The 72,089-nt window shown below is 39.0% G+C and overlaps 2 long non-coding RNA genes and 1 pseudogene across 3 annotated transcripts; 2 read left to right on the top strand and 1 right to left on the bottom strand.

Annotated features, from left to right (window-relative positions):
• Window positions 1–27,575: 27,575 nt before the first annotated feature.
• On the bottom strand, window positions 27,576–28,955 carry LOC110938615 (annotated as a pseudogene).
• Window positions 28,956–37,856: 8,901 nt separating this feature from the next.
• LOC110940118 lies at window positions 37,857–41,279 on the top strand. 2 transcript variants are annotated; one of them, XR_002592834.2, is made up of 8 exons: window positions 37,857–38,267; window positions 38,369–38,454; window positions 38,569–38,700; window positions 38,899–39,223; window positions 39,308–39,602; window positions 39,990–40,242; window positions 40,660–40,747; window positions 40,878–41,279. It is a non-coding gene; the product is annotated as an uncharacterized LOC110940118 (long non-coding RNA). The 2 variants fall into 2 exon arrangements; XR_002592833.2 differs by having other exon boundaries at window positions 37,858–38,267; window positions 38,342–38,454.
• Window positions 41,280–44,048: 2,769 nt separating this feature from the next.
• LOC110940119 lies at window positions 44,049–47,596 on the top strand. The gene is made up of 4 exons (XR_002592836.2): window positions 44,049–44,532; window positions 45,178–45,667; window positions 46,936–47,000; window positions 47,257–47,596. It is a non-coding gene; the product is annotated as an uncharacterized LOC110940119 (long non-coding RNA).
• Window positions 47,597–72,089: the final 24,493 nt, after the last annotated feature.

The following is a 72,089-nucleotide window of genomic DNA, read 5'->3' as shown; positions in this document are numbered from 1 at the left end:
AGAGAGATTTGATGAAGAGAGAGATCTGAATATGAATGTGAATAAGTGTGTGTGAGAGATATGTGTGAGAGAGAAATGTGTACTAACATGTCAATGTCAGGAAGAGAGAGAAAGGGCAATGTAAAAAGACCAAAATACCATCCATTTTGTCATCTCCAATCAATGACGTGGCCAATTGTAGGCCTTGTAATGGGTTTGCTAAGTTTCCTAAAAAAATGGGGTTTCTTGTAGAGCATTATCCTATATATATATATATATATATATATATATATATATATATATATATATATATATATATATATATATAGGGAGCCGCTAGAATGAGAACCACCTCGAGTTGTAAGAACCGCGAGAACTACACCCCACGGAGCGCCGTTCGCCGCGATTTTTTTTTACAAGTAGATGTGTGCATTATAAACACGCCCGTAAAAAATCACGGCGAACGGCGCTCCGTAGGGTGTACTTTTTTACACCTCAAGTTTGGTGAAAAAAAAAAGAAAAAAGAAAAAAAATTAAAAAACACCAAACTTGAGGTGTAAAAAAGTACACCCCACGGAGCGCCGTTCGCCGTGATTTTTTACGGGCGTGTTTATAATGCACACATCTACTTGTAAAAAAAAATCGCGGCGAACGGCGCTCCGTGGGGTGTAGTTCTCGCGGTTCTTACAACTCGGGGTGGTTCTCATTCTAGCAGCCCCCTATATATATATATATATATATATATATATATATATATATATATATATATAGGGAAGGTTCATTTGAGAAGAAAATTTAATTGAGAAGAAAAAGAACAAAGGGTAATTTTGTAAAACATTAAATAGTTTTTCACTTATCTCATTTATTATCATTTTTTACTAACTAATTAGTCATAAAAACTATTATCCTCCACACTAACTTTTTTTGCCTACACACATCAAAAGTTATCCTACATATTTCGAAATTCATCATACACGTTGAAATTTATCCTACACAACTCGTAATATATCCTGCACAACTCGTAATTTATCGTACACTTTAAATTATTTTTTTTGAAAAAAATATATATTTTGAGGATAACTTACAAATTATTTAATGTAGTTAGCTATTAAAGAGGAAGACTACAAATTAATGACCTATGTAGATTTACCAATGTACCCTTGTAGTAACATTAATACTTATATTAAATGAAATAAAAATAAAGCATTCTTATTGGTTGAAATTTCTTCTTTTTTCTTCTTACAAAAAATTTCTTCTCATTTAAACTCTCCACTATATATATATATATATATATATATATATATATATATATATATATATATTATAATACTTTGTGCTTGAAAATAAGTTTATTTTCTGTTTTAAAACACTTACATAATCATCCTGAAAATGCCGAATTTTCGACTTTTTAAGCATGTCATGTCTAAATTAAAGCATATACATCACATAGAACATTTATACACATAAATTACAAGTTTTATCCTTTGAAAACTGTAGTTTACTTTTGTCCAAAACGGGACTTTAGTAAAACTTCTATTTTGAAGCTAAAATACCACATCTTAGCCATTATTTTATACATAAGATCCATCTACCCACTCACAAAGGTTAATACTTTATGTGAAAATACTTATTTTCAAAGTCTAATATACACTTTTAAATCCATTTTTCCAGATCCTTATAAATCTCAAACATGCATGTTTTAATCTTTCCTAAATCCACCATTTTAAAACCAAAATCATATATACGAACATTATCTTATACCGTTATACCAAATTATTCATGAGTTTTTATAACATGTTTTTACACATAAAAACCACTTTTGGATCAGATTCAAAATCTCTCATTCATGGATTCTTCATGCGAACTTAAATCTATTATTTTCTTGTATTATAGACAATCTTTATCACACACAAATGTACAATCACATACATTAAACTCATAAACACTTCAAATGCATTTTCAAGTAAACCTAAACATTGTTTTATATTTACCATTATTCAAGTATAGATCATCACATCAATCCAAAATCAAGCATTCTACAAAACACCAAACATCACACACACACATACGACACAAATATACATGCATTTACTTTCCAAAAACACCCATTTTATTAATTAAAAGCTCATCATTTAAAACTTTTGTTTGAAAACACACTTAGTTGGTGAACATCTTGTGAAAAATCCAAGATTTTTGAATCAAAAATCAATATAATAAGATAAAGTTCATACCCTTGAAGAAAGATGAAGAACAATGATAATTTCTTGTAAAATTTTCTAAGAAAAAGCTTGGTTCTTCAATAAAAATCACTCTAAAGCTTCAAGTGTGTGAAAATGGTGCGTTTAGGGTGTGTTTTTGATAGATATATTTAAAGTGAAGATGATATTGATGTATGTATGTATGCATGTATATGACTGGAGTGGGGGAAATGATGAAGTTGGAGCGTGTGGTGTCAAATTTAGGACTTTTCACTTGTAATGTTTTATTTTAAGATATTCTGAGTTTTTTAGTCATATTTAGGACTTTTCATTTTTAGCAACTCGTCGTCAATGCTCGTTTCGTATATTAAATCGCTACGCGAAAAGTAAATTTCTAAAACTTACCAAGCACAATTCCATATATAATTTGGCCTTGCTAGACTTTAAAAAATTCTAATTAATCCAAAATTAAGTCAAATAACGTTTTTATTCATATAATCATGTATTACATTAGTACGGGACGGTAAAAATAACCGGGCATCACACATCTAATAGGCCCCTTAAAATTTTAAAATATGCCACTAAAATTTTGTTCATCCTTCTTCATCAACCTTGAAGTTCAACACTTCCTGTATTTTCTTCTTTCATTTTTTTCGTAAATCTCTTGTAAGTATCCCAAGTTAGGAATAGGATCGCCAACAGAAGGGCAATACAAAGAAGGATCAAAGTTGCAGTCGTCATCTTCCTAGAAAGAAGTTACCTACCAAAGTTTGTATAAACAAATGAGTAATTATATATAAAAACCTTAACTGTTTTATAAGTATGGTGTATGGCATATGTTTGCGATAATAATCAAACGGATTTCATTGTAACTAGTAAGTACGGAAATGACTCAAAATTCTAACACTAAATCTGTATTGTATCAAACTTCTAAGAGCTTCCACAATGCATCTAACGTGGCAAGGTCCAAAATAAGCCGACGAGGTGGAAGCAGACCAACAATGATGTAGGAGAGAAGTCCGGAATTGTGGTCCGGATAGAAAAAAAAAAAAACTCACAAGATCAAGTTATAATATGCCATAAATGATATCGACACGTGTTCGGTTAATTGGTTTTTTTAGTTAACTAAAAGATTTTTTTTCATATTAAAGGACATTATATTCACCAATTACAAAGTTATTTAGTTAAATAATTAAAAAACACATTATCTTATAGTCTAATAGTATGGTGTTTTGATAATGTGAGTTCAAATAGTTGTAATTGCAAAGTTTCATGAAATATTGGTAAAATTGTTGTTAAAAACAAAATTAAGAAACATTAAGGTGAAAGGGGCACCATTCGGAGACCCCTTCAGTGAATGTGTTTGCCGAACGGTGAGGTGGCGCCACCTTGTTTTCGTTGAGCAGTGAAGGAGTGGCATGGTGACTAGTCACCGAGTGGGGAAGAGAATAGATAGAGGAGAGTGAGGGGCTAGTAGTGGGTCCCACTCTACCGCTCTCTATTTGGAAAACAACCCTATATAATAATACAAAATTCAAATAGTTTCAAGTGAAATACCCTTTTACCCTTAGCTATATAATAATACAAAGTTCAAATAGTTGTAAGTGCAAAGTTTCATGAAATATTGATAAATTACTATTAGAAACAAAATTAGCAAACATTATAATAATACATAATAAAAAAAACTTTTTCTTGAACGGTCAACAGGATAAATCCCGAGCACTCTCGGGGTACCCACTGGACCAAACGGAGTACTCCGAAAGTACCCGGGTCCACCACTAATTCCGGGGAAAACCCGGTAACCCACCCGCCCGTAGACACGACGATGAAGTTACCGGTAAAACCGGTTTTGACTCAAGGATCCAACCCAAGTTTTATTGGGTCTTCTATCATTGCCCACCAATACCTCACTGTGCACCAAGTGGGAGATGAACTTGCATCTCCGAAAAGAAATACAAGTCTTCCACCACTTGACCTAGAGATCATTGGCAATAAAACAAAAACCTTAAAAAATAAAAATTCAATTGTATGTTTAATACGAATGAAATAATGATTTGATTATATTATTATTTATTAATAATAACTAATATTAATTGAAATGCGTAAATAATTAATCTCATTAAATCACATATGGACATGGTTGAAATGCTTAGAAAAAGAGGCAAATGAATCGGCTGAGCATTTATTCGTGGCTTGCAGCCTTGCACAAGCTATATGGCAGCCGATTTTAGCGTGGTGTAACTAAAAAGGATTGTGGAGGGAATCCTAGCCCAGTACCTTTTTTTGGGTATTCATCATTCCACCTTTATGATACCGGCAAATAGCCTCGATCACCACCTCTATGATATGGGTACCACAAGAGTCGAACCTGCATCACTACAACTTCTCATTTCAGCGTTACTTTCATTGGCTGCGGGTACCACTGGGCTATAAACCAATTGGTTAGTGTGGTGTAACTAAGGTACTCCTATTTTTACATTTGGTTTAAAAGACATCAAAGAAGAGCGTCTCTAAGAATTTAAGTCAAAGTAAATTATTGTTTGATGTGAAATCCATTTATACGCTTGTACAATTTGCTTAAAAATGGTATAAGCTTAATAGTGCTTTTAGCTCACAACCCAAAGTTTGGTTATAATATATAACTAGTATTAACTACTTCCGCGTTGCGGTAGGGACGAACATCAATGCCACACTACTATCAGCGACCACCAACAATGAATTTGCAGCGTGTTAATACGAAGAAATTAAACCGAAATGTAAAACAAATAAAAAAATAACTAAGTCGATCTAGGACCCGAGTGTTACGATTAACCTGTCAAACGGAAAAAATAGACGACGTAAAATCGTTTAACCACACACGTACGTTGCGCCGTATTAACTCATAAAATTATTTATAGTATTTAAATGAAATACAAAATTATTTATAGTATTTAAATGAAATACAAATTTGTCTTTAGTGGATACAACCCACTAAGCATTATGTGACAAATCATAATGCATAGATATGTTGTTGCAAATTATATACCCCCGTGTTATGGTGGGGGCGTAAAACCGTGCTAAGTAGCTCCAATATTATATCACCGTGAACGACCATCAACACCAAAAAGGTTCGTGTAAAAAAAGAAATAAAAAACGAAATATAAAACTGAACGAAAAGTAGACGATGAAACAATGTTGAACCACACACTCTAAATGTAAAACATAGAAAACAATAACCGAAGAAACACTGAACTGATTAAGGATACTAATCGGTTTGGTTTATGTTCCTATCATAGTGGTTAATCTTCTAATGAATATTTGAGCTCCGACTTGATGTATAATCCTGCAAAACAGAACACCGTTACTCGTTAAGAGGGGAATGTGGGGGTTTCCCTCTTAACCAGGCTCCGGCGTGAGAATAAGCGACTGCTTTGAGAGGATAATTAAGTGCTAAGAGTGAGAGTAGAGGAATAGAATGTTTAACCTGTGGAATGAGGTCTCTATTTATAGCCGGAGAGGTGTAAGAGGATATGGGCTGATGGGCCTTGGGCCGGAAATGGACAACATAACGGATATGCTCTTTTCCTTGCTGGCGTCGACCGTTTAGTGGCTTCTAGACGTTCTTCGGTGCTGGCGCACCTTGATTGGAGCCACGTGTCATTGTTGTCGGCCTTGCTGTTGTTCTGCCATCAGCAGACAAGTGGAGATCGTGGGACAGTTGTCTCCGTCCTCTGATTGGTGCCACGTAGGCGTCCTTATGTACTTCTCGTCAGGCGATCGTGGCGCACGATTGACCAGAGCCTGCTGGACGCTCATTGGCTCCTTTCACTGCCACTTGTACCTTGTGTACCACCGGAGGTAGCCTTGCGCTCCCCTCCTGTGTGGTTCTTGTTGGGCATCTAACTAACCCGCGCGGGGTTAGTATGTCCATGTGTTCCATTATTTTATGCTAAGTGCTGATATCTGAGCTTCTTGTGGGCTATGCCTCGCGCGGCACAAATCGGAAAGTGGTGTAGGTCGCGCGAGGCTCTCAGTAAGAAGTTTATTAAAATAAGGAGTATGGTCTCACGCGCAACCTCAACTGAGGTTTGCGCGGCTTTTTGGGACCATACCCCTTCAAGTCCCCCCAGTCCAGTTCTGCACCATGCGCAACGCAAGTGGTTGGAGCTCTGGACTTAGAAAAATAAAAGTAGAAGGGGAATGCTCTCTTGATCTTGGTTGGTGTGGCGCGTGTAGAAATTGTTGTTTCCAACTGCGCAGCTTGTCAAGGCAGGTTCCAAGTGGTTCATTGGTTATCTGATCGGGCGCGAAGTGTTGCTAAGGCGATGTTAGCTTGCGCGGCCCTGGTAACTTTTGCCTGAAGTTACTTGTAATTTTATGGCGGGAAACTTCGAAATTTGAACTCTGGCAAGTTGGTAGGATAAGTCATTGAGTGCGACGTCTGAGTTGACCCCTGGCACAGATGTCATCATGCCGACTGCGACGGTTGCACTTCGTGTCAGGAGAGTGAGGCCCACGCGCGCGTGGTAACCGTCACCCCTGCTTTTCCGCTTGACGTGGCAGCCTCTCGTTGGCTAGCCTAGCGGCGAAAGCGGCACGCTTACCCATCGCATTAAATGCGATGGGTATATATATCCGAAGAGATGTGAGAGGTTCTCACTTCTCTTCTTTGCTTTCCAGTTTTCTCTCGTTTGTCTCTTTGAATCTTCAAGATTTTCTTCAAATCTTCAAGTGATTCTTCAAATCTTCAAAGTTTTTTCTTCAAATCTTCCAAGTTTTCTTCAGAAACTTGTGACTCTCATTACAATGACTGAGGAGCACCAGGAGGCTGTTTCTACCGAGGAGGGTCCTGTTCCCGTTCTCAAGTGGGATCTTGGACTATTTGAACAAATTGTTCGGATTTTCCGGTTTCCACCGGAATGGGATGCTCGGTATCCGGCTCAGGGCCAGACTGCAGCCGATGCACCGCCGGGTTACATCACCTTGTATGAAGACCTTTTTCTTCAAGGTAACTTTAGGTTACCGGCGACGAACTTCATGGGGAGTATATTGCACCATTACAATTTCCATCTTTCTCAGATGAGCACTCCTGGGATGGTTAGGGTTCGTCACTTTGAGTTTTTATGCCGATCTCATGGCATCGGGCCAACTGTCGAGAAGTTCCGTGCCTTCTACCAACTGCAACGAACGATGGGTTTCTTCTCCTTTGCCAGTCGTGGTGCTGCAAAGAAGATCTTGTTAAACCCCCCAAAGAGCTTCCACGACTGGAAACCCAAATTCTTCTTCATTCGGGAAGAGGTGCTTCCGATTGCCATGCCTTTCAGAGACTGGACTGAGCCCGTGATGAAGGAAGATCTTCCAATCCCCAAGCAAGCATTGTGGTATCAACAATTAACCCCTACCCCGAATTGGGTATTTGGGGAAAATGTGTTGGTGGTCGCGCGGATGAGTGACCAGTGGTCACCAGACAGCAAAGAGGTGCCTGTCTTGAAGATTGGCGATCAAGGTCAGTGATTTTCTTCCTTTTCTTTGTTTCAAGTATTTGTTTGATTGTTACTTATGTATTTTGACGTGTAGAGGCGCAACTATATCAAGCGGCCTTCGCTACATTTGGTGGATCTATGGGCGTGCGCCCATTGCGCGAGGATGAGGAGAGCTGGTACGAACAAATCAGAGGCAATTTTATGTACCCTGTTGCTGATGCCTTTACCACGCCGCCTACCGCGACTGAAGGTGCGCAACTTCCTAAACCTCGTCCTTTGCGCTCTGTGACTTCTGCTGGGAAAGAGGTTGTCTATCTTTCCAGCGAGGAGTCTGTAGGGTCTTCCAACGGCGAGCTAAGTTCGTGGTCTAATATATTTGCAGGTGTGTTGCGCGACCTGGGGATTGACCCGGAAGAGAAGAAGAAAAAACCCCTGAAGAAGAAGAAACCAGTTAATTTGGATCCGGAGGTGACCAGCAAGGGGGCTGGTAGTAGTCGCGCAACCGCTGCCGCTGTTAAAGGTACTCTTCGCCTTCGACAGAGTGACTTAAACGATTATGTGATAATAAGTGACTCACTTGAAGGCTTATCGCGCACAGCTGACACAAAGACTGGAGCGGGTAGCTCAAAGAGCTCTGGGAGCGCGGGTTCTCGTAACCCTGATGCTGGCGCGACCCCTTCGGTGCATGAAGAAGAGGAAATTGAAGAAGAAGAAGATGCTGCTGCCCAGTTGGTCGGCAGAAAGAGAGTTAGGAGTGAGACCACAGCTGGTGTGGCCTCTGCGCCGATTGTTGATGTGGTTCCCTTGGTTGGGAAAACGAGCAAACTGCGCTCTCTGTACAAGTTCTCTCCTGGTAAGCTCTTGATTTCTCTCCCTTTAGTTATGTTCCTTGCTTAATTACTTGTTTTATATATATATATATATATATTTTTGCAGAGATCAAGAAGAAGACCCCTGAGAAGGGTGTCAAGTTTACTGAGCCAGAGCCGAAGAGGCCGAAGATTACTATCAAGTCTTCTCAGACTGCTGGTGGAGAGTCTGCTAAAGAGAAGAATGTTGTTGAACAAGATGTGGCGAAGGCTGTTGAGGCGCAACGGAAGGCTGAGGAACGTCGGAAGAAGGAGGAAGAGAAAAAGAAGAAAGCTGAGGAAGATAAGAAGAAAAAGGCTGAGGAGGAGAAAAAGAAGAAGGTTGAAGAGGAGAAGAGGGCCGAAGAGGCGAAAAAGGGAGCAAGAACAGAAGAAGGCTATGGAAAAGCCTGAAGTCGTCAAACCTACCCACCCCGTGCATGTTGAGACCCATGACCGTTCAAAGATACTTACTTCCAAGGGGTCGAGTAGGTATACCTCCAGTGGCGCGAGCTCTGGTGGAGCTGGGGGCTATAACCCAAATGTCATTGGGGCGAAGGATACCGTCGGTGATATATATTATAAGAGTTACACCGAGGAAGAACGCGGTGATGCTCCTCACCAAGCTCCCTGGAGTTTGAAGCAAAAAGACACATTTCAGGAATTCGGCCCTGCCGTGATTGGTTCTTAAACTCGTTTACTCCCGGTGAGGTTAACCGGCAGAGGGCGAAGACCCATGAAATGTTGTATCGAACTTTCGTGCTCGGAGAAGCCAATGCTCGCGCTGCCAACCATCAAATAGTTCGTGAGTGGCGAACGATGGTTAGGGAGCGGGCAGACTGGGAGGGTTATCGCGAACGGATGCTGAAACGTATCACCGACTTTGAAAAGTCCAAAGCTGCTTTTGATGAGGAGAAAGCCAAGTTTGATGCGGATAAGAAGGCCAAGGAATGGGGGCGCGAGGGCCTTAAAAATAAACTTCAAGCAGCTGAACAGCAACTGGCCAAGTAGAAGGCCGAGTTCAAGCGTATATGTGAGAGGGATAATGAGCGCGCCTTCGCGGCTCGGAACAAGATTGTTGATCTTGAAGCGAAAATTGCTGAGCTGACAGTGAAGGTTGAAGATGCGCAGGTTGAGAAGTCTGCCAAACAGCAGATTGAGGTTAGCTAACCCCTTAATTCTTTCTTGCTATGTTGTTCACAAAATAGCCTAAGTCTTTTGTCGCTTTTCAGGTTGAGTTGGCTGAGACGAAGGTGCAATTGTCCGACAAGGATAAAGCTCTCCAGGCTAAGGATGTCGAGATTGCTGAGCTTAAACGTCGTCTGAATGAGCAGATTGATAGGTGTGAGTCCTTGGAAATCGACCTCGAAGCAGAAAGAGTTAAGGCTGCCACTGCTGAAGAGGCGCGTGCTGTCAGCACCGCCGCCCTTAATGTAGCGCAGACCAACTACTCGGAGGCCCAAGGAATCGTTGATACACTTGTGTCTGAGGCTGAATGGATGCGCAGTCGTGGAGTGGTGCTGGTAAGTTTATACTTGCATATTTTTGCATGCCTGATTTGCTAGCTGGTCCTAATATGCGGTTCTCGTTATAGGTTGTCAACTCTATCCTCAATGCTGGCGAGCTGGATCGCGCTGTCGCTGCTCTTACAGATTCTGCTTGCGCAGTGGGTCATCGAGGGGGCTATCTGGAATGTGCCCAACATGTTGAGGAGATGCTAGGACAAGAGTTTGATGTGAGCCATTGCTCGGTGACCGACCAGGCTAATGCTGCGCTTACGCGTGCTGAGGATGCTTATGACAACCTTACTTTGCCTGTGATGGATTTGGTTGTGGAAGCTTTAAAGAAGGACGACTGGTGCCAGCGTCTCAAAGCCATTCTCGATCCGCCAGTGACTGTTGAGTTGTCGGATGAGGAACCAGCTGGCGATGATGGTGGAAATGGCGATGATGATGGTGGGAACGATGATGATGGCGATGATGATGGTGATCAACATGATGAACTAGAATAGGCTTTGTCGATAGGCTTTGTGCCTTGTAATTTTTTGCATTTTGACTGTACAACGTTGCGCTGTTGCGCATGTTTTATATTACATGGATTGTGTTTGTTTTTTCCCGTTACAATTATTGCATTGTTGTCAAAAACTTAGGTTAAATTAGCTCGAATAAATGGAAGTCTCTTTAAGTAAAGTGGAATTGCCCGGTCTCGCGCTTTGTTCGCGAAGGACCTTGGGGGCGGTGCTCGTTTGATAATCTCTAAGTTGCTGGAGTGTTTTCGCGCTAATCAGAAGTTTAACATGCATTTGTAACGAAAGAAGTAATAGAAAACATGTCGTATGCTTTCATTAATTCGGAAACGGGCGCTTAGGCCAACATACATTAATTTCAAACGGCGTATAGCCGACATGGGAACGTAAAAAGGCGCATGGCCGAAGTAAGTTACATATAGCATTTGCGCAGTTGTTGCGCATTCCATGTTCGCGGTAGGATGTAGCCATCTAGGGTGCGCAACTTGTAAGCCCCTTTGCCTAGCACTTCGTGGATCAAATATGGGCCTTCCCATTTGGGTGCTAACTTTCCTGGACGTTCCGCATTTGATGCTTCATTGTCTCGGAAGACATATTCTCCTGGAGTGAAGGTACAAATGCGGACTCTTGTGTTGTAGTACCTTTCCAGTTGGGTCTTGTACTTGGCTTCCCTGATTCGCGCGATTTCGCGCCTTTCTTCTAACAAGTCCAAATCAAGACGTCTCTCCGCTTCATTGTCGATTGCGTTGACCGCTGTCAAGCGCGGGGAGGGTAGGCCGACTTCTGCCGGGATAACCGCCTCTGAGCCATATACTAAGCTAAAAGGGGTTTCGCCGGTACTAGTTTTTGGCATGGTTCGATGAGCCCACAAGATGCTCGGGAGCTCATCTACCCAACCTCTTCGCCTTGTGCCCAGTCGGGCCTTTATCCCCTCGACAATGCACTTGTTCACGCTTTCCACCTGCCCGTTGCCTTGAGGATGCGCAACGGATGTGAAAGTGTGTTCGATTTTCATCTCCTTCATCCACTTCTGGAGGTCTCCTGACGCAAAGTTGGTGCCATTATCGGTTACAATCTTGAGCGGGAGACCAAATCTGCATATGATGTGTTCCCAGATGAACTTGCGCACCATCATAGCTGTGGTCGACGCGAGAGCTTTGGCCTCCACCCATTTTGTGAAGTAATCGACGGCCACTATTATGAATTTGACGGCGCCAGGAGCATCTGGGAAGGGTCCCACCATGTCCATTCCCCACTGCTGGAAAGGTCATGCAGTAGATACAGGGATAAGGTCGTTCTTGGGGCGCAGTGTTTTTGGAGAATGTCGCTGACAGGAGTTGCATTTGCAGATCTCCTTCAGGGCATCGACATGCATCCCTGGCTAATAGTATCCGGCGCTCATGATCTTCGCGACAACCATCCGTGGTCCTGAATAAATGCCGCAGATTCCTTCATGGATCTCCCTGATCAAGTAATTCGCATCTTGGGGGTCCACACAGCGCAGTAGTGGTCCCAAGAAGAATTTTCGGTACAGAATACCGCTATTCATTTCATATTGCAGGGCCTTGTTTTGAATCTTCCTTGCCTCCGCTTTGTTTTCAGGGAGTATCCCTTCTTGCAAATATTGGATTATGGGGGTCATCCAGGATGGTTGCCCCATCTCAATCACGTTCACTTGACGCAACAGTACTGATGGATTTTTGAGTACTTCTATTCTTACGTCTTTTGCAAGGTGCTGAAAAGAAGTCGAAGAAAGCTTGCTCAAAGCATCAGCTGGCTTATTTTCTCTGAACGATTGATGTGGATAACCTTGTGAGATTTGAATTGTTGAAGCAATTCTTTTGCCTGTTCCAGATATAGAGCCATGACTTCACCCTTTGCATCGTATATGCCATTGACTTGGCTGGCTATCAGGAGTGAGTCAACATGTGCTCGTAAACTTTTGGCTCCCATTTTGATGGCGAGGCGTAAGCCTGCCAGAAATGCTTCATACTCCGCCTCGTTGTTGGTGTTTTTAAAGTCCAACTTGATGGCGTAAGTAAATTCATGATTCTCGGGGCTCACCAGGCGCAATCCTGCTCCCGCGCCGTCTTCATTTGATGCCCCATCAGTATAAAGCATCCAAGTCTCATCAGTCACGTCTTTCTCAGGAGTCTCTATCAGCTCATATTCTTTGATTTTATCGGCCGGCACTTCTGTGATGAAGTCGGCTAGGACCTGACCCTTAATGGCTGGACGTGGCCTGTACAAGATGTTATGGCCTCCCAGCTCAATGGCCCATTTTGCCAATCTGCCTGATGTCTCAGGCTTTTGCAATATTGTGCCAATGTGGAAGTTGGTAAGCACGGTTATCACGTGGCCTGTAAAATATCTGCGCAGCCTTCGGGAGGCGTGTAGCAGCGCGAGGACCAATTTTTCCATCGTGGAATATCTTGTTTCTGGGTCAGTGAGTACCCTGCTGACGTAATAAATTGGAGTTTGGACTCCGTTTCTCTCCACCAATAGCACCGACCCTACTGCCCTGTCTGAAGAGGACAAGTACAGTACGAGTGGTTCTTTTTCGAATGGTGCAGTCAGGGTAGGGAGTTCAATCAGACACTCCTTCATTTGCTGAAAGGCCCCCTCCGCCTCGGGGGTCCATTTGAATTCTTGTTTCTTTACGCAGTTGCGCAACGTGCTGATAAAGGGGTACGACTTCGCGGCGTGATTGGAGAGAAAACGATTAAGCGCGGCCAGTCGGCCGGCCAGTCGTTGCATCTCTTTAATGGTTCGCGGTGAGGGCATTCGCTCTATGGCCTGTACTTTCTCTGGATTCACTTTGAAACCGCCGTTTGTGACAATGAAGCCTAGAAACTTCCCTTCTTCCATGCCAAAAGAGCACTTGGCTGGATTCAGCTTCATATTTACACTGCGCAATGAATTGAACGTTTTTTCAATGTCTTTCAACATTTGGTCCTCTTTGGGACTTTTAACCACTAGATCCTCGATGTAAACTTCGATATGCTTTCCGATGTCTCCTGCGAAGGTCTTGTCCATCAGTCGTTGGTATGTTGCGCCAGGATTCTTCAAGCCGAAAGGCATCTTTGTGTAGCAAAAGATTCCAAGATCAGTTCTAAAGGCTGTCTTGTCTTCATCTTCGAGTTTCATCTGAACTTGATGATAACCCTTGTAGCAATCCAAAAAGCACTTCCATCTGTATGGCGCGAGAGAGTCTATCTTTTTGTCGATCTCAGGCAAGGAATAGCAATCCTTTGGGCATGCCTTGTTGAGATCGGTATAGTCTACGCACATTCGCCATCCACCGTTTGACTTTTCAACCATTACCGGGTTCGCAACCCAACTCTGATATCGTACCTCCCGCAAGATCCCAGCTTTGAGCAACTCGCATACTTGCTCATTCATTGCTTTCGTTTTGTCTGCTCCCAAGCTGCGCCTTCTTTGGACCTTTGGTTCAACAGAGGGGTAAGTGTTTAAGCAATGTTCGGTTATGTTGCGCGGGACACCGGTCATGTCTGCCGGGGTCCAGGCAAATATATCCATATTTCGGAACAATAATTGCTTCAAACGCGTTCGGATGTCTGACGAAATGGCGTGGCCAATTGTCACTGTTTGCTCTGGGTATTTGCGGTTTAAGACCCATTTTTCGGGCTCGGTCGCAGAAACCTTCGCCGCTTTCGCTGGGCGCATTTCTTCAGTTGACATCACTTCCTTTTTGGCATAGATGATTGCTACTCCTGTTTTGGTTGGGAACCCTATCGCAGAGTGGGGCGTTGAAGTCACCATGTTCAGCTCACCCTGGGTCTCCCTCCCAATTAACACATCATGTCTTGATTTCACTGGCATCACCATGAAGTTCACATTTGTTGTTCTTGCATGTTTCCCGTCAGAAAGCGTGACGGGGAAACTGATCTGACCGAGTGGGAAAACCATCTCGTTGCAAAATCCAGACAAGGGGTAGTCAATTGGCTCGAGTCTCGCGTTGTCCTCTTCATCAAATTGGTTGAAACACTGCTCGTAAATGATGTCTGCTGTACTTCCTGGATCAATGAATATGTACTCCGTTTCATAATGGCCGATGATACCGGTAATGACGACGGGTCGTGTGGCACGAGGACCGCCGCGCACTATCGGGAAAATGACCTGTTGCTCTTGCCACGAAGGCTCGTAGGGACGCTTGCCTTTCTCTTTCGTGCTATATCTAGGTCTGTTGACCATGTGGGTCTCTAGGCGTCGGACTTTCTTGTGGTTCCCTTCATCGTGGCGCTGGAGCTGACGAGTTTCTTTGCGCACGTTCTTCACCAGATGGCTTAGTTTACCGCTTTTAAGCGCTCTCTCGATTTCTTGGCGCAAACTATAACAGTCATCGGTCAAGTGCCCTGAGTCTTTATGAAAATCGCAGTACAAGTTGGGGTCTTGCCCCTTCTTGTTTGTCATGGGCCTGGGAGCCTTGAAATCGTGATTCTCCGTCATCAATACTTCTTTTGGCGTTTTTGTGAGCGGAGTCCAATGCTTGTCATGATTGTCATCTTTGACTGCTTTCTTGTAACCTATTCGGTCAATTGTTTCACGCGCGTCTTCCCTGTAGCGCGGCCTTTCGTCGTGGCCTCTTGATCTCCCAGACTTCCAATCGTTACTCTTGTACTTGTTGCGTTTGTTATTGTCGCGCGTGTTTCCCCTGGAGAATCGATCCTCAGAGTAATAACTCTTGTTACCAGCGAGCGATTCCTCTGTTTGCGCGACGATTTTCGCAGCCTCCATGAGTTTATCCCACTCCTTTGGCATTCCATCTTTACCTGTGATAGTTCTGATGAGACTATCACAGTGGATGGCCTTCTTGAAGTGACAACGCATGAGTTGTTCACTGACGCCGCCTATCTCCAAACATTCCTTATTAAAACGGGTGATGAAGTCCTCCAGACCTTCACCATCTTTTCGCCAAATATCTTCTACTTCGGCTGTGTCGCGCTGGTAGCGACGTTGTTGGCTGAAGTAGCTCAAAAACTGCGTCTTGAAATCTACCCACGATTTAATCTTCCCAGGCGGAAGGCTATCGAACCAGGCGCGAGCCGCCCCGGTAAGAGTTTCAATAAACAAGTGACACCACATGGGCATGTTCCAACCTCCCATGCAGCCTACACTTGTGAATGTTCTGACGTGATCATCTGGATCAGTCAATCCGTTGAATTTCCCGACAGTCGGGGGTAGCTTCTCTCGTGAAAGCGGCGCAAGTGCAATTTTCGGGATGAACTTGGAGTGTTCCGCAGCTTCCGCTGGTCGGTATGCCAGGCGGAAATCTCTTTCAGCTTCTTCTGTGTACCTGATGTGCTGTCTCGGCTTGAAGTACTCGTGGTTTTTCGGCAAGCGGTTAAAGACTGACGACCCCTCGTCATCTACCCAAGTCGGATCGTTCGGGTCTGTTTCTTCCCATTCGTTGTTCATGTTGCGCGGCGTGAGCCGGCTGTGCACAGGGCCTCGTTGAAGGGTTGACGGATAGTCGTAATAACTATCCGTTTCCCCTCTTGTGTCGCGCGTGTCGTGTACGCTCAAACGTCTGGTAGGGGGAGGCCTGTTTATTCTGCCTTGGAGATTGGGCGGTGGGGGCATCTGGCGTGCCCCTTGACTTGGGGGAGTCACTAAGGACGGTTCTGCCGTCAAAACTGCTTGTTGCGCAATCAGCGACTGGTACGCTGCATTGATGGTGGCGATGTTTTTGGCATACCATGAGGCTGGGGTTTCGCCCTCTGGTAAGCCTAATAATGCCGAAACATTCTGAGCTGGCGCTGGGTTCGAAGGTCCTTCTCCGTTGCTCCCTGGGGTGACCACTTGAGTGATGCGGGTGATGCTCCCGCGCGGGCCCCCAGTATTGGTTCCGTCGACTTCACCAATTTCTTCGATTTGTTGGGCTTGGAAGTTTTGGATTCCTTCACCCAACGTCGCGTTAGAGTTGGTTCCGAAGCCGAACTCTGGAATGGTTCCTTGACCAGCCATGGTCGAAGGAAGAAAAGATGTCAAAGTCTCGAATAAAAGAAGATGAAGGTGGTTATAGAAAAAACCGGTGGGCGCCAATGAAGAAACACTGAACTGATTAAGGATACTAATCGGTTTGGTTTATGTTCCTATCATAGTGGTTAATCTTCTAATGAATATTTGAGCTCCGACTTGATGTATAATCCTACAAAACAGAACACCGTTACTCGTTAAGAGGGGAATGTGGGGGTTTCCCTCTTAACCAGGCTCCGGCGTGAAAATAAGCGACTGCTTTGAGAGGATAATTAAGTGCTAAGAGTGAGAGTAGAGGAATAGAATGTTTAACCTGTGGAATGAGGTCTCTATTTATAGCCGGAGAGGTGTAAGAGGATATGGGCTGATGGGCCTTGGGCCGGAAATGGACAACATAACGGATATGCTCTTTTCCTTGCTGGCGTCGACCGTTTAGTGGCTTCTAGACGTTCTTCGGTGCTGGCGCACCTTGATTGGAGCCACGTGTCATTGTTGTCGGCCTTGCTGTTGTTCTGCCATCAGCAGACAAGTGGAGATCGTGGGACAGTTGTCTCCGTCCTCTGATTGGTGCCACGTAGGCGTCCTTATGTACTTCTCGTCAGGCGATCGTGGCGCACGATTGACCAGAGCCTGCTGGACGCTCATTGGCTCCTTTCACTGCCACTTGTACCTTGTGTACCACCGGAGGTAGCCTTGCGCTCCCCTCCTGTGTGGTTCTTGTTGGGCATCTAACTAACCCGTGCGGGGTTAGTATGTCCATGTGTTCCATTATTTTATGCTAAGTGCTGATATCTGAGCTTCTTGTGGGCTATGCCTCGCGCGGCACAAATCGGAAAGTGGTGTAGGTCGCGCGAGGCTCTCAGTAAGAAGTTTATTAAAATAAGGAGTATGGTCTCACGCGCAACCTCAACTAAGGTTTGCGCGGCTTTTTGGGACCATACCCCTTCAATAACTAAGTTGTTCTAGAACCGCGCGCTTCAACGGGGTGTTAAACAGGAAAACTACACATAAAAACATTGAATCATACACGCATATTGTAGCATGTTAACACGCAAAATTAAATTTGACCAAAACGTAATACAGAAAATCAGTATGAGGTTAAAAGTGATTGGTTAAAATGTAAAACATATAAATGTATGGGGTTAAGAGTAAAAAAATTAAAAATAAAAAAGAAAGAAAAAAAAAATCAAAAGTGAGTACAACCCACCAAACATATGAGTACAACCCCTTATTCCTACAAATGTTAATTTGTATGTGCTTAAAAGTGATTTATGATTAAAATAACACAAATTAAAGATAAAAAAACAAAAATATGAGTACAACTCATCAAAATTATGGTACAATCTTTCATGCCAACATATGTTGCAAATTGATATTATATAAATAAGTAGGTGTCCATTGGAGAAGAACGTGGGTGATGTCAAAGCACTTATGGGTCAAAGGGAGATCAAAGCAGGCTGGCCTTGACTGGGAAATATGGCGTGGGTGAGATGGGAGCTTGTTTGTTTTGGTGTAATTCTATTTGTTGTTGTATGTTTGGTGACACGGTTTAAATATCCGGCTAGTAACCTCTCTAGCCATTTGGCAAGTAATAAAAAAATGCATGTTTTTTATGGTAAGAGGACAAGGGGCGGTCAATTATTTTTCCGTAATGGCCCTTGAGCACGCGTGGTAGAAACAAAATGTCCACCGCCAGTCATTTGTTCAACGCATGATAGCAGCACGTGTTCGATTTCCGTTATTTGTATAACGTGTGAAAAATGATGGATGTGAGGGGGTGTGGGGGTTTATTGTTAGGTGTTGTGAGTGATGACCATTGCCACTAAAAATGGATGTGAATGATAAAATAGTGACTGATGACATAACAGGAGTTGATTGGATGCTTCTGAGTGATAGAATTCTATCACTAGTGACCATCCCCACCCCTAAATGGGATAGCAAGTTAGTTAGCTAGAGGCTTCCGATCGGAATACTTTTGTGAAGTTGTTTTTATTAATGCTACAAGATAAACAAATAAAATATAGCAATAACAAGAAAGAAATAACTAAACTCTTAAAAATAGAAAAGTGTTCGATGGAAGCTCACAGATTTTTCAAAAGAGGTCCGTCCACCTTACAACAATTGTAGTTCCAGCCGCCCAAATAAAATTATATTTCTAGATGAATTAGTGACAGACAAAGAAGAATCTATAGATGAGAGGAGCAAAGGAGGTATATTACAACAAATGAGAGGGCAAACTCTTTATCATTATATGTACAGGAGATAAGACAATATTAATGCTTCTGATGGCACCTAAATGCATTTGATTACATCTTTAATGGCCGTTGTTAGTATTGTTTATCGACTATTATTTCTCAATCAAAGTAATTTCTAACAATCTGTTCACATGAAAGATATTAATAAGCAAAAGATATCATTGACACAAACATGAAAGATATTAATAAGCAAAAGATATGTTGACACAATATTTGTAATATAACTAGTTGGATGCTCCGCCTGCGTTGCGGGGCGCTAAGCTGAATATTTCTTAGTTTAATAAAATGTACGCATGTATTTTAGTTACTTGTGCATACTACTTGTTATGGGTCATTTTCTGAACATATATCCTGACTAATATTCTGCTTTTGGTTGTTTACTTGTGATCAGGATACCGGATCAGGATATTGGTAACATCCTGGTACGATATCCTGGTATTGACTGAATTAATCACGTGCAGATTAGGAGGTGCAAGTCTCCAACGTTCAAGAAGACTTCTTCCCCCAAGACTCGGGCAAATAAGTTGAAATAAAGACGTTGAACCCGAAAGACCAGGACTGTAACGTTTACTTGGGAATATTCGAAGCATCCCGATTTATTAGGATAGTTATTTGTTTTCGTTTAACAATAAATAGCATGATCGGATCAGATTAAGGCACTCACTTTCATTTGCACACTTTGCTCTCTAGCTACTAGCAACCACTACACACAAACACTTGTATTCAAATCTCAATGTAACACTTAGTTGATCCGCATTATATCCTGCACTGTATCCTGATATTTGAAGCAATAGAAGAACATGGCAGCTGCGATTGTCAGCTCCCGAGGTTTTATGCCGACTATCTAGATTGATCAAGGGTTTTCCTCGTACATCTCGTGTCACCCTTTACATTTTTGCTCATTGTTTGATCATAGATACAACTCTGTATCCTGAGCCGTATCTTGAACCTGTTTTTACAAGCAACTTAACTTAAATATTTTCAACACATATTTCTAGCGCACTACCCCACCTAACTAATTTGATCACTAAATTGCTTCGGTAATTTTTGACCAAAACAATTTGGCGCCCACCGTGGGGCGAGTGGTGCTATTTCTACTAAAAGCTTTTGTAAAATCGTTAATCAGTTTTCTATTTTCAAAACTTTTTGCCACATTATTTTCAATGGCCTAGAGATCAAACATAAGCTCTTCCACCATATCTGCTACAACCTCTGCAACAATTAGTTAGGTGCTTCCACCACCTCCTCCGAGATCTCAAGCCTCTTCCCAAGAAACTGAAATTCACGTGGCTTGGGATGTTATTCCCACTCGCAATGTCCAGGGATCCGGTCCTGTTTTAGCTTCTAATGAGGAAATTCTAAATTTGTTTGGTAGTGTACAGGAACAGATGAGACAGCAGCAGGAAACTAATCAGATGCTGATGAGAGAGATACAACTTTTGAAATCAAGCTCGCGAAGGCCTGCTAAAGATACTATCACTCCCTTGCAACCCAGGGCTTTGAACTTCAGTTCTGCAGTTTACACTGAGGATAACCGAGGAAATATTGTGCCCAGCCATCCCTAGAATCTTACTCCTGAGATACCCTCTTCGGTTAGAGTGTCAACTGTGAGGAGCTCAGGATATGCTTCAGGATATGGCCAAAATCCTCAGATTGGTAATGTGTCTAATAATAATAATACTCTTGCCACTAACAGTGTTGGATATTTGCAGGATACAGGTGTGACATCAGCATTATCTAGGGAGCTTCAGAAGCTAAAGGACATGATATCCAGTGTGCCTGGGGTGGTCCAGCCAATTCCAGAAGTATCTCAGGACAGTCACAGAATATCCCGGTTTGCGCATCCTATCTGTGATGCTGAAATCTCTTAAAAAGATTTCAGACCCCCAACATGAAGCTCTACGACGGAAGCACGGATCCTGAGGAGCATATTGCCTAGTATAGGGAAAGTATGGAAATCAACCCTATCCCTCCGGATCTTAAGGAAGCATGCCTGTGCAAGGGTTTTGGTTCTACCTTAACAGGATCAGCCTCACTCAATTACTTCATTCGCTCACTTGGTTAATTTATTTAATAGTCAATTTTCTTGCAGTCGAAGTTTTGAGAAACTAACCAGTGATCTTTACAGGATAACTCAAGAACCTCAGGAATCCTTGAGGGATTATGTGAATAAGTTTAGCCGGGAATCCTTAGATATCCCGCATCTTGATGTTGCAACAGCTGTGCAGGCCTTCAAGATGGGGTTGCAAAAAGATTCTCAATTTTACCAGGATCTTGTAATGAGTCCCTGCATGAATCTGGATGAAGCTCGTAACAAGGCATTGAGATACATCCGGCTGGAGGATGATAAAAAGATGCAAGAAAGAATGAATTCGTCCACAACCTATGAATCAACCAACAGGAAATCAGAATCCTCGTATAAACCGTATCGCTCAAAGCCATATGGCAGAAATGATAGCAAAAAAGTCAATGCTGTTGAAGATGAGGATCCCGAGGAGTATCCTGAGTTATCTTAATATTGTTTTTCTGTTAATATACCTGAATTGATGTATGCTATGCAGGGTTTAAGAGACAAAGCCAGATGGCCTCGGAAGAATCAACAAAGAGCTGATTGGAAGGATAAGTCTAAATGGTGTGCCTTCCACGAGGATTTCGGACATGTCACTGAGGATTGCATTGCTCCAAGGAAAGAGATAAGCTACCTGCTGAGTAAGGGATATCTAAAGGATCTGCTGGGAAGAAAGAAGAATAAAGGACAGGATCCTGAGAAGGATCCTGAACGAGCGGCTCACCCCCGACAAATGCCAAAATAATTAACTTCATTTCGGGAGGATCCGACATTTGCGGGACTTCATATTCCGCAGCCAAGAGACATGTAAAGGAAGCTAAGGCAGAAAGAGGAGAAAAGCCGACCAGAATGACGACCCTCACAACTGACAAAGTGATCACTTTTGATAGTGATGACAGGGATACTGTTCAGGATCCTCACCATGATGCCCTATTAATTACATTATATGTCGCTAACCATTTTGTGCCCAGGATATTGGTAGATAACGGCAGTTCCGTCAACATAATTCAGCTAGAGACATTGAAAAGAATGAATGTATCCCCAATGGATATTGGTGGATGCCCCGCCTGCGTTGCGGGGCGCTAAGCTGAATATTGCTTAGTTTAATAAAATGTACGCATGTATTTTAGTTACTTGTGCATACTACTTATTATGGGTCATTTTCTGAACATATATCCTGACTAATATTCTGCTTTTGGTTGTTTACTTGTGATCAGGATACCGGATCAGGATATTGGTAACATCCTGGTACGATATCCTGGTATTGACTGAATTAATCACGTGCAGATTAGGAGGTGCAAGTCTCCAACGTTCAAGAAGACTTCTTCCCCCAAGACTCGGGCAAATCAGTTGAAATAAAGACGTTGAACCCGAAAGACCAGGACTGTAACGTTTACTCGGGAATATTCGAAGCATCCCGGTTTATTAGGATAGTTAGTTGTTTTCGTTTAACTATAAATAACATGATCGGATCAGATTAAGGCACTCACTTTCATTTGCACACTTTGCTCTCTAGCTACTAGCAACCACTACACACAAACACTTGTATTCAAATCTCATTGTAACACTTAGTTGATCCGCATCATATCCTGCACTGTATCCTGATATTTGAAGCAATAGAAGAACAAGGCAGCTGCGATTGTCAGCTCCCGAGGTTTTATGCCGGCGATCTAGATTGATCAAGGGCTTTCCTCGTACATCTCGTGTCACCCTTTACATTTTTGCTTATTGTTTGATCATAGATACAGCTCTGTATCCTGAGCCGTATCTTGAACCTATTTTTACAAGCAACTTAACTTAAATATTTTCAACACATATTTCTAGCACACTACCTCACCTAACTAATTTGATCACTAAATTGCTTCGGTAATTTTTGACCAAAACACTACTCATAACACGATCTCAAAAAAATTATATCGACTCAACCAATTAAACCAAAACACTGCCATAGTTTTGCTAAAAAAGATGGCAAGCCTGAGCTGAGGGCAAAATAGTAAATTGTTGTAAACAATGAGCGAGTGTCAGACATCTGCTTGACAAAAAAGTTAGATTGAGTAAACCAAGTAAAATAAAAACTACTATAGTTTTGAAAAAAAAAAATTAAAACGATGGCAAGACTCCAGATTTTAACTGAGGACAAAATCATAAGTTTTGAACGGGGCAAAAGAGGACAAACTTATAATTTTAAACTAAGGGTAAATTCGTAATTTTTAGCTGGGGGCAAAACAAAAAATTTTGTTTTAAACGAGGAGGAAATCATAGTTTTGAACTAAGGGCGAAATCGTAATTTTTAGCTGGGGACAAAAGCATAAATTTATTTTGAACTGAGGGTGAAATCGTATTTTTTGAAAGGGGCAATTATAATCATATTATATTATACTAACATTAATTAAATTAAAATTAAAAATGGAAAAAAATAGGGCAGCCGCCCATTTTCCACCAATGGAGTGGCAGAACTATTGCCGCCATGGTGTGTATGTGCGTCTACTATATTATAATTAAGGGTGTAAATAAGCCAACCCAAACCCCTAAAGTCGATCAGGGTTGATCTCGAGCTTGTTCAAATTATGTGAGCTTGAGCTTGGCTCATCACTAGGTTTTTAACCTCAGGCTCGACTCTTATTTTTTAATAATCAATTTACCTACATTTCTAAGTATTTTAATATGACTTATTTTATATATTTATTAATTGTACTTTTATATGTAACATAATATATTATTTAATCATTTTTATATTTATAGTAACTTTATATATAATAATAACTACTATGTAAGTGTATATATATATATATATATATATATATATATATATATATATATTATATATCAGATAAACGTTATATAAAGTAAAAGGCTTGTTTAGGCTTGTGAGTTGGCTCGATCTTAACAAGTGAAGCTTGGGCGAAGCCTGTTTATTAAACGATCTTGTTTTTATGGCTTGGGCTCGGACTCGTGATCGTTTAAGCTCGGCTCGGTTCGAGCTTTTAGTGAGCCGAGCTCGAATAGCTCATGAGCGGCTTGGCTTGTTTACACTCCGTTATTATAATACATATAAGAAAGACCAAATTGTAATTGTACGTATTTTTAAGAATTTAAGTATCCAACTTTTAAAACATATGGTACAATGATTTAAAATGTATTATTGACTTTTAAACCAACTACCTCCTATGATTTTAAACGGCCAAAACTTTTTATAGTGTAATACTCATTTTTTTATTTCATCATAAAATGAGCATTTGAATTTAACTATAGTATCGTTATAGTTTTTTCTTTTTTAATTTAAAGAAAAACTAAGATGTTAGATTGATTAGTAGTGTTTGTATTTCATGTCGCATCTGGCATACACCTTATTCTATAGGTACACATAGATCGAGCGTCCATTTGATATTGGTATTTTCATAATACGTGGGGTAGTTTAACATACAATTTTTTTATACATTTACCATGTAAATATCTGTACATAATAAAAGGATGCTAGTAATTTAACTCAAAATCCACAAACATATAAATTCATAGGTAGCTTTAAATAAATACCCAATTTTAAAATATATCCAACTAGGTTAGAACCCCGTGTATTACACGGGTTGAATAAATGTAATTTTATATACTAAATTAAAACAATTATTCTTTAAAAATCTCGTTTATTACACGGGTTGAACAAATGTAATTTTATATATTAAATGATAAAAAAATTATATCTCTAAGAAACTCATGTATTGTACTGAATAAATGTAATTTTATATACCAAATAATAAAAACCCGTGTATTGTACGGGTTGAATAAATCTAATTATATATACTAAATAATAAAAAAAGTTATATCTTTAAAAACACGGTGTATTACACATGTTAAATAAATGTAATTTTGTAACCTTGTATATTACATGGGTTAGATAAATGTAATTTTATAAACTAAATAATAAAAAAATATATCTTTATAAACCCCGTGTATTATACAGGTTGAATAAATCTAATTATATATACTAAATCATCATCATCATCATCATACTCAATAAATCCTACAAATAGCAAAAGCTAAGGTAGGGTCTGAGAAGAGTAAGATGTAAAGGCTGCTTTCAGTAAAACCCTGACTTGATAGTAGTTTTGCATCAAGCTTTGGACATAAGGCACATAACACTTAGCAATCGGGACAAAGACCGATTAGTGCATGTTCCCTTTTGTCTTTCTACTATCAACGCCACCACATGATGATGATGCATGATTAACCGTCTGCCGCTTTTAACGTTATTTTCACAAATTTAGTGAAATAACGTTAAAATTAGTGCAATTTCACTTTTGCCCTCCGAGCGTCCACACATATATACATTATTAAAAGTTTGATTAGATTATATATGAAATTAAGTGTATAACAAAAAGTCTTTATAAAGTTCACGTAGAATTAATTGGAATCCTTTATTAAAAGTATGTTAGATTATATATGGGCTTATACGTGTGAGTAATTGTGATTATTGAATGGCTGAATTTTGAGGACACATTTAAAAAAAATTGAAAAGAAGTCTCAAACCAACAACAAATTACAAGAAAAGAGATACAAAACTTGTAATTTAGAAAGATCTCATTATCTCGTTGATCAAAAGATTGTGACTAATTTGAAACCTTAAATCGTGTAGCATCATGTAGACTTATACAATAGAATTTGAATATCCTGCAAGAAAAAAAAACATATACATTATTTTGATTTGAGGATAGTACGTAGAAGCCTTTCAGAAAATAAGAATATTTTTTTTTTCATATTGATAAGGGTAAACTAAATAAAAAAGTGTTAAATTTTCTTTTATTATAGATTATAGATTATAGATATAGATTATAGATTAATGGTCCTATGAAAGGAGTGAGAAAAATTAAGTAAATACAATGGATGAGTTAAATAGATGTTAATATTGATTAAAATTTTATATAAAAAACCGTTAAAAATCACCACATCACAACCAAAACTTTGTTGAAACTTTGTCATTGTGGATAAAATTCTAAAATTTGAACAATAAAAAAAAGTAAGAAAGTTGAACAAAAAAGGTGTGGAAGATGTTAAAGTTGTCAAACATAAAGGGACTGTTAGTCTGTTAGCACATTGTGTATAACATTAAAACGCATGGTCGTGCCTTATGTTATATAAATTTTGTTTAAATCTAATAATGAAAACCTTTTGGTTAGCGACATGTTTAGATTAGGTTTTTTTATTTTATTTATTTTTATTTTCTTATCTTAAACAAATTACATTTTCTAAATATTTTGGCCGTGATCGTAAATATATTAGCTTTTCTAAATTCCTAGGCCGCCATGTGACGTTAATGTCACCATCGTCAACGTCTCATTCTTTACTCTGAAGTTGACTATTATCAATTTTGTCGGCGTAACACCCGTGACACCGACTTTACGTTAATCTTTGTAACAGTCTAAAGTTTTTCTTTAGTGTTATGTCTCGTTTACACCGCAATGTGCGAGACATAACATTTTTCCATATTCGTGCCTAATCACATTAAGGGTATACGGTGTCGACTCGGTAAAGGTCTTCGACACCGATCGGTGACCACCGCCACAATTGTTACCGATCAAGTTTAACGATTTTGGGGGCGAAATCGGTGAACGTTCACCGAATCGGTGAGGGTGAAGGAAAGGGGGAGAGAGGGGGTGTGTGGTGGGGTCCAATTCTTCTCAACCAATCACATATTTTTTTAAATAGTTTACCTATTCCAAAGTGTCTAACCACCGCCAACATTTTTTTAGCAAAAGGTAAACAATTGACATGGCGCTATGTGATTAGATGATTTGAGAATTTACCTATTTTAAAGTGTCTAACCACTCCCTACAACCTAATATCACCAACTAACACATGCAACAAATTCATAAACGCGCTGCAATGCACACAAACATAAAAAAATCCAGTTGAAACTTAAAAAGCAAATATACTACATGCCAGAAGCACATATTCCACGTGTAGGGCTGGGAGTCATCATATTTCAAGTGGGCCAATATTTCATATCCACGTAAAACTACATTTATGCCCTCTATCTGCTTAAATGTGGTACTTTCTCCTCATATATGAAGATAAAAACCGTTACCAGTAACGCCAAAAGTCGATATCGAATTGGTACTTAAGATCTTTCGGTTAAGGAAATTCGGTACCGGTACCCAGTACCATTTGCTCATCTCTGACCATGGGTTTCATACGAACAATATCATTACCATACAACTTTTTGGTTGATTTCTTTTCGTGTTTTTTTTCTAAATTTTCTTTTTATTCTTGTTAGCGGTTCTGTGAGTAACGCGTTCGTAGTTATTTTAAAACACATGTAAACACAAACTAAATAACAAAAGAAGCTCGCCGCAATGCGGCAACGTCATAAACCTAGTTATATGAAACAAGTTACTGCTTTGGGCCTCTAAAGATTTAGGGCCCATTTTAAAGACATGTATGTAGAATTGTAGATGACTGTTTTGCTGCCTGTCTAAAAGAATAATCAAATTAAACCATCTAATCTAACTGTTTGATTCTCTTAACATAAAATACATTTTCAAGATAAAACAAATTTTATTAAATATCAACCCAAGAAATTTAAATATTTTATTTTGAACAACATGAGAACACACAACATTACTAAATCACAATAACAAAAAACATTTACTAAACAAGAACATAATAACTCTCAATGTATCAAACATCCAACATTATGCCATTGCAGGCATATCTTTCAACCATGAGTCCAATGGTTTCCCAATAGATTACACAATGAACCCAATCTCCCTTAGTTTCTGTGGATCCACCACATTTCTTCCATCGAACAAAAATGCCGGTTTCGGCATGTTATCATAGATCTTCTTGTAATCAAGGTTCTTGAACTCGACCCACTCGGTCAGTATACATAGCCCGTGAGCACCCTTAGCCGCCTCGTACGCATCCCAAACCACACTCACCGACTTAACCGAGCTCGGGCTCCTGGGCTGCAAGTGCACCGGGTGGTCCCAGTCAAACTTGTCCATAGAAAGATCTCTCTGGATCTGTTCTTCAGTCACTTGTGGATCATAAATGCTCAAATGGGCCTTATCCCCTAACAATCCTTTGCAAACATCAATAGCGAGGGTTTCGCGTGTGTCGCCAGTGTCTTTCTTGAATGCAAACCCGAAAACCGCAATATTTTTGCCCGAAACGGTGTTGAACATCGAAGAAACAATCCTGTTGACGAATCGGGTCTTTTGGTAGTCATTGACTTTGATCACTTGTTTCCAGTAGTTAGCGACTTCAGGTAACCCATTGCATTCGCAAATGTAGACGAGGTTAAGGATATCTTTCTGGAAACAAGATCCACTGAACCCCACACTGGCGTTCAGGAATTTGTGTCCGATTCTTGTATCCTTTCCCACTGCGTGGGACACTTGTGCCACGTCAGCGCCTGTAGCTTCACAGAGCGCTGACATGGCATTAACAGAGGAGATCCTCTGTGCCAAAAATGCATTGGCGGCAAGTCTGGACAACTCAGCCGACCAAAGATTAGTGCACAAGATCCGCTCCTCGGGCACTCAATGGGCGTAAACATCTTTTAATGCCTTAATCGCCCTTTTACCGTCAGGGGTTTCTCTCCCTCCGATCAACACGCGGTCAGGGGCAAAAAGGTCTTCTATCGCGGTCCCTTCGGCTAGAAACTCCGGGTTCGACAAGATCTGGTATTTCACCCCCTTACTATTGTGGGTCAGGATCTTTTCTATAGCCTCTGCTGTTTTCACAGGAACCGTCGATTTCTCGACCACAATCTTATCAGATTTCGACACATCAGCGATCATACGAGCAGCGCTTTCCCAGTACGTGAGATCCGCGGCTTTCCCGGCGTGTTAACCGAAACAAAGATGATGTCAGCCTCAGCAACATGTTTCTCAACATCAGTGCTGAAGAACAGATTCTTGCCCCTACATGACTTGACCACATCGTCGAGCCCGGGCTCGTAGATCGGGAGGTGGTCGCTGTTCCACGCAGCGATCCGAGAGACCGAGATATCGACCACGGCTACCTCGATGATTGCCGGACACTTGAGGGCAATAACTGCCATTGTTGGACCTCCAACATAACCAGCTCCAATGCAACAAATCTTCACCATTTTTAACTAATTCACCCTGCATATATCAAAAAGATCATTTTTTTGTTAAAACCCAACATACATTTCGTCATGGGTATGCCACAAAGTTCTAAATTTACATAAAAAGATTTGACTTTTGTTTTATTTTTAAAAATCCAAGATCAGCATTGAACATACAATAAGATATATACAACTTACAACACCCCATATCTTGAAAAATTTATGTATATACAGATAAAGGGGATGGTTCAAATGAAAACCACTTTTATTGTGAAAACTCGAAAACTAACTAAAAAAAGCCTAAAAAAACCTAAAAAACATACAAAATTTTTTTTTTTTTTACAATTTTTTTTAGAAAAATCGCTACTTTTTATATATGGAAAAAAAATTTCAAAAAAAAAAAAAAAAATTTGGTTGTACTGCACATGTGCACTAATACGGAAAGCCTAAACCACTTAACCCACCCCCCACCGACACCCCCAAAAACCTAAACCCCCCCCCCCCCCAAAAAAAAAAAAAAAAAACCTAAACCCCCCACCCCCACCCTCCCGAAAACCTAAAACTAAACCCTAAACATAAACCCGAAAAAAACCTAACCCCCCCCCCCCACCCCCACCCCCCAAAAACCTAAACCCCCCCCCCCCCCCCCCCCACACACACACACCCAAAAACCTAATCCTAATCCTAAACCTCCAAAAAAACTAACCCTAAAAGCTAAACTAGAATCAAAAAACTAATTTCAAGCATGTAATGCACATTGTAGTACATGTTATATTGCACATGTGCACATGTGCACTACTATAATAATAGTATTGAAAACAAGACGACACCATAAATCTTTTTTTATGTCATAAAAAATATGCTCGAATATACTTGAATGAAAGATAAGAAAATTTGTGATCTTATGGTGCCATTTTTGTTTTAAAATGATAACGTATGGAGAAATGAGAAATGTTTGAAAAGTTATATATTTTTTGTTCCAATTTTACCCCTCCCTCATTAAAAGTCTTCCCTCCCTCCTTTTTAGTGGGTTTTAGTTAGTTTTCTAGTTTTCACAATAACTAGTGGTTTTCATTTGAACTTTCCCCTACGGATAAAACATACACAAAACTAGCATTTTTAAGTTTTAACCAACTCACCCTGTAAATATCAAAAATATCAAATTTTGTGAACACCCTACTTACATTACATCTTGGGTATGCCACAAAATTCAAAATTTACATAAAAAGGTTGACTTTTTTCTTGATTATTGAAAGTCCAAGATCAGCGTTGAACATAACATAAGGATATATACAACTTACAAGACACCATTTCTTTACTAATTCATGTATATACAGATAAAACATATACAAAACTAGATTCAAAACTAGCATTGAATTGAAATAAAACTAGAAATTCTCATGATACATTTTTATTTGGGTTTACACATAATGTGGCAACTATATATTTTCATGGTTTTCGTATGTTAATTGTACATATACGATCCATTATGTTAAAATTTATTTGCATTTCAACCTTGAGAAACCAAAACTGCAAACAATTTTGTTTATATAAATTAATACTCGAAGTTAATTTTTTCTCTAATGAAAGGCCTCAGGTTTTTAATTCGCTTTGGGCATCCGGAATGATTGAGCCGGCTCTGATCCCAATGTACGAAACATAACACTTTTTCCTATTTGTGCCTAATAACATTAATGTCACCAACGTAACACATTCAACAAATTCATAAACGCGCCGCATTCCACGCAAAGATAAAAAAAATCCAGTTGAAACTTAAAAAGCAAACATACTACATGCCAGAAGCACATATTCCACGTGTAGGGCTGGGAGCCATCATATTTCAAGTGGGCCAATATTTCATATCCAGGTAAAACTACATTTATACCCTTTATCTGCTTAAATGTCGTATAACTCATGCTTCATATATAACTTGTCCAAAACCAATTGTACTTTCTCCTCACAATGAAACTTTGGATTTTAATGTGTATATATAATTTGTATGTGTTATTTTGCATTGTTCACTCTTTAGTCATGTATTACGCATAAATAATCTGCATAACAAAACAAGCATAACAAAATAATCTCGATCGAGCTCGTTCTTGTAATTTACGGTTCGGTCAGATTTATCACTCCTATTATATATAACATTAGTATGTTAAAAAAAAAAAAGTGACAAGAGAGTTCCCATTATCAGTAGTAAGTCTATCATATATATTGTTTGATTAAATATTTACAATAACATATACTAAATCAGCTAATAGTCTGCTGTAACTGTAACTAGTGGTGGAGACTATCCACTAAATCAGCTAATTGTTTGATTAAATACTTACACCATAGCTAAACACATATATATTTATATTAATAATCACCCCCAATACTCCGAGAAATTGTCCGGAAGTTCCAATGTGATAGCTGCCATCAGCAAAAAGATTGCAGAATAACAGAGCGCATAGACATATGATTTCATCCTGGCAAAATACTAGCGAAAACGAACAGGTCCTCTCTCAATACAAAAGGCGGCCCCGGCAATTCCAAGAGTATACATAAACACGTAGAACGACAGCAGATACAAAAGTCTTTTCTTGGGTAGATCAAAGTACTGATCAATACCCAGCAACAATAGATAAAGCCCACATAAAAGTTTAACCTCGTCTCTGAACCTAGTAAGAAATAAAAATTATGCAAGTTAGGGTACTCAACCCCCCAACCCAATATTATTTTGATGGTTGTACTGAAACCTCAAGGTAAGTGAAACATAATATATGTATATATGTCAAGTAAGTGAGTGATTATAAACAAATAGATGTGAACATAAAAACGGTTTCACCAAAGCCATATTGAAACAGCTTAGGGTTTGTAAATCTAGTTTGGAAACTGGTTAAAGGCGAACCAAACTGGATCTTTTTCGCCCCTCAAAAACCGGTTCCAAATCCGTACCAGTTTCACGAATAACCGATTTTGTACCCAAACTGAACCTATTTGGCAAAAAACAACTAAATGTGCACCTCTACAAACATAGTCAAATGTCACCAAATTGAATCATTGCCAAATATGAAGTTTGATGATGAACAAGAACAACACTTACAGTTGATCAACCTCAACAACTCCAGCGGGTTCATCATCTTCATTTCCATGTTCTTCATCATCTTCATTTCCATGTTCTTCAGCAGGTTCATCTTCAACCTCAACTTCAACGGATTCTTCATTGTCTTCAGGTTCTTCAACAGGTTGATCACTAGGTAACAGCGGTGGTGATGGAGCATCTTCTGGAACGTGGATCACAATCTCTGCCATTTCCACTTCCCTTGGAAAAGAAAGATATAAAAGACATTAAACATGCATGCATGAGATAATGTAAAAACTTAGGTTAATGATATGTGTTTACCCTGAATTCATGTTCGGAGAGAGTAGGGAATTCATGTTTGGAGAGCTAGAGAAGAGTGCATAAAAACTTTATGAGTGAAGTGCCTTTATAGTCAAGAAAAGTTGATGTAGAGAGATGATATGGTATGATACGGTCATGTGTACGTCTCCATCCAAATTAATGTATAAAATAGGAAATGAGTTTAGGAGAAAACACTTGAAGTGTGAATAAGATGCTATCAAAACCGAAACACAATAAAATAAATACTTAAAAATAAATTAAATACTTAAATATGGGTTCTACATGTTCATCACAAGTTCATTTTAATATGTATAATAATAATAATAATAGATAAAGCTGAATGAATATTTTAACCAACATAAAAAAAAACAAAATCACGAACACTAACGAGATATATATTCGTGTTTGTTTTTCTTTAATTAAATGAACAAAAGATTGTGTTCATTATGTTTGCTTGTTATTGAATGAACGAATATAAACGAACTTTTCGTCGAACGATTACTAGCGCCTCATCGAAGGTTCTATTCATTTACACGCTTAACCATTAAGCAATATTGGCAAATTAAAAATATAAGCAAGTCAGTAACGGGTTTACTCTTTCATTTTAGAATCCTTTTAGTTGATGATTTTAAGTTAATTAATTGTATTTATTATAAGCTTTTAACCAAAAAATACATTTCGAAATAAACTTCCTTTTCAAAGATACTCAGAGGCATTTAAATGTCTCATTTATTTTACTTTTCATTTAGTATCCATTTAATTGACTCTGATTTTACCTGCTAGTCATTGTCACTTGCAACTCTACTTTAGTTATGTTTATCTTTTAATCCATCTTGTCACTTGCCGGTCTTCTTTAAAAATACTATTAGTATTGTGTTATTTATATTGTCAAGCTTGTAATTTTTAATCATTCTTATTTTTTTATATGTGATTATTTTTTAAAAAAAAATTACGTCATAAAATCCAACGTTTTCTTATTTTTCCAATGAGTATACCATTGATATACTTTTCGAACAAAAAATGAACTGGGTTTTTCTATTGCGTTTTCAACTTTGTGTTTTTTATTGCGTTTTCAACTGTGTTTTATGGTATTTTTCCGAATGTGTTTTTGTGGCGTTTTCAACTAGTTTTTTATGGCGTCTTTCTGAACTAGTTGTTTTTATGGCGTTTTCGACTGGGTTTTTCATAGTGTTTTTCTGAAATGAGTGTTTTACAGCATTTTCAACTGGGTATTTTCATAGCGTTTTTCTAAACTGTGTGTTTTTATGGCGTTTTTTTTTGGACATCCAGTTCATGTCATTTTTTTTATTTCAAAAGTATAGAAATAGTATACTCGTTGAAAGATGATAAAACACTCGATTTTATAGTGTAATTTTTTTTTAAAAAAATAATCACGTATAAAAAAGTTACGGGAGTTTAAAAAAGATGGTGGAATATACATGTAACTTGTATGTGCATGATATTTGGCATGTGAGTGACATGTGAATGAGTTTTTTAACAATATTAACCTTAGTATAAGTATTAACACCACATCTCAACACCAAAATTATTCTTACTATTTTCACACATACTAAGGGATGGAAAACACAAATTGAGTGATAACTCACATCAATACTGTTTGAACAGGTCATCATTTAAGTATGATAAGAAAATTTAAAATTTAAGTTATAACGTGATCCTTTAACTTTAACCACGCTTACCTTTCATGCCTTACATTTGTTTTTTTTTCTTTTTTCTCAACCATCTTTTGACATCTTGATGGTGTGTAACCCCAAGAGATCTATTTAATTGTTATAGGTTTTTGACAGACTAATGGTCACAATTCCCAACTACACAAGAACTTCCCGAACTCATAACCCATGATATATTTTATGCGCACATAACTGATACGATAGATTTCATTCCCAATTATCATACACATTTACCAAGCATGTATTTCTCCCCAAGTATAAATCGTTAAAACAAAAGGGGCCGTGAGACTCGCCTAGTAATATGTGCAAAGCTAGCAAGAAAATAAATAGTCCGACAAAAGAAACCCGACCTACACGTGTCCTAAACCATATAAGACACTAAGGTCTAATGATTGTGTCTACCGAGAAATTGATCATCCAACTTGCTTAGACCGAATGGGATGTTAACCTTTGAAAAACCTTTAACTTAATGGCCCGTTGGTTATTCAAGTCTTTCCATTATATATATTATCAAACAATAAAGATATATATATATATATATATATATATATATATATATATATAATAAACACACTTCCACAAACTCCGAGATCCCATCCCGAAACCTTGTTTAAAAACCCATATCGACACACGTCTTAACTGGTTTAGTAAATATATTTTCAACACATTATATTTATCATTTGGAATACCATTCTGCATCCAACATAAACCGAACTTGAACAATTATTTATATTTATTTTTAAAATAATATATATACTTGTCAAGGCTTAACAAATAGTTTGGAAACTAATTTAACAAAAAATGCTTGTTAAATCACCCACCTTCACCTATGTACACACATATATATAATCACGTATTACCACTTAGCACATAGGATATCCATAAAATATAACTTTCAACGTTTTATCATTACCGAACATGCAATTCATACCCACGACACCAAATAAATATATTGTATCAAGTCAACTATAAACATACATTTATTTACATGCAATTATCCAACAAATTACCACTTTCACATAATTTCAATAAACAATCAACAAGTCGTTTTTCCATAAAATAATATCCAACAACTTTATATATTAGAGGTTATAATATATACATGGCTGGCCCTGGGGTGAGCGGGGAGGACCACCGGCCAGGGTCTGGTATTTCGAGGGGCACGTTCTTTATGAAAAAAACGGGATATGTATATGTAAAATATTTGTTTAATTGGGTACATCCAGAAAAACACCAACATAGGCCCCCTCACAAAACAATTCTTATGGTTTAAATTAGTTATTAACCCCTTTGGCATTATGTTTAGACCTTTAGTGAGCCCAATACCTAATTTCGTTAAGGCCTAAGGGCACATTTTTTTTAGCTCTAACAGGGTACACGAATTCTCAGGTCCGGCTCTGAATATATAGATTTTATATCAAAACACATTCCAAGTGTGTGTATATATATTCCCTTTACCCAAAAAAAAAAGTGTGTGTATATATTCAACAAAATACTTGACTTGGGTAGTTGGGTTTTGTATAAAATTCGTTTTCCACAAAAAAATCATAGATTTTCCACCATTCATATAAATTGAAAAGCATAGTCTATGAAAATACCATTTTCCATCATCAATTCACCGAGTCTTATATTTATCACTAAAATTAACCATTTTAACCCATGATGATCATTCCATGATCATCTAACATAACATCACCCTACCTTAGTGATTTTCATGCATAAACATCGACTTAAACATACTAGATTTACCAATCTCAGCATGCTATGATATCCAACATCACACATCACCCTAATATACATATCTAAGCTTATACATGCAAGTATCATGATCTAAACACCAACAATCAAGTTCCATCACACAACATGTCATTTTTAGGGTTTTCATGAACTTATCAAGATCACAACTTCACCATATCATGCATACATATACACAGCCATACACACATATAACAACACCCATAACTTAGTGAAAATAACCACATAACAACATCCAACAAGTCTAATGATCATCAACAAATAACACACAAAATACCAGTGCTTTTAACCTACTTGAACTTGCGTAAAATAACACATACACACACATCATCATCACGGCTCACAAACACACACACGCTTCCATACACTTCCATTTAAACACTTGATTAGCTTGTTTTAACAAAAACACAATTAACATCTCATTTGGTGAACTATCTTGCACATTATAGACATAATTACAAGACAAACAAACATGAGATTAGATTTTTACCACTAGACAAGTTAGGGAAGATGTCTTAAGTGTGGATGATGGGTTTTTGCTAGTGTTTTGAGGTGTAACTCATTTTTTAAGCTCCAAGACTTCAAATACACCTCAAAAAGTGGATGATCTTAGCTAGATTTATGTGTTTTGTGGTTTAATAGAGGGGGATGAAGGAGGGGATTTGGGAGCCGTAAGTTAGAGAGGGAGAGAAAAGAGAGAATGTCTTGCAAAGTTGTGGGTTCAAATGAGGGTTACAAAGGCCCTATGGTCTTATTTAAACTCATGTAGTGATTACATCACAAACCACAAGACTATGCATGCATATTATGGTTGGTCAAACAAGTAACACACACAATGAGGGGTCTCGGGATCCCTATTTGGCATTTTTAATGTGGCGCATACACTTGGTAGAGGCACACATCTTTTAAATAGAAGTTCTTAGGTTAAATCTGGATTTGCACAATGAAGAAATTCACTTTCAGTTGATATATGATTTAATTGAACTTGTAGGTTCTTTAGGTTTGGAATTTCTGCATTTGAACAAGGAGTAGGTATTCTTTATATATCTTTTTATAGGTATATATTTTTTTTAAGTTGTAACCTAAGATATGTCTAGAAATATTGTTTTTTATTTAAATGAAATTATTATTGTTAATTTAATATTTAAAAAAGATAAAAAAAAATCCATCACTAGTGATGGGCACCCCTACTAAAATTCATCACTAGTGATCGAATCAAGTTCAATAACGTGACGGACAATGATTAGATGTGATGAGTGATAAAAAGTGGAGCACCCCTGTCTAAAATGGGTTAACATGAGCTCTTTAAAAAAAACCTCAAACCGTTACAAAGTTTGTTTACTCTGGAGTGACACAACACACAAAGTGTTAAGACCATCCGTAGTGGGGCGTGATTTTTAAAAAAAAATTGCAAAATAACGCCCCATAACGCCGCTTCCCCCATTACATGGGGCGTTATATTTAAAAATTTTTGAAAAATTTGGTCGCCAGCGTTATTTTAAAAACGCCCACATGCATATGATGTTGAGAATGTGGACTTTGATTGGCCAATGGGGGCTTTACATGTGTAGGCTTCTTTTTTTTTTTTTTTTAAATCCTTTTAAATGATTGGAAGGGCATTATGGGGCATTATACCCACTACACCACTTTTGCTATAATGCCCCCTTGCTGACTAGGACGCCACATGGCGCAAAACGTCCCATGGTGGGGGCATTATAGTGTTCTACCACTACACATGGTCTAAGTAGGAGTGATATGATAGTTGTGAGTAATAACGAACAATACCCAATAATTAGAAGTGATAAAATATAATAATCCAATTTCAATTATTACCCGGTTCATGTTTTTTTGGAACCTTCACTGATTATGCAGAAATGGTTGAAGTTGTCGAGTGAAAAAGATTTTTTTTCAAGAAATTTATTATCAATCTTTAATTAAAGAATTTGCATCAATAAGGCAAGAGAAATAAATTTTATCTAAAAAAGTACACGAGATTGTAAGATTATAAATATATTATGTATCTATATAACTATATAATACATTTCCAATGGACACACAAAAGTAATTTAACACCTATTTTTTAAGATGGCAGATAAAAGTCTTACATAAACCCTATATTTTCACATTTTCCTTCCCAATTTGTCCTCATCTCCTATTACATCTCCGTATATCTACATCAGTTTCTTCATCTGAAGAGTTGCCTTTCAATCTTTGAATCTCTACAGCCACGAATCTCTACAGCCACGTGTTCTGAATTGAAGGCCACATTGAATTTGATTTAGTGTTCCAAATTGAAGGCCGATTGAATATGCTCAGAACATGGTCGCTTCAGATTCTAAGGGAAATTGAATGCGGGCGTTCAAGGCTTGGAACGTTTGGGATTAAAGCTGAAATTGCAATCATATATTCATCACACATTTTTTCTCCACTCCTATGTGAAACCTTCTGACTCTCAAGGTTGAAGATTCAATGTGTGCGGCGGTGGTGGTTGTGTTGGTCGTTCACTGATTCAAGGTACGTAACAATCAATTATCAAAACAGATTTGATGTTTCGAAGTTTAAATTGATTGATTATTACCGCTCCTCAGATAATTCCACCCAAATTCTCCGTTTAGGGTTTAGTTACCTCTCGCTCGGGTGCGTTTTGATGATAATTGCCTTCTGGGAGCACTAAATACACTTATTCATGATAGTGGCTTTGGTATTTTCATCTTTATTTATCTATGCTATTTTTATGTAATCCTACTATTTGTGCCCTAATTGTTATAGGACTGTTACATGATGTGTTGATTGTTTTTCTTGATTTGGAATGCAGGTAGAGGAAAACTTGTGTGTCCTTTTTGTTTAGGTACTGGTTTACCCAAAAATAAAAGGGCTTCTTCTGAGGCTTGATGCCAAAGAGTTGCTGAATAAGATGTATAATGGGTGGTTAGATCCAAACTCAAAGGTCATTTTCCAACTTTTTATACAGTGCTACTGCTTATTTGAATGTTATTTTGCATAAACATGACAACTAGATGCCCCATCAGATTTCTTTACTCACCAAATTATGTTTACTCACTTGATGAAAGTACCCTAAAAGTATAGCTTTAGAAATAAATATACACCTTGTTCCATTTGATAACCGTGAGAATCCTTTTTGCAGTATACTCACGTGACCCAGCCAACACCATGCAATAATGTTAAAATCAAAAACCAGTGGAAGCTATAGATTTGAACCCGAGACCTCTGCTAAGGGAACTCCTTACCACTGTGCCGCCCCCTAGAAGGCTATATATATCGTTGGTCTATTTGACCCTAAAAAGTCAAATTTTACTCTAGGGAATAGCGGTTGCGCGCATTTTATTTTTGATATTATCTCTTTCTTCTTCACATGTAGCATAGGCTCCAAGGTTACTCTTGAATACGGTGTGTAAGCCTGCAAAAACTTGCATATATAGAAGCCACTCTAGATACATTTTTAACTTGAGGTACTGTGAGTCAGTGAATTCAAGTTTCTTCTTGTAAAAACAGTAAGAAGCAACAAACTTTAATATCTTTTATTATGAAAGCAGGATAGGTGAACTGCTGATACTTTTCTAAAAATTTTGAGGACTAGCTTTGGCCTTTGATAGTTCATATGATTCTGCAGTTAAAGAACGAGAATTTGTTGTGATTACATGGTTTTCACATTTTGGGCAATGAATTCACTCATTTAAAGGGACTCCATATGAGAAAAAACTAATCTTTACAAGGGTATTTATGTCCATATAACACTTGCCATTAAAGTGTAGAAGTTTATCCACTTTTGACATGGTTTTCGGTTATCCACTTTTGGTTCTCCTGTGAAAATAGGTCCACCTTGACAAGGTACGTTTCTTTTTACTCATTTGGCCTCTTACTTACCTTAGTCGGTTTCATCGTAGCTGCAAAAAAATATATTTATCCAAGTCCGAATAAAATTTATTTATCTATCCATGATTCTCTTGCCTCACAATCAGTCATTTTTGTCTATTTTATTAAAGGTCTGGGTTACAGTTACTTTCCAAATGCACACTCAATCAATTTTTAAAAATACACTTTTTTGCAAGTTTTGTCCCACAGAAATGAAAAGTTACAATATGCACAAAGTCAACTGCTTTTTCAACGCAAACCAATTTTTCTTATGGAGGTGGTATGAACATACCAATTAGCAAACCATTGGGTAGTTCTGTAATTAGGAATGGGATCATGGGTGTTTCTGATGATGTGTTACAGGGTGGTAATATGGAGTTAGTGGGACCCGGAGTTACGGTAGCGGCAGTTGGGTCGCCTGTGGTTTTGTTCGTGATACATCTTCGGTTTCGTCTTTGCCTAAAGACTACGAATGATTAAGAACCAAGAATTCGCTGCCCGATCACAGGCTTGAAACTGGGTTTTTATAAAGTGCGCCTAAGGCGGCGGCATTGTTCTTGTGGTTGCAAAGAAAGCTCATAGTCTTTTTGTTAGTGGAGCAAGTATAGTTGCCAAGGTGAACTTCAGATTAATTGTTTCTATATTTTCAGTTTCTTTTTTTTTCAATCTATAAATAAAGTCACATATCCTGTCTCTGAACAAACTCTGTACTAGAGGGTGCCAATTTCGACTATTTTATGGATAAATGGGTCGATTTGGGGTATAATTTTTTTCGTTAACGGGTCAAATGGTAAACTTAGAAGATATGGCTAGAATGATAATGGTTGAAACTAAGTCACCCAAATTGTTTGCAAAATGTATGAAACCTCATAGATGCTTTCAGTAAAATTAATTAGATTATTTCCATCCTGACCCGATTATCTAAGAAATTAGTTAGATTATCTAAGAAATTGGTTGTTTATAAAACTCAAAAAATAAAGGATAAGAAGTGTTTCTGGGATGCCCATTCTGACCCGATTATTCGTTAATTCAGGTTACAAGGGACCATGCGTTGCAAAACTATAACTTTGATGAAACTGCTGAAAATATGCATAGAAACTTTGGATCTGGGTATCCCGGAGGTGAGAATTCATCTGTTTCTTTACTTTGAAAAACCTATTAATATCGACAAGCTTTTTCGTTTATTTGGTCTCATTAGTCTTTATATTAACCTACTTGTCGAACGGTTAACAACAACAAATATTTATGTAGATCCCAGCACTAAAGGTTGGTTAGAACATCACAAGCACTCGGTATTTGGTTTCCCATCATTGGTTCGCTTCAGTTGGGATACATGTGAATCCTACTTCAAAGGTGGTGTTGAAGTGTTATCGATTCGCTGCCCGATCACAGTCTTTTACGCTAGGTTTAATATATGTCAAAAAATAGGAACACCTTTTTAGAGTAGTTTATAAAAGTATTTGGGCTAAACATATAGATAAGGCGGTTCAAACCTATGCTCGACCTGCTTACCCATGTGTTTCTTGGTTCGAATCGAAACCTAAATCCCTGCGTCTAATATGAAATAATGAACGGAACAATTTTACTACCTCTCATAAAATATTCATTGAACATGGGTGCCCACCCTTTTATTATTCTTTATTATGTTGACTATGCTCTCTAGCCATTTAAACCGTCATAGAAGCTCATAAAATAAGAGACTATGAACATCGAGATCCCAACACTTGAGGCTTGTTATTTTTCCCTAAATTAATTTCATAGAGAAACTTTTTTTTATTATATGTACAACGTATAGATTCAAAGAAAAATGATCAATGATTGATAATATAATATTTTACTGTCTTTTTTTTTTCATCACTTATTTTCTTAATATTTTAAAAACCTGAATATGCATGTGTTTTGTAAGAAAAAAAGAAATTATTTGAGTATGCTAATGATTCTCTTTTAATTTAAAATTATTACATCTAGAGATACCCAAATATTGCTTTATGAAATGTATTATGTATGCGAGGAAGCAAAAAGTGCGTTTAAACAAGAATTACTATCTATGTGCACACCTTATATTGCATTCTATTTTTTAAATACAATATGTTTTTGTTTAATCCGTGAAGTGAACGTGCGCCAAACTAACATAAGTAGTCGCGACAACACGCGTGCATTTCCACTATATATATACACACACACAACGTATATACGATTTTTTAATGTTTTTAGGTTTGAATTATGTTATCGGCCTATATTGCCGACTCCGCTGCAACGCGCGGGTTCCCCACTAGTTAATATTTAATCTATAGCCATTATAATCATTTACATAATATAGATCAAAATATATAATAACCTATTAAAAAATTAGTTGGTAATTGTTGATGGACCATATTACCCTTATTAACTAATTAGGGTTTCCTCCTGGGTGTTTATATAAGGAGAATTATGTAGAGGTCATAGGGTTACACACTCGATCAGAAAACCTAATCATAACATCATCATCGACCTCCTCTCTCCTATAACCGATTCCCATGTCGGTTTTCTTAGTCACCATCATTAGTCAGCACCCTAAGGAGGAACCAGATCATACTGACACATATGTCGAACACGATGGGATCATCTCTGACTGGATTCTCCACTGCACTGTCTGCTGTAACATGTATGTTTATATGTTTTCCATTATGATTAAACAGAACTGATTCAACATGTGGTATCAAAGCATATGTTGATTAGTCAGTTCTGTTTTCTATCAGTAAATCTGGATTAAAACTGGAAAACAGGTTTTAAAACGATAATTAAAATTCGTTTTCTGTCATCCGAAATCATTACTGTTCGATTTCTGTCATCCGGAATGGCATTACGGATGATATGTTCATTCATAATTGCCATTCAAGATCCATCTCGGATCATAGGCTCATTCTTATGTTACTGTTCCGAAATCTGAATGTTCAAAAATATGTTTAAATGTGTATAATGATTCAAGATTTCGAATGAATGTTTGAGTAATTTTATTTAGGGTTCATCATGTTCTTAGTTAAAATTCAAATTTTCCCTTATGTTTTGGAATATGATTTGAATTGTGGAATGTTTTATTAATTTTGATCTAATAAGTTTTCGAAATCTGTTAATAGGATAAACAGATTATGATTTTCGAAATTTACTGATAAAATTAGATCAATGATAAAACAGGAAACTCTATCACAATCCCAAATTTTTCGAATTTTCAGTTATGATTTCGCATTTAACAGCTTGCAGAACACATTTCGGATGATCGTTACGGATGATCATTCCGGATGAACATTGTTCACCCATTACGGATCAGCAACTGTCTGATCATTCCGGATGAACATTGTTCACCCATTACGGATCAACAACTGACCATTTCGGACTAAGCATCACGGACTAAGCATTACGGATGATCAAATAACTAAACATTTCGAATGAATCTCGGACTAAACATTTACCATTCGAAATCATCCGAAATCCATCACGGATCATCAAGAACTGACCATTTCGGATGAATCTCAGACTAAGTATCATCATCCGAAATCATCCGAAATGACTTGACTTACGCATCTTGGACACATCCGAAATCATTCGAAATCATCCATTTCGCATAATCCGAAATGATTCGAAATTATTCATTTCGGATGAATCCAAGACATCACGTATCCGAAATCATGAGTGTTCATAAAATTTGGCAGTTAATGTGAGTTAAAATTTGGCTCGGGGCTTCGCCCCGAATCCCGTGGTTTGCTATTAAATATTTGGCAGTTCGATCCGCGCTAACGGGTGGTTTGCTATTAAATATTTGGTTTTGTAATTACTTAATTAATTAATCAGAATCAGATAATGTTTTACAAAACCAAAATGGCTTAACTTGAATGAGCTTTTGATGTATCACCTCTGGCCAAAGCTGACTTGATACATCTACTTATCATCCAAGTATTACGAAAGCTATGTTAAGTGTGCATCATAAACATGAATGTCTTAATATCTGGCCAAAGCTGATTTAATTCTTTCATAGATGGCATACTTAACAAGTGCATAACTAAAGTGATTGTCTCAATTCACTACGTCAAAACTGGGCTTTAGCCACACTTTTTCAAAAACAGACCTGTTTATGACTATTTTTATTAATATTTTAATATATTTTTGCCACATAATTTTTTATTAATGTGACTATTGTATAATAGTTCAAGACCATTAGCAACACTTTTTGAAAAAAATGTGACATTTACTAGTCAGTTTAGCCACAGCTCGAAAAGTGTGGCCAAATGCGACCTACTGCCATGATATTTGTTTAATTTTTTAATTCATGTGACGAAAAGACATTTTTTCAAAACCTTTGGTCACACTTTTACTAAAAAAATGTGACAAGCACTAGCCTAATTAGAAAAGTGTGACTAAAAGTTACTAACTATCAAAATAAGTTTTAAATGTTGTGACTAAAAGATAATACATAAGGTCACTTGCGAATTTGTGTGTGACCAAAAGTGTAGTTTTTATTAGTCTCTTGTAAGTTTTCATGTGGGATTAACGGAGATGACTACAAGTAATCTATACCATTTTTAGTTACCCATAAGATACACCAAAAAATTCCAATTCCTCACTCATCCCTCCATCACCTACATCCTTTTCACTCTGTCTACCCATCCCTCCGCTCCAGTGCCTTTGCCTGCAACCAGGTAACTCTGCCCCACGCACTATTCCAAATTCTAAAATTAAGAACCCTAGGTTTATGGAGGAAGACGATGTAGTAGTTTTATATTTCTCTGCGACCAGAGATGAATCTGAAGACGAAGATGCTGGATCACCAGCCGTGTGTCAGTAAAAATTGTAGAATGTGGAGCTTCATTCTTTCAACAATCAAGCTCTTTTCTTTGCTGAACTTGAATGAACAAATTTGGTTTCTAAATTGGTATATTTTCCTTAATATTTTGAAGGATTGTTTGTGGGTTGTTTCTTTTTTTTCCCCAATTTGAACTTTTAATAGTGTTTTTCGTGTTATGTTTTGCTGAAGAATTTCATTCTTAATACTTTATTTGTTTCCATTGATGTATGTTGTTAGCTTTGCTATTAGGGTTTGTTGGTTTGCTATTTCCATTGACGTATGTTGTTAACTTTGCTCATGCCTTTAGTCATTTAATACCAGTAGTTAGTTACATTTCTATACAAGGGAGTGTTTTTATTATGTATTAAGTAGGCAAAAAGAACTTATAAAAGCTCATGTTGTCTCAAAAGCAAGACCCAGAAAGGCTCTCATTTTTGGGTGCCTTGAACTGATTTCAGCCGAAATGACGTCCCTCTGTTGCAGTGGCCTTGTTTAGGTCAGTGGTTTTGTTTATGTCACTAGATAGAAACTCTTTCTGTTAGATAGGTGACTTAATGGTAGCCTTGTGAGATTAATGAGACATCATTTATAATAACAGTACTAGGATGCTTATAAGTTATAAACAAGGACTAGTGCCTTCCTTTTTACACTTTATAGCATATCATTAGTAAATTTGTTGGCTCTTCACTCTTGTTTGTGTATTTACACTAGTTATCTCGACTTGCATTTCAGGTTTGCAGGCACCCTTTTTCGTTCTCACCCGTATATGCCGAAAACGCCCTTGCAAGGCTTCCTTTTCAAGTGCTGCATTTCCTTCTATGTCTCAGTTTTGTGCTTTGCATATTGCCTATGGTCATACCATTTGTGACTTTTTGGGTATGGCGTCTCTCATATGTTAGGAGTTATAATGAAGCCCAGGGACTGTTGTTGAGTCATATTGCCATCGCTGAAATTGTTACCAACCTCTTTAAAGGGATCTTATTTTCTGCATTTATAATGTATGATTTTCTTTGGTCCACATTCTTAAGGTACTCTTTTAGACATGTTGCTGGGGTTGGTCAGATGATTAGAAGATTTGTAGGATATGTTGTAGCTAGATGGGAAATGCAAGTTGCTCGTCTTGAGCAGATGTTTAATGGTTTGGATGATGGGGGGTGGTGCTTTTGATGAGCTAGTTGGCATTTAGGGCCATGTTATTCACTTGGTGGAAAATGCTTTCACTGTGAGTAATTTATTTTGTTGACCTCTAACTGTGCACGAAATGAGGGTTGAAGGGACATTTTGTATCTTTTTTTAAGCCATGTATACAGTATGCTAATTTTGTACATCTTTTTCTGTTCAGTTCTCTAAATTCGCCTTAGCTTTCATTTCTGTTCCTTTTATCTTTCTAGCTATTAAAAATTAAGTAAATTGTTTTCTATCATTCTGAAGTAATGTGTTGATTCTCTCTGTAGTTTCGTTTTTTTTCCTTTCTATCTGGTGTTTATACATTTTTAGAACCATAATTTTTTTTCCTTTCTATCTGGTGTTTATACAGTTGTATTTATTATCTGGTAATGACATTTCCTTTTTTTCACCATATGTCTCTGTATACCAAATCTAACAGCATCTATAAATCATCACCAAGCATTTATAGACATGCACCATGTTATCCCCCAGTTGAGTTGAAATGGATCCTTTTTTAATGTGAGTTGAAATGGTGTCGAAATTGGTGGGCTAGGAATTGGGTAACAAGTTGAAATGGATACTATTTTAGCGTGAGTTGAAATGGGTCTCTGTTAGTTAATGCGTTAAACATAATCACAAAGAATGCCATACAATAATAATCTATTGGTGGAGTGGTTAGGGAGAAACCTTGTGTCCCAAGTGACCCAAGTTCAATTCCTACCCCTATCATTTAGTTTCTGCGGCACCTGGTGATGATGGGAGACTAGGCGAGTAGGCGGCGATCGCTAGTTCGATCCTTGAACTGAGCGGGTTTTACCTCACCGCACTGTCGTGCCTTCGGGCGAGTGTTCACGGGCTTCGGCCCTAGGTGAGGGTTTTCCCCGGTTCGGAAGGCGAGTGTATCCCGATGTGGTGAATTTCGCCAGTAGCCCATTTGGAGGATTCGTTGGCCGTTCAAAAAAAAATAATAATCTATTGTGACCCTTTAGGTGATTTTTGATTTGGATGTGAACCCTTTGACCTGTTCTTTTTTAGTTGACCTTACTGATTTTACTCTTTTGACCGAATTAGAGATAATGGGCTGAAATTGCTATTTCTAGCCAACACTTGCTCTGAAGAACTTCATTGTTATATTGGTTTTCAAAATTTATCACCTTTTGTAGTCTATGGTCCCATCTTTACTTCTTTTAGAATCCACATGTATATATATGCCAAAGTGGAAGCTTAATAGATTTTAGTTCAGATGGCTTAAAGTTATAATTGTTCTAGTTTCTTACATAGTGTGTTCATAATGATAAGCAACAAATTGGTTGAATTTGGCAGGAAGTTGCATTGTTAACTGGTGGTTCACATGGATATGTTGTTGGGCACATTTGCCTGAAGCACAGGTTCCATCATTTTCTTGTGTTAATTATTTTTAAATGATGAATTTACGTTTAATTAGGTAGTTTAATCAAAGTGTTTTGACTACCTCAATATTAACAGAGTAACTTGTGATGAATGCTAGATTGATATTGGATTTCCTATTTTGCACCTAAATTAAAGTCAAAATTCCAAAAAAAGAGCAAACTATATTTTTTTTTGGTGAAGTTTTCCTTTTATGGAATATTGGTTATAACGCACATGATTGGTTAAATGTTACAGGTGATATGATCTTGCAATCGAATCAAGTGTAACTTCAGTACCCGGTGAAGAGTTTTTGGGACAACGTTCAAGCGCGATGAGCGTTCAGCAGAACTAAGTGCAAAGCAATCTTTAGTATAATTTTTTTTTCTAATTTTGAGTGAAGTTTGTAGATAGTTGAGGTTGTTTGTTGCAAGGTGGCTCATCTCCAAAAAGAACTGTATACTCGCTTTATTTTGCGGTCTAAAACCTAAACATCCGAACAGACATAGTTTTGTGTTAGATGTCACCACTTACTTTATGCTGGACTTTGTTTATACACACCCAATTACTAACCTTTGGGTCTTAGGTTTTTTGTGTTCATTGTATTTAAAGAATATATATATAATCATTTTTGTATCTTGTCTTTGATCCCATATAAGATTCATAAAGATTATACAGGTAATTTTTTCTCTTTTTTAATTTATTTAAATTTTAGTTCGGTTTGGTTCCTTTCCTAAACTCCCCCTTTAAACGATAATGTCAACTAAAAATACACCTTTTAAACTTGTTTACAAGCCTAACCTAAACCTAACAGTAAGCTTGTTTAGTAAACGAACGCGAGTCCAAGTTTCACTTATCGAGCTCGCGAGCCTAAACGAGTCTATTGTTTATATTCTTTTTAATTAGTATAATAATTAATAGATAAACGCTCTCACAAGTTAATCAAGCTCGAGCCCGAGCCTGCTCGGGCTCGGCTCTGCAAATTTTCACCCTTGAAATGTCTTCATGGACCATAATGGGCCTTAATGGATCACAACGGACAATAGTAGGTCACATATGTCTTTATTAACCATGTCGGGTCTTAATATATCACAACGGAAAATAGTAGATCATATACGTTTTGATGGACCATATTTGTCCTTAATGGATAACAACGGGCAATACTAGCTCGTATGTGTCTAAATGGACCTTATTGTGCCTTAACGGATGACAATGGACAATAGTAGGTCCTATATGTCTTTATTAACCATGTTGGGCCTTATGGACAATAATAGATCATACATGTCTAAATTGAGCATATTGGGCCTTAATGGATCACAATGGCCAATAGTAGATCATACATGTCTTAGCGTACCATGTTGGGCCTTAATGGATTATAATGGACAATAGTAGATCATAGATATTTTAATGGACCATATTGGGCCTTCATAGATCACAATGGCCAGTAGTAGATCTAATATGTCTTAAATTAAAATTAATGGATCAAATTGAGCCTTAATGGAACACAATGACCAATATTGGGTCTTAATGAATCACAATGGATAAAAATAGATCACATATGTCTTAATGGACCACATTGTTCCTTAATGGATTACAATGGATAATAATAGATCACATATGTGTTAATGGACCAGATCGGGCCTTAATGGATCACAATGGACAATGGTAGATCACATATTTTTAATGGACTGTATTGGACTTTAATAGATCACAATGGCCAATAGTAGATCATACATGTCTTAATGAACCACATTGGGCCTTAATGGATCATAATGGCCAATAGTAGATCGTACATGTCTTAATAGACCATATTGGGCCTTAATGGATCACTATGGACAATAGTAGATCATATATGTCTGAATGGACCATATTGGGCCTTTATAGACAACTTTTAACGGATCATTACATGCTTTATCATATCACATTACGTCTTAAGGGATAAGATCAAGTTGTAGTGAGTCTTTATATAAGATAATGAATAATAACAGATTATACGTATGTTATTGGACCATATTGAGTCTTAATTGTCATGATAGCTCTTGTTAGTCCATGGTGGGCTTTATCATGCCATATCATGTTCTATAGGGTATAATCAGGTTATAGTGAGTTATGTTAGATCACAATAGGCAATAGTAGATCAGAATGGACCCCATTGCGCCCTAATAGTCCTGATAACTCTTAATGTATCATTAAGACTTTATTATGTCATATTAGGTCCTAAATTGTTATCGAGTTGTACGGAGTCATACTATATCATAATGAATTATAGTCAATGTTGTAGAAGACGTTAGGCGCTAGCCGGGCGGTGAGGTACCGCCTAGGGATTAATCGGGATTAATCGGATTGGACTTTTTAAGTATAATTTTACACACACACACACACACATATATATATATATATAACTTTATACTTTTTATTAATAAATTTACAAGTTTAGGAGATAACTTTATACTTTTTATTATTAAATTTAAATGTTTAGGAACCATATGTAAACTAGTGAAAGATAGAGGGGGTTAAATGTTAAAATACCTAAACTTAATATAACCTAATCCCCACCCACGTTCATTATACGCCGCCTCCTACCCCCATCTCCATTGTTTTCATCAGACAACACAAGAACACAAACTCTATGCCCAGTTTCGCTTCATCTAATCGATTAGTTCTTCAATGTGGATCTATTTTGCATAATGGAGATGAGTTTAGATCCGATTTTGGTTCGAATCGAGGTAAGAACTCCATCCTTTTTGACTGATTTGGTTCGATTTTGGCCCATTATGATCCGATTTTGACCTCATATTTGACCGACTAGGTTTGATTTTTTTTTTTTTGCGATTTTTGACCGATTTTGACGACTTTGACGGATGTTGGTATGGCCGATTTGGCAAAATTTAGGCGATGGACCTCCGATTATCGCCTAGGCGCCGATTAATCGGCCGCCTAGGCCGATTTCTGCAACATTGATTATAGTAGATCATGTATGTCATAATGGATCCCATTGAGCCTTAACAACTATGCTACACAACATGTAATTTATATATCTAATTTCAATGTATTTTTTACAACTTATATTTATTAATTTATATAGATATAAATATGTTTAACATTTTCATTAAATTAAACTATATTATCGAAAAAAAACTACATGTGATTTCCAAAAAATTATCCTCTGAAAAAAATTACATGTGATTTCCAAAAAATTCTAGTTTCCCTCCTCTTAAAAATTTCATCTCCCGCTCCTTCCTCTTTCCCCCTTTCAAGTTTCAGCATACCTAAATCAGATCTCTTCTCTGCCATCGTCTTTTCATAGTAAAACCTGAAATTTAGTCCCGCAAAGGCGCCGCCATGGTCAACGGACTCAACCTCACCCTCCACCTCTCCGCTGGACAACTCCTCCGCTTGGGTAGGTGAGCGGAAACACGATTACGGTGAAAAGCATTTCAGTGACGGCGATTATTATGAAGAACGGGGATGACTATGTTGGAGAGTGGAGAAACGTCGTTATGGACGTCAGAGGGGTTTAAATTTGGGCGAATGGATGCCATTATGACGGGTGTTGGGAGAACGATGTCTCGAAAGGGCAGGGGGTGTACACGTGGTCACATGGTGGTTGTTATGTTTGAATGTTTCAGCCGAAACAGGTTTTCAACGGAATTTTTTATCCAGGTTTTGAACGGAATTGGGGCTATTAGGGTTTTGGATGATGTTACCGCATAAAAGTTGATTTTGTTGTGTGTATTTGGGAATCTGATGGTACAAACGCTCATACAAACAAAAAAAATCAGGTTTTAATCTTCGATTTGGTTTCAAACTCATTTGTTGTTAGAAGGTTTACATGTTTGTTAATTTAGCTTTTTCTTAGTTTTGATCTTTGATTAGCATTAATAGAAGTGAAAAAGATACACTTTGGTAGCTTTGTGTATAATAATATGCAGCAATTCATATTTTCTTTGTCAAATGTCACTCCTTTTTATATGTATGTTATGGTTATATATTTCTTATATGTTTATCTCTTACATTAGTTTACTTACTAACTACAGGCTGGATTTGTCCATGAATGATGAAGACATGCCATTTCCTTTGTGGTTGCATGGGCACACAACCATTACATTTTCTATAGTCTCAACCGATCCAAAAGAACCATTAGGTGAGATCATATTACATAAACTCGTATCTGATATTCCTCCATATGCTAGTTCAATGCTTACTTCTTATTTCATGAATTAAAAGGTATGCTTTTTCATAGTGCTAATACATGGTTACATAGCCAACTTCTAAACATCAAGCTTGAATTCATAATAGATAAATATTGGCATGCTATTCTTATACATAGGCGTGTTATATCTTTAAAGAATAAAGAATAACTGGTAAAATGCTTACAAAGCCACAAATTATGTGATTTATACGAAACGTTGGCGGCTCGCAACTTGCCCGAAGTGCGCTCGAGAAAAGCTCGACTCGAAGCTGGCTCGGTTGTAAACGAGCCGGCTCGAATTATTTTATTTATATATATATATATATTAATTTTAATTTTTATGTGTATTAACCTAATCCTAGTCCTAGAGTAGTAAGCATCTCCTAGCCATGAAACTAATCTTCATTGCATAGCTTATGTAGAAAATTTGCATGTTATTACAATTATGTAGGTGTTAATATATTAACTATGACCTGAGGATCCACTAACGGCAAATGCATCTCATTATAATTTAAGCCTTAATGTTGGAAATGACACGAGTATGATTCCTAGACTCATAGTAATGGTGTTTTTTCATTATGTGAGAACATTTTACTATGTATTACTTTGATTGATATCTTCTTTCAATCCTTCTTTTCTTTTGTCCCACATCGTTCAGAACACAACAACGTCTGAGAGTGCACCCACCCTTTAAAATCCAAGGTAAACTCAAAGCAAAGAATTAACAATCTATACTTGCATATTTGGTCCTTTGTACCAAGTAAGTTGCATATCTAGCCATTTGGCTAAATTAGATTGTAGTTACGGCTTCCTGGTTATGTAAAGTCTTAACTTTTAAGTGCTTTTCAGACTAGTAAACACAATGATTCATTGTTAGATCGAGCTAAACCGAGACGAGTCGAGCTAACTCAGGTTTTATTCGAGTCGACTTCAAGCCCCATTTTTAGCTCGATTTAAAATTCGAGTTTGAGCTGAGTCGTTTTTAAATTCGAGCCCGGCTCGTTAACAACCCTAGATGTATTTTATTGCTGACATTAAGTGGGTCAAGTATAAAAATATAACTAAAAATAAAATGAGTTAAATGTGTCACAAGTTGCCTAACGTGTATCCAAATGTTATATCAGGTCCGTTTTGCAGGCTACAGGCATGTTGAATTTGTTACTCTTGAGGTTGCCTAAAAGGTATGTTTTGTTTCCCTTCTTGGTTTCCTTTTCCAAGTATTTTATGACATTCTTTGCAACATATGATTCTAAATTTCTATTTGTAGGCTCTTGAAGTTAATGGTGAATCGTTACTTGACCATGCAGTGAAACTTGATTTAGCTAAGGAAAAGGTGCATACACTCCCGGTACCGGGTATGATTCTCTGCCAATAAGTGTTTTAACACCCGGTTAGAAAATCGATATTTGATTGAGAATTCATATTTGTTTCTGTAGCAATGAGAGGTCTTTTCCAAAAGAGAGCACAGACTCCAGCACTAACTGCGTTTTGCAAGGTGATTTAGTTATGATGAAAGCATTGTTGATGTATGTTTTTATCACTAGTCTACATATTAATGTATTAGATTCTTATGTTACTCAATTTCACATGTTTAAAGTTTATTATTTACTTGTTGCAAATTAAGAATACTCTTGGGAAACTCTTTGGCCAATGTGAAGAGGTTTCAAGGATTTTTCTTCCTAAAGATTTTGAGTCACGTGAGACAAAAGATACGACATGAGAATTAGCCACCAGTTACAATTTTACTCACCACCACGACAACAGCAAGGTGCCCAGTTACAAATTTGCAGCACTTTCAAATATGGACATGAAGAAAACATCCTAGTAACAGTTCTTAGTTTATGTGTATAGTTGTTTCCTTTGTAACTTTTGTAGATAGGTTTTGATGATAAATTACCGAAAAGTTGTGTATGGATTATGGGTTATTAAGGTTAATATCATGTGTTTTTTTAGATTTTCTCATGTTTACAATAGTTTTATTTTACAATAAATATAAAATAAAATGGGCAATTACACAAAAAATGCCACATAAAATCACAATAAAGATGTGTGACCAAATGTTAAACAATAGCCACATTGAAAAATACAAAATTTTCTTTGACTATAAATAACTATTAGCCACACCATAGTCACTTTATTCTTGTTTGTATGACAAAATGATATCAAACGTCACGGGAAAAGAAGTTAAGTGCGACCAAATGTTAGACAATAGCCACATTTAAAAATACAAAATTTGTGTGACTATAAATAACCATTAGCCACACCATAGTCATTTTTTTCTTGTTTGTGTGATGAAATGATACCAAACGTCATGGGAAAAGAAGTTATGTGTGACCAAAAGTTAGACAAGTCACATTTAAAAATACAAAATTTTGTATGACGATAAATAACCATTAGCTACACCATAGTCACTTTGTTTCTTGTTTGCGTGACAGAATGATACCAAACGTCATGGGAAAAGAAATTATGTGTGACCAAAGATTACACAATAGCCACATTTAAAAATACAAAATTTCGTGTGGTTATAAATAACCATTACCCACACCATAGTCACTTTGTTTCTTGTTTGTGTGACGGAATGATATCAGGCGTCATGGGTAAAGAAGTTACGTGTGACCAAATGTTAGACAATAGTCACACCTAAAATTACACAATTTCGTGTGGCTATAAGTAACCATTAACCACAACACAGTCATTTTGTTTTTTATTTGTGTGACAGAATGGTACTAAACGTCATGGGAAAAACAACTATGTGTGATCGAATGTTAGATAATAGCCACAGTTAAAATTACAAAAGTGTTTTGTGTGTCTAGTAATGCTTTTTCGACACACTTACAATAAATTCATGTGACTACATAATAGAACTAGTCACACTTACGATAAATTTATGTGGCCGTTGCTACCCCTTAGCCACACTTAATGAACAAAATGCTTGATTATAACAACCTTTTTTGCCACACTTTTTTCTAATTGATGTGGTTAAAACAAAATTTTTAGTAAATATATGTGACCACATAATAGAAACCGTCACATGTAAAGTAAACTTAAGTGGCCATTGCTACCTTTTAGCCACAATTTTGTCTGATTCCAGCAAGAAATAGTAATACCCTTTAGCCACACTTTTAAATTGCTACAACCACTAAACCTGAATGTGGCTGTATGATACCTACGATGACTCGACCTTTGGTCACACTTGAGTTGAAAAAAGAAAGTGTGGCAAAAAGTGTATGGTCACACTTTTTTTGTGTGGCTGTAAGCCTTTTTTGACGTAGTGATTTCTGGCCAAAGCTGATTTGTTACAACCACTTTGCACATATGCTTAAATGATTACACTTCTGGCCAAAGCTGATTTGTCTTCGTTTAAGTAGAATTTTAAATAAGTCTATTATTTTGATGTTAGTAATAGACAATATCACAGCTTCATAATGTAAAATGGTCATTATTTATGCCTGCCTTAGTTTAACATGCCCTTAGATCACATTAGAACTTCTTCCTAAGTATCATAACTTGCTCATCTTATTTCCACTATCAGCACCAAATCAGGGGATTCCACCTTTGACTGGTGATAACTTTGCTGCATGGAAGGATGCCCTCATGCTCACACTTGGATTGCTGGATTTTGATTATGCTCTAAGAGAGAATAAGCCAACGGACCTTACCACTCAAAGTACTGCTGCTGAGCAGATAGTTCATGAAAAATGGACTAGGTGTAACCGCATGTCTCTCATGTTCATGAAGCAGTCCATCAGTAATGCAATCAGATGAGCTATTCCTGATTCTGAAGATGATAAAACCTACTTGGCTTCTGTGGAGGCGCAGTTTAAAGGGACGTCTAAAGCACACGCTAGTACTCTTATCCTCAAGCTGGTGACAACTAAGTATGATGGGAGGAGCGGCATTCGCGAGCACATCATGATGATGAATGACATGGCCAATAAGCTGAAGGGGCTGGAAATGGAAATTAGTGATGGTTTTCTCGTTCATTTCATCATTACTTCGCTTACTTCGTCCTTTGAAGCATTCAAGATCAATTACAACACTCAGAAGGACAAATGGACAATGAGTGAGCTGGTCGCTATGTGCGTACAGGAGGAAGAGCGTATGAGGATGGATCGCACTACCGATGTTGCAAACTTCACTACCTCTAACTCTAAGAAGCGGAAGAACAATAATCAGAGGAAGGATGCTTCAAAAGTCCAAAGGCCCAATCCTAATACAAGTGCACCCTCCAGCTCTAAGAACTCCTTAGGCAGAACCCACTGCAAGTTCTGTAAAAAGACAGGACATATGCAAAAGGAATGCCCTGACTTTAAGGAGTTGCTGGCTAAGAAAGGTAACGATTATTTTATGATACTTGAGTCCTATAATTTAAGTGTTCCTGCTAATTCTTGGTGGTTTGATTCTGGTTCTATGGTTCATGTTACCAATTCAACTCAGGGATTCCTTTCAATCCGGAAGCTGGAAAGAAACCAAAGAACGCTTAAGGTTGGGGATGATCGAGAATTAGAAGTGAAGGCCATTGGAACATTACAATTACTTATGAAAACTGGTTTATGTATTAAACTTTATGATACCTTATATGTTCCTGAGGTAACTCGGAACCTTGTATCAGGACCAAAGTTAGACATGGACGGTTTTATTGTTTCCCATGGTCATCGCAAACTCTCTATCCTCTATGATTCTGTTCTTTATGGTACTGGTGTTCTAGATGGTGGTCTCTATAAATTAGAACTAGATGATGGCTTTTCCAAATCTTTGTTGTCATATAACATTAATGAATCAATCACAAAGATGAAAGAGAAACGAGACTTAGAGACTTCATCCATGTTGTGGCATCAGCGTCGAGGCCACATTTCAAAAGAACGATTAAATTGTCTTGTAAAGGATGAAGTCTAACCTTCTATCGATTTCTCTGATTTTGGAACATGTGTCAAATGTCTTAAAGGTAAAATGACATTAGCGAATAAGAAAGGTGCCACTAGGAGCTCTAATTTATTAGAACTCATTCATACTGATATTAGTGGCCCCTACCAAATCGCTGGCATAACAGGACATACTTCATTTGTCACTTTTATTGACAATTATTCTCGTTACATGTACTTGTATCTTATTAAGGAGAAATCTGAATCTCTAACAACTTTTAAAGATTATAAGGCTGAAGTTGAAAAGCAATTAGATCGTCAGATTAAAGTTGTGAGATCAGATAGAGGCGGTGAATATTATGGAAGACATACTGATGTGGGTCAAGCTCCTGGTCCATTTTATGAGTTTTGTAAGGGCCAGGGGATTGTGAACCAATACACCATGCCTGGTACACCTCAACAGAACGGTGTCGCTGAAAGAAGAAATCGTACCCTTATGAACATGGTGCGCAGTATGTTAGCCAACACTAATTTACCATTATTCCTCTGGACTGAAGCGTTAAAAGCAGCTGTTCATATACTCAATAGAGTTCCTTCTACGTCTGTCCCTAAAACTCCTTATGAACTTTGGCCAGGAAGGAAACCGAGTCTTAAATATATGAAAGTATGGGGCTGCATTGCTGAAGCAAAACTTTACAATCCTTTCCTAAGGAAACTTGACCCTAAAACAGTTACCTGTTTCTTTATCGGGTATCCTGATAATTCTAAGGGTTATCGTTTCTATTGTCCTTCCCATGTCACTCGTATTGTTGAAACCAAGCGTGCCGCGTTCCTGGAGGATTTCAAGGTCAGTGGGAGCAGTACCAACCCTTACGAAGAATTGCAAGAAGTACAAGACGTGGGGGGGGGGGGGGAGAGACTCGTCGCTTACCATTACTCTGATTACTCCTCTTGTACCCAATGCAACTACTGTACCTGAAGCTACTGCACCAACTCCAAATTCACCTCTACAATCAGAACCTATTATACCTCATGATGAAGGCACATCAAACGCTCAAAACCAAGACAACGCTAAACCTGATAATCCACTCAGGAGGTCATCTAGGCAAAGAAGGCCTACTAATTGGGATGATTATGTTACCTACCTGACTGAAATGGATCCTGGAAAGCTCAATGATCCTATCTCTTATAATAAAGCCATTAGCAGTGATCAGTCTTCTGAATGGAATAAAGCAATGATTGATGAGCTTGAATTACCCAACGGTGTCAAGCCAGTAGGATGTAAATGGGTGTTCAAAACAAAACTGGATCCGAATGGGAATGTTGAATGCTACAAAGCGAGATTGGTTGCAAAGGGCTACACCCAGAAAGAGGGAATTGATTATCAAGAGACATTTTCACCTGTCTCTCGTAAAGATTCATTAAGGATCGCCATGGCCCTAGTAGCTCATTTTGATTTAGAGCTGCATCAGATGGACGTTAAAACCACTTTCCTTAACGGAGACTTAGACGAAGATGTTTACATGAAGCAACCTGAAGGCTTTAAACCTGAAGGTCAGGAGCATCTAGTCTGTAAGTTGAAGAAATCCATTTACGGGTTAAAACAAGCATCACGTCAGTGGTACCTCAAGTTTGATGAAGTCATGAAGAAGCAAGGTTTTATGAAGAATCAAGTGGATCAATGCACCTACCTCAAGATGAGTGGGAGCAACTTTACTATACTTGTCCTTTACGTATATGATATTCTATTGGCAAGTAATAGTTTAGACATGTTGCATGAGTCGAAGCGTTTACCCTCGCATAACTTCGACATGAAGGATCTTGGAGATGCTTCTTACGTCATTGGCATCGAAATTCACCGAGATAGACACAAAGGGATCTTAGGATTGTCCCAGAAGGCTTACATAGATAGTGTCCTTACGCGTTACAACATGCAACAGTGCAAACCCTCCGTCGCTCCAGTAGTTAAGGGAGATGTTTTCGGTTCATTCCAGTGTCCGACAACAGAGGTTGAGAAGGAGCAAATGAGCCAGATACCTTACGCGTCAGTAGTCGGGAGCCTGATGTATGCTCAAGTCTGTACTCGCCCAGATATTGCTTATATTGCTGGAATGCTAGGCCGTTATCAGACTAATCCTGGCCTAGATCACTGGAAAGCAACTAAGAAGGTACTTCGATATCTGCAAGGGACGAAAGACTATAAACTGACTTATAGAAGAAGTGATCATTTAGAAGTGGTGGGCTATTCTGATTCTGACTTTGCTAAATGCAAAGATGACAAGAAATCCACTTCGGGCTATATCTTTATGTTAGCAGGCGGCCCTATCTCATGGAAGAGTCATAAACAACAGTTGACCACAACTTCCACAGTGATGGCAGAGTACATTGCTGTTTATAACGCAACCTGTCATGGAATGTTGCTTAGAAATCTGATCACTGGACTCAAAATTGTTAATTCCATTTCTAGACCATTGAAGCTTTACTGTGATAATTCAGCTGTCGTTAGTTCTCGAGCAGTAACAGTTCGACTGGAGCTGGTTTATATCTCGATACAAAATATCTGTTCGTACGTGAACGAGTTGAGGAAAATAATCTTTGTATCGAGTATATTAGTACTAAGGATATGCTTGCGGATCCAATGACTAAAGGTCTCCCTCCTAAGGTTTACGAAGAACATGTTCGGAATATGGGATTTAGTAAAGATCTTATTTAAGCATATTGTACTAGCTTATGTTTTATGTTAATGAAATTTCCTCAGTTTGATTTTGTATGTCTCTTAGAATATGTTCAACCGGTATAATGGCATATAGACAAATAAAGTTACAAATCAAACAAAGGGCTTATGCGGATTTTGATCATGACGATTAGGTTTTAAATTAAGGCTATAGTATGATTAATGGGGGTCCTGAGTCGCATAATGATTCAACGGTTGTATTTCTCTGCTATAGTACTTGTTTAAGGCTAAAATGAGTGTTAACTCCTGATCAGGCTTATCTAATACTCATAGTAAATGATTACTCGGCTAAGTGGGAGAATGTAAGATTAAATATATTATGTATTAATATTTAATCTATAGCCATTATAATCATTTACATAATATAGATCAAAATATATAATAACCTATTAAAAAATTAGTTGGTAATTGTTGATGGACCATATTACCCTTATTAACTAATTAGGGTTTCCTCCTGGGTGCTTATATAAGGAGAATTATGTAGAGGTCATAGGGTTACACACTCAATCAGAAAACCTAATCATAACATCATCATCATCGACCTCCTCTCTCCTATAGATGATTCCCTTGTCGGTTTTCTTAGTCACCAACATTAGTCAGCACCCTAAGGAGGAACCAGATCACACTGACACATATGTCGAACACGATGGGATCATCTCTGACTGGATTCTCCACTGCACCGTCTGCTGTAATAGGTATGTTTATATGTTTTCCATTATGATTAAACAGAACTGATTCAACAGAGATAATTAAATTAAACTCGACCACCTTTAAATATTTGCTTTACCGTTGTTGGTTCCAACTTCAAGGCCTAGGTTCAGGAGAAGGTTTTACATTCAAATTTTATTTTAAAAGGCCACAAGCTTTTATTTCAGTTTGCGCCTCCAGAAACATTAAGCCGTCCATTTACCGATAATCTAAACACTCTCGTCACTACCATGTCGCTCCGTCACCTCAACACCTATTAATTAAAAACTATATAAATAACAATTACATTGGATATGATTAAAAAGGTTATAATCCAATTTAATTATGTACTGTACTAACTTAGTAGTCAATGTTATTTAAGTCTACTCAAGGCATTTTCAATGTGGAGTATCACATTTGGTAGAGGCACACATCTTTTAAATAGAAGTTCTTATTAGTCAGCCATCCGATTATGGCATTTATCTCCACCATCTTTTGTATTTAGAAGATAATTGTATTACCATGTTTATAGGAGGATAGTTTCCATAGTGTATCCTATATATGTACATTGTATCAATATTGAAAGGCAACGAAGACAATTGATATCATAACCACTGTTATGGTAGCAGAGCCATAAAAATCTTTTTTCCTTCTTCGCCGCCGTCTTCCTCCACCGGTTTCGACCATGAACGACAAAGACAGCACCTCTATCACTCTGGTTTCGACCGACACCAAACCTTTACATCCCGTTTATTCCGTTACCAATATACAAAACAAAGTCAGAACTCTCGATGGCGAAAAGGTCACGTACTCGGCCTGGGTAAAATGTTTCAAACTCCATGCGAAAGGATACGACGTGCTGGATCATATAGACGGCTCCGGACCTCCGGCTAAAACTGATGAGGGATATGAAGCCTGGATGAAAGTCGACTCCGTGGTTCTCCAATGGATATACGGAACGCTTTCAGACGGCTACTAGGCTCGTGTTCTTGATGACACCATCACTGCCCAGCAAGCTTGGGACAAACTCCAATCGATTTTTCACAACAACAAGAATGCTCGTGCTTCGTCCCTCCTACATGCTTTCACAACCACCACTCTGTCCTTTTGCTCGTCGCTGAACGAGTAGTTCCAACGACTCAGAGACATCTCGGAGCAACTGAAAGATGTCGACCAACCCATACCCGAGTCCAGGTTAGTTCTACAGATGATTCAAGGCTTGCCACAGGAATATGACACCATTACTGCCTTTATTACTCAATCCAATACTTCTTGGGATGATGCTCGCGACATGATTGAACGCGAGCAACGTCGTCAAGCTGCTAGACAACACACGGCTTTCACGGATCCACGCGGGTCGGCTCCCACCAACAACAACCTACCCCCACCCTCCAATCACACACCGCCTCCACCACCCTCATACAACCCCTCCCAATAGTTTGACCCTTACTCACAACGTCAGCCATCTCGTGGTCGGGGTCGTGGCCGAGGCGGTTACCGCAGCCGTGGCAACAACTACGGGGGACGTGGCCGATCCTCACAGTACCACAACTACCCAAATACCCACTCCCCAAACCCGAACCACAACACCTACTCCTGGTGGCCCACTCCACCGCCGTGCCCACATCCGGCCCAATCACCTTGGGTCTCCAACTGGAACCGGCCCACTTCTCCACCCGTCCCAAATCAAGCCCAAACACAAACCATCCCATCACCTCAGCCCAACAGCCCCTTCCGCCCACTCCCTATCCCGGTTATGGCCTAGCGGCCCAACTGCCACCCCAGCCCAACACTTTCCCCTACGGCCCGCCTCCTGGGTTTCCCTACTAGCCCAACTACCAACCTTCAGCAGTGGACCCTTTACAGCCTACCGAACTCGGAGCAACCCTCTCTACTCTCACCTTGAATCAGTCGGATCACACCTGGAACATGGACACGGGCGCCTCATCTCATATCACTTCAGACCAAGGTCAGATCACCTCTCATGTTTCTCCTTCTGTTAATACTAAAATACTTGTAGGTAATGGTCAAACTTTGAAAATTTTGGGCTCAGGCCACGGCTCACACACTACCAACGACAAATCCTACACCCTAAATAACATACTTTATGCCCCTAATGTCATTAAAAACCTTATATCTGTCAGAAAATTTACACGCGATAATTGTTTATCTATTGAATTTGATCCTTACGGTTTTACTTTGAAGGATCTCAAGACTGGACAATGTCTTTCACGCCATGATAGCACCGGTGATCTTTACCCTTTCACTCCACCAACTCAAGTCCTTTTGACAGCGTCTTCCAATAAGTGGCATGACCGTTTAGGCCACCCCGGTTCTCAAGTTTTACATTTTCTTTCCAGTCATTTTAACATTTCGTGTACTAAGGATTCTTTTGGTTTTTGTGATTCGCGTCATATGTCAAACAGTAAAAGGCTTCCGTTTGGTGATTCTATTTCATTTACGTATGCACCGTTTGATATTATTCACTGTGACTTATGGACATCTCCTGTCCTTAGCAATGCCTCGTATAAATATTATATGGTCCTCGTGGATAACTATTCTAATTATGTGTGGGTGTACCCCTTAAAGTTTAAGTCTGAAACATTTTCCACTTTTATAAAGTTTCACAAATTTATTCAAACTCAGTTTCACAAAAATATAAAAGCATTTCAATGTGACTTAGGGGGAGAATTTGACAACAATGCGTTTCATACTTTTGCGTCCCAACAAGGTCTTACCTTTCGTTTTTCCTGTCCACAAACCTCACCCCAAAACGGTCGGTCTGAACGCATGATCAGACGTCTCAACGACATCATACGAACCCTTCTTGCACATGCACAGATACCACCCATTTTTTGGGTAGAAGCACTCCACACTGCTGCCTACTTACATAACATTCTTCCTACTAAACGATTAAATTTCAACACACCCACATATGCATTGTTTCTTTGTCATCCCACATATGATCACCTAAAAGTGTTTGGGTGTGCCTGTTTCCCGAATGAGTCTGCCACCCAACCTAACAAACTCCTACAACGCTCTCACCGGTGCATCTTCCTCGGCTACCCGCCCAACTTTCGCGGGTATCGTTGTCTTGATCCTTCAACCGGCAAGGTTCATATCTCTAGACATGTACAATTTGATGAATCATCCTTTCCCTTTGCCGAAACCCCACACCAACCTACATACAACTTCCTTGATGATGAACCTATACCCGATATACCATACACTTTCCATACACCTACTGTCACTTCATCCGCTCCCTTACAGCCCAATTCCTATACCGGCCCAATCCCTACACCGGCCCATACTTTTCCTTCACCCGCTCCCCTACAGCCCACTTCCTACACCGGCCCAATCACTACACCGGCCCAAACACCGCTACCCAACCATACCTCGGCCCACTCCCCACCCCACACCCCGTGTCCTCCACCCGACCCACCTATCCCCACAGCCCCCCCAGCTAACCCTCCTATCACCATCACCACACCACACCACTACCTCCACCGCCACCAACCAACACCCACCCTATGACCACCCGGGCAAAGGAAGGTATCACCAATCCTAACCCTAAGTATAACCTAACCACCACCTCCTTTCCCACTGTTTCTCCTATTCCCACATCCCACTTACGAGCCTTGGCCGACCCAAATTGGCAAAGTGCCATGAACTGCGAGTATAAAGCATTAATAGATAATGGTACATGGGAGCTGGTACCTCGACCTCAGTCTCATCCTGTCATCAGGTGTATGTGGTTGTTTCAGCATAAGTTCAAAGCCGACGGTTCTCTAGACAGGTACAAGGCACGTCTGGTTGTGAACGGGAAATCCCAGACAGTTGGCATAAATTGTGCAGACACTTTTAGCCCGGTTGTAAAACCGGCTACCATTCGCACAGTTTTATCTTTGGCTATTTCTAAGGGTTGGGCCATAAATCAGCTTGACGTAAAAAAATGCTTTCTTACATGGGGATTTATAGGAAACGGTTTTCATGCACCAACCCCCAGGCTTTGTGGACACTTCACGTCCTAATTATGTGTGTCGCCTGCGGAAGTCTCTTTATGGTCTTAAGCAGGCGCATCGGGCTTGGTTCAGTAGATTTTCAACTTTTGTCATATCTAAGGGATTCAGGAGCAGTGTCTGTGGCCCCTCCTTATTCATATATCATCATGGTGGTCATATGGCCTATTTACTGCTTTACGTTGATGACATTATTCTGACAGCTTCCTCTACAGCATTACTTACTAACATTATTGGGCTTTTCTCGAGAGAGTTTGCTATGTCAGATATGGGAGCTTTGCATCATTTCTTAGGTATCACTGTTCAACGGGATTCTCATGGGTTATTCATGTCCCAGTCTCAATATGCAAAAGATATCCTACATCGGGCCAACATGACAAACTGCAAGCCCTGCTCTACCCCTGTTGATACTAATTCAAAGCTTAGTGCTCTGACTGGCGAGCCACTTCAGGATGCTACCTTATACCGCAGTTTAGCAGGAGCTCTACAGTACTTAACATTCACCAGACCGACATCACTTATGCGGTACAACAGATATGCTTATTTATGCATACTCCCAGGGAACCTCATTTTGCATTCCTAAAACGAATACTACGTTATATTCAGGGGACTTTGGAATATGGCCTTCGTTTATCTGCCAGTCCCAGCCTGTCCCTAACCGCTTATTCAGACGCTGACTGGGCTGGATGCCCAGACTCTCGAAGATCGACTTCTGGCTACTGTGTCTACATGGTGATACGTGGTTGAAAACCGGCGCTTGTAATCGTATAACTTTATGTTTTTATATGAGTTTTAATCTTGAACGGCCTACTTTTAATTAAATTTGTGTTTATGCAGGTTTGATGGAGTTTAAGGGCTTTTCGGGAGCATTGCAAGTCACCGGGTCGAAAACCGGAACACCAGGACGCGTTACAGATCAACTGGGAGTGCAAGGATCAAAGTCAGAGAATTGGCACTCTAAAGGCCGTCGGCGACGGGGGTATACCCGTCCCGCACGGGCCCTAGAAAGTCCCGTAGGCACACAAAGTCTGTATCCAGTCACTTAAACCATCGGCCCAACTTCAGTTTTTGGGGACCCGTCGGCGGCGGGCAGTAATTTTGGGTGACGCGGATTCTTGGAGTTTTGAGCTAAGATCGATTTTGATTGGAAGAAGGGGCATTCAAGTCGGGAGTTACACTATCTTTGGAGTTTGAATCTTGTTCTTGGAGCCACAACCAACCATCAATTCACCTACCATTCCATTCCAACATCACGAATCATCTGAATCAAGATCGTCACAATCAATCAACCAAATCACCATCAAAACCCTAATTCATCCATTTTCATCATCCATCCCACCATTATTATCCATAAACCTCAATCATCCATCATTCCTCCATCCTTCAAGATTCAAGATGACTTCATCCGCGTTCCAAGCATCCGGTGATCAAGTTGCATCAACCATGAGCGGCTAATCATCTCGGTTTCACCCCGGCGTAGGTAGTTGTTAATTCAAGTGTTTCGAATTGTTCTTGTTTCATCTTAGTGACAATTTGTGTTTGGTTTTTGAAACTTTTGACAATAGTATTACATTTGTTACGAATTCATGAATTGTCGAACGATGTTAAAAGTTATGACTTTGTGAAACGGTGATATGTAATTGTACGTTGTCGTTGTTAGGATTTACTTGTGTTGATTACAAAGTGTCTTTTTGTCCGTTCTTCGGGACGTTGATAGTTAGTAGCACCTAAGTCACGGTACACTAAATCCGTTAATCGAATGCATTTGAGTTGAAACTAAAACTTGTAGAAACCCTAGGTTAACAATTACCGAAACCGGGTGTGATTCCTTATTATTATTATTGTTCTAGTATCCGAATTTCTTGCAATCATTAATTAGCAGTTGTTAATTAATTAATCCAATTCCAGTGGTTCAAATTCACATCTTTCTACTAAATAAAAATACAAAAATATCTGGCAAGCTTCATAATTGTGACAATTCTTTATAATTCAGTCAAATCCATACACAAACCACATACTCTTCGTGGATCGACCCCTTACTACCACTAACACATTGTTAAGGGTAATTTGGGCTTATAAATATTATCTTTGACCGGAGCGCGACAATCCGATCAAATTTTGGCGCCGTTGCCGGGGAGTGCGGGCGCTTTGTGTTTGGACATTGTTTGAATTTGTGTGATTAACTGTTTAATCTGTTTAGATTTCTTTTTGTATTTGTCTTTTTCCTTGTTACGCGGGGTGTGTTACTTGTGCAGGTTACAGGTAGTGCATGCATACGCGGAACTCCGGGAGGACTTCACCTTTAGTCTACGAACCGGAAATCGAAAGACTCGCAAGAAGGAACCTAGCAAGCCGGTTAGAAGCAACTCTTGCTTCTAATCAAACCAACCAAACACCACCACTCATGCCGACCATTGAAACCGATTCAATGGCGAATCAAAACTCCAATCAAAACCAGAACCAATTCCAATACCGGAGCAACTTTAATCCCGCCCAAAATGTCCAACCTATACCTCAAGAACAACCGGGTGGTAACACCAACGCTAGACCACCCACTCCACCTTTCCGAAACCAAAATCCCAATAACACCCAACGAACACCCCAACAACAAACCCTTCATCGACAAGCGTCGTTACCCATCAACCTTGACGATCGGAATGTCAATTCCGATCGTAGAGGTAACCGTGATCGCGGCAATCCCGTAAATGAAGACCCATTTTTCAACATCGATGATTTAAGGAATGCAATCCCCGATGATGAACCGTATAGTATTCTCGGTTATCAATCGCCGGAACATGTAAGCATTCATATGGAAAAATCGGGCGATGGGGGGGTACTACGATGATCGGGTTAACGATGATGAAGATTGGGGCTACGTGAATAGGGGAAACGTCTACAACGCTAGAAGGTATGATGATGAGGAATTTGGCTACTAAAACGCCAATTACGTTGGGGACGATGAGTACGGTTACGGAGGTGGAAGAAATGATGGTTATGGGAACAACCGTCAACCACGAAACAATAACCAACGGAACCGAAATGATGGGTTTTATAATAACAACAACAATGCAAACCCTAACCGGATTCCTCGTTTCGTGGGAGGTGGTAACCCAAGGGATAATCGAAGGGAGGATCGAAGAGATGATCGAAGAGGTGAAAGACGGGATAATAGAAGACCGGTCGATCAAGAAGTTAACGGTCCACAACGTCGTCAACAACCTCCACGGGGAGTAAATGACCGTTTCCGACCGATAGTGACCGAGAATAATTCTCCGATAGTGTGCGAAAGGAGGATGTTTGATTGTAAACCGCATTATATCAACATACTTCCCCACTTCAATGGGAGGTCTAATGATGAACCATACACACATTTAACGGAGTTCTCTTCCATTTGTGATACTATTGGGGGGCACAATTTCGCACTAGAGGAAGTTAAGCTTTGGTTATTTCAATTTTCGTTGAAAGACAAGGCAAAACAGTGGTTCCTCACACTTCCGGCCAACAGTATTCGAACTTGGGAACAAATGCAACAAGCATTTTTGGATGAATACTATTCTATGGCAAAGACCGACGATGCTAGAGATGAAATTCGGTCGTTTCGTCAACTTTCGAGTGAGCCTTTACATGAAGCATTTACCCGATTCAAGGAGTTGATGAGGAGATGCCTACATCACCAAATAGAAAAGTGGGAGTTGGTGAAATGTTTTGTACGGGGTTTAGATGACACCACTTAGAATCGTCTCGAGTCAACAAGCAATGGAACACTCTTGAGCAATCATGAAGACGATGATTGGGAATTCTTGGAAAGGATGAGCAAGCTGTCTAAAGAAAAAGAATCGGCCGATAGAGCAAAGAGACATCCAGTTTCCCGGTCACTTCCCGATCTTGACTCCAAGGATCGAATCTCTTCTTTAGAGCGAGAAATGGCTCGTCTAAAGAAGAAAGAGGTAAATGCGGTTCAGTTTGCGGTTTGTGAAGAATGTGGAGATATAGGGCATACAACCGAGCAATGCCCAATGGGGGTCGAGTGGTTACACTGAAGAAGTCAACCAAGTATATGGAGATAGGAAACAGTACGACATGAACTCCAATACTTACCATCCGGGTTTGAGAAATCACCCCAATTTTCGGTATGGCAACGCTTCAAATCAAATGAACCCGAATTTCCAATCGGGTAATCAAGGAGGAAGTGGGTCATCATATCAAAACCGTCAAGGTGGTAACCAAGGAGGTTACCAACGAAATTACAACCAAGGGTACCAAGGTGGGTACCAAAAGAATTATAATAATCAAGGCGGTAACGGGAATGGGTCGAACAATCAAACCGGTGGCGATGACTTGAGTGCCAAGATGGATGCTTTGCTAAACATGCAAAAAGAATCTCAAAACAAGATAAAAGAGACGCACAATGATGTCAAAGAGATAAAGAAGACAAACGAGATTCGAGACAAAGCACATGAGGCATTGGCGAAGCAAGTGGGTCAACTAGCGGAAGAAGTGGCCCAAATAAAAGGAAGCATGGGGAAGCTTCCAAGTGACACCACGGTAAACCCTAAGCATCAAGGGTCGAGCTCGAGAAACACACGTGAGGTACATTTAAATGAAATTTCTTTACGTAGTGGTCGAGTCATAGATAATGGTGTTAAACCACCATCACCCAATTTGTTGAAGGGGTGGTGGAAGATGCGAGTGAAGATGAGCGTGAGGATGGTCAAACGGGTCAAAATAAAAATGATTTGAAAAAGAAAAACAACCCACCCGTTGGGACCATCCCCGTCCCCAAGGCTAAGGAAAAGGGTGTGGAGGCTAATACCGCCCCTTATCCCGAAGCATTGAAGGGACCCATGAAAAAAGTTGTAAACAAAAGAGGTCCATAACAAGAAGAGTTGTTGGAAATTTTCAAACAAGTCAAAATTAACTTACCTCTTTTGGATGCAATTAAACAAGTACCGTCGTATGCTAAGTACTTGAAAGATTTTTGTACCCAAAAACGCACTCACAAATTTCCAAAAAAAATAGATTTAACCGAAAACGTGAGTTCGATTCTTTTGGGTGCACTCCCACCTAAGCTCCAAGATCCGGGAGCGCCTATCATTTCAATTCAAGTAGGCGATTTTAAAATCAACAGGGCACTTCTAGATCTTGGTGCTAGTGTAAGCATTCTACCGGGTAGTTTGTATGACCAATACGAGTTTGGTCCACTTCAATCGTCAAACACCACCGTGGTGTTAGCCGATTTGACACCCAAACTACCCCGTGGAATTGTTTCGGATGTGATAGTGAAAATCGAGGATTTTTACTATCCGGTGGACTTTCTTGTGCTTGAATATGTGGCCAAGGACCCAACCAAACAACCTACGGTGATTTTGGATCGACCGTTCTTAGCAATTGCAAATGCTCAAATTGACTGCAGAACAGGAACGGTTGATATGACATTTGGAAACCGAAGGTTGTGTTGCATGTTTTTTCTGGACTTATGAGCCCTCCAGTTGATGATGAATGCTACATGGCAGACATTGTTAACACGTGTATACCTCTTTGCGACACAGTCGTTTATGGGGAAAACACAATGGAGGATTGTTATATGTTTGACAGGTCACAGGTGGAGGTGGAGCAAAGCATGGACGAGGAAGTAAGGAGTTTGGAGGTGCTTGCGGTTAGAGAAGGAAAACCGACATGGACGCACCAAGTTGAAAGCTAACCGGAGAGCATTGACACTAAACTGAAGCCGTCATTAGTAGAGCCTCCGGAAGTTGAGTTGAAGGCATTGCCAAAGCATCTCAAATATGCTTATGTTGGAGAAGGCAATACCCTCCCGGTTATTATTGCATCGAATTTAACCGTGGAGCAAGAGAAAAAGTTGATGGAGGTGTTGGTCACCAATCGGGCGGCGATTGGATGGACCATTGCGGATTTGAAGGGTATTAGTCCCTCGGTGGTGATGCACAAAATCATCACGGAAGAGAATGTGACTCCCGTTCGAGATGCACAAAGGCGGTTAAATCCGAACATGCGGGAGGTCGTGAAGAAAGAAGTGTTGAAATGGCTTGATGCGGGTATCATTTACCCGATCTCGAATAGTCAATGGGTGAGCCCAACACAGACGGTTCCCAAGAAAGCCGGTATACAAGTCGTCAAAAATGATGCAGGTGAAGAGGTAGCCACCCAGCCGGTAACCGGGTGGCAAATTTGTATTGATTATAGGAAGTTGAATACTGCAACTTCCAAAGATCACTTTCCTTTACCTTTCATAGATCAAATAGTTGAGAAATTGTCGGGGCAAAAATTTTATTGCTTCTTAGATGGTTATTCAGGTTATAACCAAATTGCCATCCATCCGGAAGATCAATCAAAGACTACGTTTACATGTCCCTACGGTACCTTCGCATTTAGACGAATGCCGTTTGGATTATGTAATGCTCCCGCCACCTTCTAAAGGTGCATGATGAGTATCTTCTCCGATATGGTGGGAAAGTCTTTGGAGATCTTCATGGATGATTTCTCAATTTTTGGATCATCCTTCGAGGCTTGTTTGGACCAACTAGATAAAGTGTTAAAAAGATGTGTTGAAACTAGCTTGGTCCTAAGTTGGGAAAAGAGCCATTTTATGGTTCAAGAGGGAATTGTGTTGGGACATGTGGTGTGGAGTCGTGGGATAGAGGTTGATCGTGCTAAGGTGCAAGTTATATCCACTTTACCGTATCTCACGACTGTTAAAGGTGTTAGGTCGTTTTTAGGTCATGCGGGGTTTTATAGGCGGTTTATTAAGGGTTTTAGTGATATAACAAAGCCTTTATGTAATTTGTTGTTAAAAGACCAACCGTTTGATTTCAATGAAAATTGCCAAAATGCTTTTAACACTTTGAAAGAGAAACTAGTGGAGGCCCCAATCTTGCAGTTGCCAAATTGGTCTTTACCTTTTGAAATAATGTGCGATGCAAGTGATTATTCGGTGGGGGCCGTGTTAGGACAACGGGTTGACAAGAAACCCGTTGCCATATACTACGCAAGTAAGACTCTTTCGGATGCGCAATTGAATTACACAACCACCGAAAAAGAGCTACTTGCGGTGGTATATGCATTGGATAAATTTCGGTCTTATATATGGGGTAGTAAAGTGATTATTTACTCTGATCACACTGCAGTTAGGTACCTCATGGAGAAGAAAGATGCAAAGCCGAGGTTAATCCGATGGGTGTTGTTGCTCCAAGAGTTTGATTTGGAGATACGGGACAAGAAGGGTATTGAGAATGTAGTAGCGGACCACTTGTCCCGCTTGATGGTTGAAGAGGATCCGAAAGCCGTAGAAATCAACGAGTCTTTCCCAGATGAGCATATAATGAAATTAGACAAATTACCATGGTAGGCTAACATTGTCAATTATCTTGTTACAGGTGATATGCCGGCACATTGGGATAGACGGAAAAGGCAACACTTCATGTCCCAAATCAAATACTATCGGTTGGAAGAACCGCATTTGTGGAAGGAGTGTGCGGATCAAGTTATAAGAAGATGCATTGATGACGAAGAGATTCCAAGTGTCTTGCAGCATCTACACTCATTTGCATGTGGTGGTCACTTATTGGTCACAAAACGGGTCATAAAGTGTTGAATAGTGGCCTTTATTGGCCTACTATTTTCAAAGATGCAAATGAGTTTGCCAAAAATTGCATAGAGTGTCAAAAATTAGGGGGTATCTCAAAAAGGGATGAGATGCCCATGCAACCAATCCTTGTAGTCGATGTTTTCGATGTATGGGGTATTGATTTCATGGGCCCATTCCCCAATTCCTATGGCAATTTGTATATCTTGGTGGCCGTTGACTATGTGTCAAAATGGGTCGAAGCAATAGCCACCAAGACAAACGACCATTCTGTAGTATGTAATTTTGTCCAAACCAATATTTTCTCAAGGTTTGGGATTCCTCGTGTCATCATAAGTGATGGAGGATCCCATTTTAAAAATTTTCGGTTTGGGAAACTTCTAAAGCGGTTCGGTGTTGACCATAGGATTGCTACCCCCTATCACCCGCAAACAAGCGGGCAAGTTGAGGTGTCAAATAGGCAAATCAAAGAGATTTTGCAAAAGACCGTGCGGGCGGACCGTAAGGATTGGTCAATTAAGTTGAACGATGCTTTATGGGCCTACCGTACGGCACATAAGACACCCATAGGCACTACACCTTACCGGTTGGTCTACGGTAAAAACTGCCATTTACCGGTTGAACTTGTGCACAAATCGTTATGGGCTATTAAAGAGGTTAATGTGCAATATGATGATGCAGGTAAAGAACGGAAGCTCAAATTATGTGAGTTGGAGGAGCTACGGGAGATGGCATATGAATGCGCGTCCAAGTATAAGGATGGGATGAAAAGAGCGCATGATGCCAAGTTGAGGAAGAAAGAGTTTGAAGTGGGTCAAAAGGTGTGGCTCTACAACTCGAAGCTCAAATTCTTTCTCGGGAAGCTCCGGAGCAAATGGATGGGACCCTATGTTATTACCCGGGTCGGACAATTGGGTGATGTTACTATCGAGGACCCGAAGGACGGGGTACGGCAAACGGTAAATGGTCATCGGCTAAAACCGTTTCTCGAGGG

This window comes from Helianthus annuus, chromosome 5, assembly GCF_002127325.2.
Source record: "Helianthus annuus cultivar XRQ/B chromosome 5, HanXRQr2.0-SUNRISE, whole genome shotgun sequence".
Taxonomy (NCBI): Eukaryota; Viridiplantae; Streptophyta; class Magnoliopsida; order Asterales; family Asteraceae; genus Helianthus; species Helianthus annuus.
This window is presented reverse-complemented; position numbering and strand designations above follow the sequence as displayed.